Here is a 72,089-nt window from a genome sequence, read left to right on the forward strand (position 1 = left end):
AGGTTCAAAAAGGTCTAAGGTTGTGTTTCAATGGGGTCTTTTATCGTGGGAACCCAATCTTGATATTTGGGGCGAAACAAATTTGGGTGTCAAGGTGTCGCTCTCGGCCCGAACTTCCGTATTATTCCATAAGGCACGCGTGACAATGATGATTTGAAAACAACGTGCAAAATTAGTCATGGCTACAGCCAGGTAGGCACTCAAGCATCCCGTTTAGGCATTGTGATACTACGGTTGGGGAATTCAGCCAGACAAACCCAACGTTTCCAAGTTATGTTCTTTCGTCAGTTCAATGAATTCATCCATCCTTATCTTGGTTCATTCCGGAAAATAAACTCTTAGCATCAGTCCCTTGTTTCCAGAAGATGCGTTTGCTCTTTACGAATGATTTATGCTTCTTAACTATAACATGTTGACCTTCGCGGTCTTTCTTTCTCTTTACTTTTTATTTTATTTTTATATATGTTCACTAAAACTATACACCTGTGGTCCGTTATGAGGAAAACCTTTCTTTGTACATCTATATTTTTATACATGACAAACTTTTTCTGTACACGCATTAGAACTCTTCTCTTTACGTCACACGGTCTATATACAAACCCTATTTATATTCAAAGATTTTCATTTTTTCCCAACCCACACTTATGGTTCACACAAAAGTTTCTTCATATACACTCATTGCTCACACACACAAGAATTCCTTTCCTTCTATACACATTTTCCCTTTACATACATGTATAAATAAAAACCTTTTTCTTTTCTTTATGAACATGACTTTTATTCACAACGCTTCTTTCTTTTTATTAGGATTTTTGGTTCATTTTATTTTATTTTTTTAGGACGGCGTTCCTAAATGAAAAACTTTACACGGTTCCGGAACTTCAACAAACATTATTGACAACAACGAAATAAGTACCGACGTAACAACTCAAGTGATATGTATGTACAAAACAAAAGTCAAAGCATGAAACAAACGTCAGTCCCTTAGTCAAACACAAAATAAGATGATATGTAACAGAAAAAAAAAATGGAAACAAAAAGAAATATGGATCAAGAGATCTCCCAATCATGTGGCCCCGCTCCCTCCTAAGAAATCAAGTAAATCGGTCATCTCTTCGTCCTCGCGGGCCTCATCTGCCTCGCCGGGAGCCTCTGCTGGTGCCTCTCCTGCCTGGGCCTTAGGCCAATCTCCAGGCCATGCGACCTCTGCCCTGAACTGTTCCGGAGTAGGGCACGGAAAAGAAGTAAAGCTCTGGCTCTGCAGGCTGAGACTCATCTGATAGAGACAATCATGGGTCTGTACATGTGCTCGATGGTTGGCCGCCTGCTGGCGAACCAAATGTCGCAAATACTGCTCCGTATCAAACAATCCGGCTGGACCAGCCTGATGAGGTGGCGGCGCGTCCGCGGCCTGTGGTGCATCACCCTGGACCTGTCTCTGCGTGCAGTACTTCTCAATAAAAGCTCGGGTGATGGGCGACCGAATCACCTTACTAGGTGTGACGGGGACGCCGAACGACTGGCAGAGTCCTGTGATCAAGGCGGGAAATCCCAAGGCCCTGTTGGACTTATCCGGGTCCAGAGAGTGCCTGGTAGGCGCCATACCTGCAAATATATAGATGGCATCAGCGATTAACTGAGCCACATGAATGCTCATCCGCGTCAGGATGGCGTACACCAGCTGACACTTCGGCAGGGGGAGGTCGGAATTATGATCGTTGGGCAGGATGTTGCTGAGCAGCAAAGTCATCCATATCTGAGTCAGGGTGGTCATGTTGGTGCGCATGATCCGCACCCATCTCCCGGCAGCAGTCCGGGCAAAATCTTGCGCCGGTATACATAGCAACTGGGCGATGGCCTCCTCATCGAACCCATCGGACCGGTTCCTCCTCTGGCCATACTCGCACTCCTGGACCTCTTCCAACACTAAAGGATATCCCAGGAGCTGGCCGATAGCATCTGCATCGAACGGGATCCACTAACCCCTCACCCAGGACCTCACATCACGCACGCCCTCCTCTGTTGGCCAAGCATTGGCATAAAATTCGAGGACTATGTCTGGATCAAACTTGGCCATGGGGGTAACCAGTGATGCCCACCACCGGCGAACTATCTCCTCTTGGAAATCGGTATACTCATGGTCCTTGAGCTGGACGCGTCGCTCCCGGAGAAATGACCATCCCTTGATGGCCTCGAAGCGCTGCTGGTGTTCAGCGCTCCTAAAACGGTGACTATCATACTCGGGAGCGGAACTAGTTCCTTCAGCCGCCTTATCCTTCCTATATCTCTTTGAGGCAAGTTTCCTCGGGGCCATTTCTTGCGAGAACAAACATTTAGAAGTTAGTTTTACAAGATAACGCTTATCTTAACGCAAAAAGGTCGTGCTAATCCCTCTGATGGAGAACGGACTCATGTAATCCATTTATGCACACGTGTATGTGTAGAAAATATCCTATTATTTATATCAACATACAAGGATATTCAAAACATTCTAGTTACCACCCATATATATTTTTCGGAAAGAATACTTACATGCATGCTCAAGGTATTGTGCCAAAAATTACATATGTTCATATCCTAACTATTTTGCTACCACAAACTACCCACACACATTTGAAGTATTTTATTAACATACAAATATTTGTTGTTTCATTCATATTTATTTATACATATATGCACATTGGAGAGCCAATCTCACGTCACGCACACACTTGCATTTGAAAAGGAACTTTCATGCCATCTATCTACACTTGAGGGGCAATTCCACATCATATATTCATTTGGGAAGCATTCTTGTGCCATTTTTGGCATGGGTACATTTTTTTTGAAAGGCTTCTTATGCTACCTATCCACAAATATACATATTTTGAAAGGCATTTTTACGCTACCTATCCACAAATATACATTTTTTTTAAATGCATTATTTACTATTCATTCACTTTGCAAGGTATTTTTATGCCATATATTCACACACTTTGCAACATATTTTTATGCCATATACATTCACATATATACATACCATTGAAAGGTATTTCCCATGCTACCTAGGTGCAAGGTATTCCTCATGGGGCAGCCAAATTTAAATTCTAATAAAAACCTCTCAAACATGTCCTAATATTCATGCCTCTTTACATTCAAAACCAAAATTTAGATTCCTAGGCATAAGTCATGCTTCCTTGCATTGAAGCTTTAAAAAGTTTGGGTTCCTAAGCTTGGGATTGCATTTGGGCACCTATTTTGACTTTCCTATGTTGTCTCTACATACATAAAACAGCCCCACCATCCCAATTTTGCAAAATCATATTCATATATCATTGGGGCATTTCACCGAGCACTTGGTGAGCGCATGTTTGGAAATAAATTGCAATAGAATGGGAGCAATGTGGCATGCCCCATTGCTTCAGAATACAACCTAGGCCTAAGGCCTTTTCATTCAAATCCTTAATTCAAGAAAACAAGCACCAAAGCAAACCAAAAATGCCTCACAAATATAAGCATGTTCTCACAATTTAAGGCACCAAAAGATGAAGAAAACACATCAATGGGAAGCAAAAACATCAAGGATGGAATACTTACTTGTTGGAGTAAATAGAAACACCAAAAACGAAAGCAAAACGTGATCAAAAGTGGCTTAGGGGAGCAAGAAACCGCAAGCCTTCGTGTTCTTTATCTTTTGAATGAGGGGGGGGGGAGTTTTTGGATGCCAAAACGTTCCCCTCCCTCGTTTTTTTATAATTTGAGTGCAGGGGTTGCTCGCCCAGGCGAGCTAACCTGCCACACATTTTTTTTAAGTGTTTTTTTTTTTGGGGTGCATTTACCAAGCCTCCCCCCTCTTATGGGTTAGCGTTTTGCCTAACTTGAACCTACTTAAGTTAGAATTAGGTGTCGATTACTTATTTAAAAACAAACAGTAGTAAAAGAAACTGCGAACGCAAAGGATACTGGGCTGCCCTGCGGCGACGTTCTCTGCTTGTTTAGCACCGGGAAGGGGCAACGATCGGTCGGTCGTGACCCTAGCCCCACTCGCATCCGTCCCTATGTACCTGTAAGTAGGAAACAAAAATACGCGGCCAATCGTGACCGGTCATCGTCTTACCTTGGTTGATTTCTGCCATTGATTTGTCTTGACTTCTGACCGTGGCCTGAGACGATTCTACTCCTTGTTATCACAAGATATGCATGTGCATGTGCATGTATGAATGTTTCTAATGCGATGATTTTATTTTAGTGAAGGCTGGTTAGATTCAATTTTAAATAAGCGTTTGGGGCACCCCATACACCGAGCGAAGAGGGCTCAAGCTATAACAAATCTAAAACACGAGGTTTGAAACCAAAGGGAGGACTGAAACCTTGCCCATTTTTCCTTTTCTTTTAAAGGAACGAGACAAATACAGAGGAAGGGAATCCCTGGAGGAAACTAAGAAGAACAAAAACTCAGAATTAAAAGAACGTGCAACGGTTCTCTCGATTGCCCCAGACTTCAAGCGTAATATCGTTTAACTACATCGGAGTTCACGGGCGAAGGCAATTCCTCGCCATCCATGTGGGTGAGTATCAGAGCACCCCCAGAAAAAGCTCTTTTCACCACGAAAGGTCCTTCATAATTTGGGGCCCACTTGCCTCGATTATCTTTAACAGCGTGGGACATCTTCTTCAGCACGAGGTCCCCCTCGTTGAACTTGCGCGGGCGTACCTTCTTGTCGAATGCGTTCTTTATCCTTCGTTGATACAAACGCCCATGGCTCATGGCGGCCAAACGCTTACCTTCAATAAGGTTAAGTTGGTCATAGCGCGCTTGAGCCCACTCTGACTCTTCTAGGCCTGACTCCGCCATTATCCTCTGAGAAGGAACCTCTACCTCAAATGGGAGTACTACCTCCATCTCATAAACCAAGGAATACGACATTGCCCCAGTAGAAGTTCGCACCAAGGTTCTGTATCCATGTAGGGTGAAAGACAACATCTCATGCCAATCTTTGTATGACACTGTCATCTTTTGAACAATCTTCTTTATATTCTTATTCGCAGCCTCTACAGCCCCATTCATCTTTGGCCGATAAGGGGTAGAGTTATGATGCTGGATCTTGAAGTCTTCGCACATCTCCTGCATCATCTTATTGTTCAGATTGGTGCCATTGTCAGTAATGATCTTCCTGGGGAGTCCGTATCGACAAATCAATTCCTTCTTTATGAATCTAACTACCACATTCCTTGTGACATTAGTATAAGAAGCTGCTTCGACCCATTTGGTGAAGTAATCTATCGCCACAAGAATGAAGCGGTGACTATTCGACGCTTTGGGTTCGATGGCCCCAATGACATCTATTCCCCACATAGAAAAAGGCCAAGGGGCGGACATAACATTGAGAGGATGTGGCGGAACATTGACATTGTCTGCGTATGCCTGAAATTTATGACATTTCCTGACATGAGCGCAGCAATCGCTTTCCATGGTGAGCCAATAATAACCGGCCCTAAGGATTTTTCTGGCCATAGCATGCCCATTGGCATGTGTCCCAAAGGAACCCTCGTGGATCTCCTCAATCATGAAGTTCGCCTCTTTGGCATCTACGCATCGTAGGAGGGTCATGTTGTGGTTTCGTTTGTATAGGATAGTACCACTTACAAAGAAACCAGTAGCCAATCTCCTCAATGTCCTTTTGTCATTGTCAGAAATCCCTGGTGGGTATTCTTTGTTCTCGACATACTGCTTGATGTCGAAATACCACGGTTTCCCATCCTGCTCTTCTTCTATTGCATAACAATATGCCGGCCTTCCTTGAGATTTGAATTCGATGTACGACAGATCCCCATGTGGGGCAAGTTGAAACATGAATGCCAGGGTGGCTAGCGCATCAGCCATTCGATTCTCTTCCCGAGGTATGTGGTGGAAAGAAATGTCGTCAAAGTACTTGGCTAACCTCAAGATGTGAGTTTGATAGGGTATCAACTTCGGATCCCTAGTTTCCCATTCTCCTTTCAACTGGCGTATCACCAAAGCTGAGTCTCCATACACCTTGAGTAGTTTTACATCAAAATCAATGGCCGCCTGAACCCCGAGGGCGCATGCTTCGTACTCGGCCATATTGTTGGTACAATCAAAACCTAACCTAGCCGTGAAAGGAATACACTGATCATCCGGGGATACCAGGACTGCCCCTACTCCGTGGCCCAAAGCGTTAGATGCCCCATCGAAGCAAACAATCCATTTGTCTATGTCCTCGTGCGTCCGCTTCTCTTCAAACAGGGCCATGATATCTTCATCTGGGAACTCAGGATGCATCGGCCGATAATCCTGGAGGGGTTGCTGGGCCAAATAATCCGCTAAGGCACTTCCCTTTACCACTTTTTGGGTGACGTAAACGATATCGAATTCAGATAATAGTACCTGCCACCTAGCGATTCGTCCCGTGAGGGCCGGTTTCTCAAAGATGTATTTCACGGGATCCATCTTGGAAATAAGCCACGTGGTATAGCTGAGCATGTACTGCCTAAGCCGATGTGATGCCCATACCAGAGCACAACACGTCCTTTCCAGCATTGAGTAATTCATCTCACATACGGTAAACTTCTTGCTCAGATAGTAGATGGCTTGCTCCTTTTTCCCAGAATCATCGTGCTGACCCAACACGCACCCCATAGATTCGTCCAACACAGTCATGTACAGGAAAATAGGTCTTCCTATTACAGGTGGCATGAGCACCGGGGGGTTTGCGAGACTCTGTTTGATATTCTCGAAGGCCTCTTGATAGTCACTGTTCCACAGGACCGCCTGGTTCTTACGTAATAGCTTGAAAATGGGCTCACAGGTAGGGGTGAGTTGCGAGATAAATCTCGCGATATAATTTAATCTGCCCAAGAACCCCCGAACCTGCTTCTCCGTGCATGGTTCCGGCATTTCAAGGATGGCCTTCACTTTCTCGGGATCTATCTCTATCCCTTTCTGACTTACGATAAATCCTAGCAACTTCCCCGACTTTACCCCGAAGGTGCATTTGGTTGGGTTTAGTTTTAGTTGGTATTTCCGAAACCTTCCAAACAGCTTACGCAGATTGACAAGGTGTTCGTCCTCAGTCCAAGACTTGGCAATCATGTCATCTACGTAAACCTCTATTTTCTTATGCATCATATCATGGAACAACGCCACCATGGCACGCTGATAGGTTGCCCCAGCATTTTTCAGCCCGAAGGCCATCACTTTATAGCAGAAAGTCCCCCATAGGGTGATGAAAGTGGTCTTCTCTACATCTTCGGGTGCCATCTTTATTTGATTATATCCCGAGAAACCATCCATAAATGAGAAAAGGGAGAATTTGGCTGTATTATCTACCAATATGTCAATGTGTGGCAGGGGAAAATTGTCTTTTGGACTGGCCCGGTTCAAGTCCCGGTAGTCTACACACATTCGAACCTTGCTGTCCTTTTTCAGGACTGGGACAATGTTGGCCACCCACTCCGGGTACCGCGCCACAGCTAAGAATCCTGCATCAAATTCTTCCTTACTTCTTCTTTAATTTTTAAAGACATCTCAGGTTTCATTCTTCGTAACTTCTGCTTAACCGGGGAAGACCCAGGATTCAAAGGCAACTTATGCTGCACAATGTCGAAATCTAGACCGGGCATGTCTTGATATGACCACGCGAAGACATCTTGACACTCTTCAAGAAGGGTTATCAAACCTTGGCGGATAGGCGCGGTCATACCGGTTCCTACCTTCACTTCTTTCTTTTCCTCCGTGGTCCCCAAGTTTACCAATTCAGTTTTTTCTTGGTGTGGCTTCATTTCACGTTCTTCCTGAGCGACCAACCTCTCCAATTCCGGTGACAGGACGTCCGCTTCCTCTTCCTCATTTATCGTTTGGCTTATATCTCGATCGAAATTGATTGTCAAACCCTCGTTGTTAGGATCCTCAAAGAATCGACCCTCATATCTATACCAAACAAGACAAAAGAAACAAAAAATATGCAAAATGATATGAGAAAGGGTGGTACTGCAAGAACAGATGAAACAAGATCTCTTTGTTTATTTAATAAGGTAGGTTTCACAAAACAAAAGAGAACGGAAATCTATAGGCTCTAATTACATTGAATCAGCGGTATAGACTTCTGACTGGCTTATCACGCGCCAAGTCCCCACTTGGGAATCGGGGTGGCATGGTTGCACAAAACTTGGTGGGTCTTGAGGGAACTCCTCTTCTATTGCAGCCACCTCCTCCTCAGACACCATTCCAGCACTGGTGAAACACTGGCTAATACGGTCGGGCCATACCCTATCCGCCCGAAATCTTGACGGCACGTTCCTCCTCCCCGGCATCCTGGGTTCATACCCTAATCCATACTTGTATGGATTTCCCTTGATATCGACCACGTTGGCATTCCCGAGGCAGTCCTTGCCTAGACCTATTCCGGGCTCAAATCCGTTCCTGAGCATAACACGCGCCACCATTATGGCCGTGTTGGAGAGAGAAGGTAGCGACGGACTTGGTTCCACCGAGGCGCAGCTCACCACCTCAAAGGATTGGAAAGCCATTTCCAATGATTCTTCCGCCGCTTCTACGTACGGTGCGGAGGAAGGGCAGCTCACTAACATATCCTCTTCACCCGACACAATCACTAAAAGTCCACCCACTGCGAACTTCAATTTCTGGTGAAGCGTTGAAGGGACCACTCCCAGGGCATGAATCCACGGTCTTCCAAAGAGGCAGCTATAGGCGGGATTTATATCCATTACTTGAAACACCACACTGCAAGTGTGGGGGCCTATCTGAATGGGAATATTGATTTCCCCCATTACTTCCCGTCGAGTACCATCAAAGGCTCGCACCACCATCGAGCTCGGTTTTAAACGTGACGCACTAAAAGGAAGCTTTTCCAAAGTGGTCTTCGGCATTACATTTAAACTCGATCCGTTGTCAATAAGTACCTTTGCGACAACGTGGTCCATACATCTCACCGACACATGTAGAGCCTTGTTGTGTCCTCTCCCCTCAACGGGAATCTCTTCTTCCGCAAACGTGATATAATTGTTGGTGGTTATATGATTAACGATGCCTTCGAACCCCTCCACTGAGATGTCATGTGCTACATGGGCATCATTAAGGACCTTTATCAACAGCGCCCGATGAGGCTCGGAGTTTATGAGTAGTTCAAGCAAAGAGATTCTTGCTGGAGTTTTATTCAGTTGCTCGACTACCTTAAACTCGCTTTGTTGGATGAGGCGGAGGAACTCATGGGCCTCTTCCAAAGTCACTGTTTTTCCTTGAAGTCCCTCTTTCTTTTCGGCCCCTCTTACCATTGGAGGATCTACTTCTTTCGAGGGGGTGGCTATATCTGTGGGCTCTTGGACCATGGGCGCTTTCCCTTTAGAGGGCAATTCCGTCGGGTGAGGGGAAGCGAACACCCGACCACTGCGGGTTACGCCACTGAGGCCGATGATGTTGGTTACCTTAGCTGATAGGGAGTCAACTTCGGTTGCAACTCTTTCGCTGGACGCGGGAGGGGTATACTTCCACGGAACGACCTTATTACTTTGATATGCAAATGGCGTTGGCTTGGGCGCCGCCCGAGGGTATATGGGTGTGGAGCCGGTCCCTTTTCTAGTAAAACATATCACTAGGGCCTTGGGGGTTAAAGGAACCTTCTTCTCTTCTGACTGCATGCAAATTTGTGGTTCTTCCCTCCCTCCTATGGATACTTCAAGCTGCCCGCAATCCATGAGCCGCTGAAGCAATTCTTCTACCGCGGGACAGGTTTCCATGTCGTGCGACTCCCCGAGGTAAAATAAACATTCGTCCCTTTCGCCTCCACCACGGGAGACCATGCACGCCGCTTGCAGTGATTGATAGATGAAGCGTCTAGAAGTAGCTACGTCTCCTAACCTCTTTGTCCGTGATGGCCCGTCCTCTTCGACGACGTTCACGCTAGCCCCTCCATGACTAGCTAGCGGGTTGGTTTTAACATTTGGGCCTTCCTCCTGAAACGCTAGCCAGCCGGCACTAATCAGGTGCTACACTTTATACTTGAACGGGATGCAGGAGTCAATATTGTGTCCAGGAACTCCACTATGGTACACACACTTGGCACCCGGATCATACCACTTGGGGTAAGGTGGCTGGAGAACCTTCCCGGGTATGGCCACCACCAAATGATTCTCCAATAACGAAGGCCATAACTCGGAGTATGCCATGGGAATAGGAGGGAAGTTGTCTTTCGGGGGCGGGTGCTGTGCATATCTATAACTCGCGCCCGGGGCTGTATTATTAACTGGCCGGGGAGCGGTTGGCGCTGTGCGTTGGGCCGACGCTCTTTCTGCTGCGGGTGGTCCTTTTACTTGAGTCGGGAGGGAATTCCCGGCTCGGATTAAAAAATTTGGGGGATTGGGCTGGTATGAGCTTTGGATATTTTGGGGTGCTTTCATCCATGTTGGGGCGGTGGTGACCGCGTGGGCATGTCCTTCCTTTTTCCTCGCGCCCACTACTGGGGCTCTTCTGTTGTTGTTGGGGGCCATATTGGCAGCATATTCGAACTTGCCTTTTCGTAGTCCGGATTCAATCCTTTCTCCGGCGAAGACGAGATCCGCAAAGTTAGCTGGCATGTAGCCTATTAGCTTTTCATAGTAGAACGTGGGTAACATATCTACCATAATTGTGATCATCTCCCTCTCCATCATGGGCGGTACGACTTGGGCTGCGAGATCTCTCCATCTTTGGGCATACTCCTTAATGGACTCATGCTCTCGTTTAGTCATACCCTGAAGCTGGTTCCGATCGGGAGCCATGTCCGTATTGTACTGGTACTGCCTAATGAAGGCAGTTGCCAAGTCCTTCCATGATCGGATCTGGGAAGCTTCCAGATTGGTATACCCTACTACAGCTGCCCCGGCCAAGCTGTCTTGAAAGAAATGGACCAACAATTTTTCGTCCGCAGAATACGCCCCCACCTTTCGGCAATACATCCGAAGATGCCCCTTCGGACATGTCGTCCCTTTGTACTTATCAAAGTCTGGTACTTTGAACTTGGGAGGAATGACGATATTGGGCACGAGACATAAATCTGCTAAGTCCGAGAATGGGTAATTGCCAAGGCCCTCGACTGCTCTTAACCTCTCTTCAAGGGCGCCTCAATCTTTCCCTTATCTTCCACGAAGGGAACAGATTCTTTTACGGGTGTGGGTGAGGCCGGGATATGGCGGACTATGTTCGGCTGGGGTAGTTCATGTGGGGACGGATCTTTGAGGTGGAGCAGGGGGCCAAGATGGGTATCTCCTTCCCCATCGTCTTGCCCGGGATAGTCTTCATATGGTAGGAGTTGCCCCTCGAAAGTAGGGGCTTGGCTTAAATCTTCCAGGGTGGCACGGGGGGTGAAGTCCGGAGGCAGGCCATAAGGATAAGCTTGCGGACTATACCTTCAACCGAACACGACCGTGTTTCTGTCTAGGCCCGGATTCAAGGCGGGCTGCAGCACCGGCTTCGCTTCCCTAACCGTACTGGAGGCGGTTGTTGTGGCTTTATCCTCTATGGTTTTCTGGAGTTTTAACATGACCTCTGAGATGGAAGCCATTTGATCTTTTAAGGCCGATAGATCGGCCTTCATCTATTCCTGCACGCCCTCTTCATTATCCATTTTTCTGGATCGAGTGTTATAGGGGTGCCTTGGTGTTTTCTTAGTTATGATGAATTTCCTAAAGAAATAAACAACGGTGAGTATGCCACCAAAACATGAGTATGCAAATGGATGATCAGAGCACTTGGATCCACCCCCAAGGTCTTTGGATAACATAATGAGTCCAGAACTTCTCATTTTATAAAAAGAACAAAGCTTTCATCTAGCCAAGATTATACAAAGGTGTTACAAGAGAACCTAACGATTCCTAATTATATGGGCCATCAAATCTATCATGTGTTGACAGTAATTGATTAGCCCATGAATCTCCTCGGGGGCCATACACACTTCGGCCATGGCTTTTGCTTTGGCTAATGGACGCGGGAGGTCTTGACTTCCATTCAAGGTCAAGGTGAACTTATCCATCCACATAGTCGCTTCTTGATGTAGTGCATCAATCACCCTCCCCCTTGCTTCTTTTCCGACATACACTTGTGCAAAATCCTCCACTAGCTTTTGTTCATGGGCCACAGACTGGTTCAACTCTTCCTTGTATTGCCCTATGTTAGCTAACATGCTTTGCTCCGTAGCTTCCAAGTGTTGAGCCAAACTCCTTTTGGACCTCGCGCAAGCAACTAACTCTCCCTTTAAGATCAAGCCATGCACCCGTGACCGATCTCTCTCCTCTCTTCGGAGCTTGAGCTCATTGTTACTACCCCACAATGCTCCTCGGAATTTCTCTCGGCCATATTCCTCCTTGCGGGCCCTTTTGGTTTCTTGTTCAAGGGCTCTTGCAGTGGCCGCGTTTTCCTCTTGTAACTCGGTACACTCTTTCCGGATGTGTGTAGCAGCTGATTTGAACTTCTCATTGGCGAGTCTCGCCTTCCCTAGCTCTAATTTTAGAGCTCGGACTTCTTCATCTTCCTCCGAATCTTCGAAGTTCTCCTCATCGATAACTTTCAATTTGGAGAGCCAATCTAAGCCCCGCGTGTGAATTCTTAGCCATCCATGATAACCTCCGATGATGCCGTTTCGGATGCCTCTAAGTTCCTTGTCTTTCCTCAACGGACTCCTCCACGCCTTGTGGATTCTTTGTATAACCTTGAGACCTTGCGCGCCTAGATCCCTCACAAGGAAAGGCGAGAGACTTTCTTCGGTTGGCGCTCCCCTCATGGGATACCCTAGCTGTCTTATGGCGAGTGCGGGATTATAATTAATACAACCCCTATTCCCTATCAGTGGAACATTAGGATAGTCCCCACACGAGAAAAGAACTCCTTCCTTGCCTTCCTTCCAACGAGGAAACCAATTGATCGTGCTGCCCCCTATCCCAGCCAAATGTTGGTCCCAATCGACTCTTCCTTTTTCAGCGCATGAGCGATAGCTTTGAAGCGGACATGGGTGTCTTGTGTCTTGTCGGAATAGGTGTGAAATCAACCACACACAGAGAGCGGGTAAACAACAGACAATCCGTGCACTGTTTTTCTCACATCTCCGGTCAAAGGTGTCAAATAAATCTGCCAAGATAGCCACCACTGGACTTTCCTTGCTATGGTGATATGTGAGGAAAGCATCAATGACGGCTAAGTCTATCAAACCGTCCACGTTCGGAAAGAGGACAACCCCAAAAATCAGCAAAGCTAAAATATCCGCAAACGGGCCCCACTTCTCTTGGCTCGCCATATCCCTTGCCTTGCCTTCCAAGTATTTCCGAGGCAGGCCCACTACGCCGTTCCGAATTTGCTTCATGCGATCCAACTCTTTTGCTGAATCTCCAATCACAGCTGCAATCTTGCTCAAGGAAGGAAGAAAGCCGGAGAAAAGATACGGTTTTCTCCCCCCGAGAGGGCATCCTAATATCTCTTCAAACTCTTCAATAGTTGGTACCATTTGGAAGTCCCCTAACGTGAAACACCTCAACGACTGGTTGTAGTATTGGGCGAGGGATACAACAGCTTCCGTAAATACCTCCGCTATGGTCAAATCTAGAATCTTCTCGTAAACTTTGCGGAAGGTTTGCCTTTGGAGGGGTCCCATCAATCGTCCCAATTCCTTGAGGCTAGTGACATCTAGACTTTTAACCTTGACTTGATAAAATCTTTTGCTGTTTTAATTTGTCCCCATCATTTACCTAAAAAAAAGGGGTGGATCAAGACTCCGACATGAATGATGCGATGTGTATGCATGAAACGGAAAGAAACAAGAAAAATGGGTAATTCATACACACGAGACCGCAGAGACCCAATTTTAATGCTACGTTTTGGGCATGATGGCGCCTCAACGTAGCATTAAAAAGGTTACGTATTACTCTAAAGAAACCAAACATCACTAGCAAAAACTATAAACCAAAAATGCATGAGAACGAATGGCACAGGAGCGTGTTTGCTCTTTGCCCCTATTTGGGAACCTATAGGACAATATCTAGGGGTCTCTAATAACTACCCCCCAACAATTTATAACTCACACGGCTGTTTTCTAGAGATATCATCACTCAAGATAATAATGTTGTGGCGGTATGGAATACCAGCGACAACACATTATAAAGAGAGAAAGCTCTAGACGAGGTTTCACTATTATCAAGCAAGTCGGAGACCTAGCATGATGATAGATTCACCTCCACTCCTTAAATTCCCATGAACCCGAGTGTAAGGCCCTTTTTTACTCAAACCCGTGGGTGCTTAGAATGCAGTGTAAAGGATGCGAAATAGACAACAATTATTTACATTTTACACAGTTCAACAAATGCACCCACGAAGTTTCACAAATCCACAATTCCTTAAAATAGGCCTAACCCACAAAAATAGTCCCCAGTGGAGTCGCCAACTGTCGCAACATGCCCTTCGCGGGCGAGCGAGGGCGAGGCTCACGGGTGCGCTTTCCAAAGGAGGAAAGATGCGCGGAGTCGCCACTAACGTTTATTTGTGGAAAACGTCGAAAAAACTGAAGGAAACCGGTCAAGATGAAAATTCTAAGTTCGGGAGTTGTATTTACGCTTGAGGAAGGTATTAGCACCTCTCACGTTTGTCTCAAAGGACAACAACCTATTTTTTAGAATTGTGGAAATTGTGTTACCTTAACTTTTATTTCTTTTTATTTTTTGAGGTCGACAAAAGCGGGGCTTTTGCTCCTACGTACCCTCCTTTGGAGAGGAAATCAGACCTACGTAGTTCTTTCTTATGCATGGATCAAGTGATTCTCTTTACTTGAAAGGTGATCATTTTAAGGCGTTGGACCTTAAAAATAATCCTTTTTACTTAGTAAGAAACTGAAATGATAAACTTCCAAAAACCTATTTTTGTGGACGAGCTTGACTAGGCGAGTTTGATTTTAGCCTTAGTTTTACTTTAGTTATTAATCAATTCAATTAAGAATGAGAAATCCCAAAGAGAAAACGTCCGATTGATTTTTCACTTTACTTTACTAAAAGATATATTTTTTTATTATTATATTATTATTTTACCCTTTTTTTTATTTCCAACGTGGTTACGGCACGACCGAACGGTCGGAATTCATTTTAACCAAAATTAACGGATGATACAATTTAAATGATCGGTGGAAATTTATTTTATTTTTATATTAAGCGAGAAATGACTTAAATAAATGGCTTAAGCACGTCAAAAGGGGGTATAAAAAGAAAATCAAAACGAGAATAAAAATACATGAAACAAAATGTGGACCACCACGGGTATGTAGAATGAATTGAAAAACTCGGTTTGAGGTACTTACCCGTTGAAGACTAAAGAAAACGAAGAACGAACGATGAATCTTGAAGAACGGTCGAGAATCTTCGCGTAATTACTCACGGAAACGTTACGGAAGCGCCTCGGCTTGGATTTTCTTCACGGAAATAATTTTCCTCAGCAATTTCGAGAGAGAGAGAAGTGCCAAGAAGGCTGAACCCTTTTCTTCTTCACATCTTCCCCTATTTATAGCAAAATAGGGAGAAGCTTGCCACCCAGCTCGCCCAGGCGAGCTCAGCTCACCCAGGCGAGCAACGTTGCTTCCTCTAGAAGCAACAGCCTTCTGGAGGAATCTTCTGGAGGGCCCACTTGGGCCTGGTTGCTATTTGCACCCCCCCTTTTTAATAAATGCACCCCCTTCTATTTTTTTGGTAATTCTTTTTCCGTAACGTTACGAAACTTTACGAATTTCGTAACGATACTTATTTTCCGTCCGCAAGGTTACGAATCCTTACGGATTATGTATTTACTCTTTTTTAGCTTTCGAAGAAGTTACGGAAACTCACGGATTGCGCAAAAACACCTCTTTTCGATTTCCGCCACATTACGGAATTTCACGGATCGCGCAAGCCTACTTCCTTTTGATTTCTGAGACGTCTTGGGACTTCATTTATTGCATGTCATCAAGTAATAATCCCTGGACGAAATTAGGGTATGACAGAGTGACAAAAGCTTCAATGAATTACTTTTGTTATTGAAGAATATGCTTCCTGCGGATAACACGTTACCAAAGAATCATTTCGAGGCAAAGAAGATCTTATGCCCTATTGGTATGGAATATCAAAAAATATATGCTTGCCCTAATGATTGTATATTGTATAAAAATGAGTTTGTTGAATTGCGCAACTATCCTACATGTGCGGTGTCATGCTACAAAACAAATTCTGACTAATGTAGTCAAGATCCAAGCACATACAAAGATCGTCCATTAAAAGTGTGTTGGTATCTTCCAGTAGTTCCAAGGTTTAAGCGATTGTTTGCTAATGCAGAAGACACAAAAAACCTAACATGGCATGCTGTTGGTAGGATCAAAGATGGATTGCTTTGTCATCCTGCTAATTCACCTTAGTGGAAGACTATTGACCAGTTGTATTCGGAATTCGGCAAAGATCCCCAAAACCTAAGGGTTGGTCTCGCTTCCGATGGAATGAATCCTTATGGAAACTTGAGCTGCAACCATAGTTCGTGGCCTATTTTGTTGATCATTTACAACCTTCCTCCTTGGATGTGCATCAAGCGGAAGTACATAATGATGTCTATGATGATTGCTGATCCAAGACAGGTAGGAAATGACATTGATGTCTATCTTGCTCCCTTGATTGAAGACCTCCGAAGATTGTGGGTAGAAGGGGTTGATGTGTATGATGGGAATGCTCAAGAGACCTTCAGGTTGCATGTGTTGGTATTTTGCACCATTAATGACTTTCCAACATATGAGAATTTGAGTGGATACAGTGTCAAAAATATAAGATTATGAACTAATGCATGAGGGAAAGTAGGAGTAGCACCTATCAAGGAAAAGATGATCGAATCTTGCCTATGATAGACTTCACTTTGTAGCCTTCTTGCAGCTCAAAGCAATTGGTTTCTTCAAAGGGGAAATGTTTTCTTTATCATCATATATGCTTAGTGATTGGCCATCATTTTGAGTTAATTTTCTGTTAGGACATACAGAAGAGGAGGTCAAATAGTTTAGGAAATTTAGAACAGTTAGTTAGGCACAAGTAGAGCAGTTAGTTACAAGTTATTAGTTACATAAATAGGGGAAAAAAGGATGAAACTATTCATTCAAAGAATTATATATAGTTAGTATGAAATGGGAAACCTTTTGTGAAGAAGACACCATTGAATAATTTTTTATCCCATTCTTAGTCATTCAATAAATTTGTTCCTTTTGTTTGTTTCTCTCAATTTCTCATCTCTCTTTCCTGGGTTTGTAACAATCGTTTTCTCTTTTATGGATGTTATTCATGACTTCTTTTCTCTGTTTCTATGCATGTGCATCACTTCAATAGGCTATTATGCATTTTTGTTGTCTTCTAGTGGAAAGTCTTCACTTAAATGTAACTATTACTAGTTGATTTTAATAATAATGGTAATAATAATAATTTTATTATTGTCAGTATCATCAAACTTGCTCTAAAAAATTCCCTCTGGTAGAAGAGTGTGTGATACCCATCCAGACCCAACTCACAGCTTCAGAATCCCCTTGCTTGAAATATAGCCTCTTTGATCTCAATTTGTTTTTCTAATGATTGTGTGTTCCTTGCATAGGGAAAACAAGAACCTTACAGCCACAACACGCTATGCAAGTGTCAACACTCATCTTGGAATTGGTGAGTAATATTTTGTGCTTCCTTTTTCTGTTGACAACAAAAAGTTTGAGGTGAATTATTGCATTATTAGACTTAAATGTTTTCTATAAACTAATTATATTTATTTTACTAGTAGAACAAATTAAAGCAAAAGGGATGATCTGGAATCTCTTGGTTATGTGCTCATGTATTTCTTAAAAGGAAGGTTAGATAATTGACAAATGCTTCTAATTTATCCCTTTTGGAAGTTGGATGTTATTACATAATTTTCTCACTATCATCTTTCTTTCTTACATTTTCCTTTTTTAGTTTTCCCTGGCAAGGACTGAAGGCTAGCACCAAAAAACAAAAATATGACAAAATCAGTGAGACAAAGGTGTCAACTTCCATAGAGGTATGATGATTAACTGGATCTGTCAACCCTAGATCTTGATTTGATACAAGTTAGGTTAGATATTTTGATGCCATGTAGGCTAATAATAAGACAGGCCAGACTTGAAAGCCAGCTCCACAGTAGTTTGGACATTTGAATGTTAATTATTCAAGCACTGTTGCAGGTTTCTTTTACACTAGAAATTTGGAATTAAGTGTTCTACTTCTATTTAATACTAAGATTGACCAAATGCTCTCACGTTTTTCTTCACTTTTTAATTCTTAACTCTATTAATCTTTGCTTTCAACAGTTGGCACTTGGCATAACCTGTAAAATTTCCCCACTTTTGTCTCAGATCATACTTCTACTTTATTAATCCATTGAAAAATGTGTTTGTGTAAACATGGTGCTCTGCAAATCATATCCCTCTGAGTTTGTGTCGTACTTCCACTATTGCTCATCACTGCAATTTGAGGACAAGCCATTCATTAACAGGTATTACGGAAAGCCTCATAAGGTTCTGTGATTGGCTCCAAGACAATAATGACAAATTTTCTAGTTTGTTTTGCCCAACACGAGATGTTCTTTATTATGAACTATGTAGTTCATGCTTGTATAGGGTTGGTGTTTCAAACATCAAGCATAGAATATTTTTTTTTCATATACTTGACATTTGTCTCATTAATTTATGATGTAAATTGTGGTAATATGTAATAAATTGATTTTATAATTGTTTAAAATGATTTTTAGGTTTCCATCAATGTGCAGTTGTCATTTGTTGATCAAAATTCGCAGGGAAAAAAATTGAACCAAAAAAATTTCCAAATAAATAGCAAAAATCAGCAAAAAAAAAAAAAAAATCTACGACGATTATTATTTACCCGTCTTAGAAGGGGTAGCTCAATTAAGTCGGTTAGGACTTTGACCATCGTAGAAAGGGAGATATACTATGCTCAATCTAAGACAGTAATTTAAATAACCATCTTAGATGCACAAATTTTAACTGGACAATCTAAGACGGTTATATGATAACCGTTTTAGATTCCCAGCATGTATGTCTAATAATTAAGACGGTTTTGGCGATAACCGATGTAGTTTGGCTCTAACTCTAAGACAGTTCCTTCTATACCCGTCTTAGAAAGGGGAGTGTACTAAGACGGGTTGTGCCCGAAAATTGCCTTCGAAAATGACAAATTCTAAGACGGTTACGTCATAACCGTCTTAGAATTAGGGACTTTTAAGACAGTTCAATAACCGTCGTGGTTGAGCATAGACCATTTTATGACGTGCTCATCAAAGACGGTCAAAAACCAACTTAGAAGGTAGAAAAAGACCGACTTAAAAGTTGCTTATTCTAGTAGTGGAGATATTACTTATGATAAAATTTAGATGCGATTTTTTTAAAATATCTTTAGTGTTCTTTTATTGAATTTTTGTTTTTTTGAAAGGCTAAGAAACGTATTATAAATAGGAGTTGCAGCACTAGGTGTGCATGTAACTCGAAACATTAAGTCTGATACATGATAAGGCTTCTAAAACAGCCCATCCCACATAAAACCAAGTTCTTTTTTTTATTGAAATTGAAGTTTTATTTTGATAGTTTATATTAACTTTTAATGCAAATTTTTATTATAATTATTATTAAAATAAAATCCTAAGTTTGATCGGACAATAACCCTAAAAGAACATAAGAAAATTGTAAGTAACTTTTTTTTCTCTTCTAATATAAACTGACGAAGTATATATTTTAGGGAATAAAATATGATAATAAGTCACTAAATAAAAAATTGAAAATTGAGATTGTAATTAATTTTAGATTTTGTTATATATTTTTATTGTTATATTATATTGCCTTCTAGTAATCCTGCCTAGGTTAGCTTTGCTATTCTTAGCCGGTCCCAAGCCCGGATAAAAGGAGAGGGTTGTGTTAGGCTTTCGACAGCCAACGTAAAACTTTGTCGAATCTCTATGACATGGATCAATTACGTAATAATGTGAATGCTAGGTCATTGCCCGGAAGCAACGCGCTGTATGGCTCGAGTACAATGTCAAAAGAGCAAGGCCCGCTGCGTCGCCGCCCGGATGTAGTGAAAAGTAAGCAAGGGTTCCCACATTTTCGTGAACGGGTGTGGGTAAAGAAGCTAGTTCATGACAGGAGGATTCGCTTTGGTACATGGAATATAGGCACACTTACTGGAAAATCTATGGAAATAGTGGATGTTATGGTGAGGAGGAAGATCAATTTTATGTGCCTACAAGAAACTAAGTGGACAGGTGAAAAAGCGAAAGAATTAGACAACTCGGGATTTAAGCTGTGGTATACGGGAAAAATCAGATCAAGAAATGGGGTAGGGATTATTGTGGACAAGGAGTGGAAGAAGGATGTCGTGGATGTAAGAAGAGTAGGAGATCGTATCATAGCCTTAAAATTGGTAGTGGGACAGGACACCTTTAATGTTATTAGTGGGTACGTACCTCAGGTTGGGTTAGCAGAACACTTTAAGGTAAAATTTTGGGAGGATCTAGAAGGGGTACTTCAGGATATACCCCAAGGAGAGAAAGTTTTCCTAGGAGGGGATCTCAATGGACATGTAGGTAGCGTGGCTAGAGGTTTTGAGGGGGTGCATGGGGGTTTTGGCCTAGGGGAGATGAATGGGGAGGGTAAATCCATCTTGGAGTTTTCGGAGGCTTTGGATCTTTCTATAGCCAATACATGGTTTAAGAAAAGAGAGGAACATCTTATCACTTACAAAAGTGGAGGGACATGTTCTCAGATAGATTTCTTCCTTATCAGGAAGTCTGATAGGAAGTATTGCTTGAATTGTAAAGTTATCCCGGGAGAGAGCTTGACTACCCAACATAGAGTTTTGGTTATGGATGTAAGAATTAGAGATAGGGAAAAGAGAAGAAGTCCTATGGTAGCACCAAGGATCAAATGGTGGCACTTGACGGGGGACAAACAAGGAATCTTCCAACAAAAGATATGGGAGGGATGGTGTGGACAATCACAAGGAAGTGCAAATGATATGTGGAACAAGATGTCCCAAGAGATTATTAAAGTGGCTAAAGAGACGTTGGGTGAATCTAGAGGTTTTGGACCTAGGGGTAAAGAATCGTGGTGGTGGAATGAAAATGTTCAGAGCAAAGTTAGAGTAAAAAAGGAGTGTTTCAAGGAGTGGTCTAGGTGTAGAAATTCTGAAACTTGGGATAAGTATAAGATAGCTAGAAATGAAACCAAAAAGGCGGTGAGTGAGGCAAGAGCCCAAGCTTTTGATGGACTATACCAAGCTCTAGGAACCAGGGACGGAGAAAGATCTATATATAGGCTTGCTAAGGGTAGAGAGAGGAAGACTAGAGATTTGGATCAAGTAAAGTGTGTTAAGGATGAAGAAGGCAAAGTCTTAGTGCATGAAAAAGATATCAAGGAAAGGTGGAAGGCGTATTTCCACAACTTATTTAATGATGGATATGGATATGACTCTAGCAGTCTAGACACAAGAGAAGAGGACCGGAACTATAAGTACTATCGTCGGATTTAGAAACAGGAAGTAACGGAAGCGTTGAAAAGAATGAGTAACGGTAAGGCGGTGGGGCCAGACAACATACCTATTGAAGTGTGGAAAACTCTTGGAGATAGAGGTCTTGAGTGGCTCACCGAACTCTTTAATGAAATTATGAGGTCAAAACGCATGCCGGAGGAATGGAGGAGAAGCACGTTAGTGCCAATCTATAAGAACAAGGGGGATATACAAAATTGTGTAAATTATAGGGGAATCAAGCTCATGAGTCATACCATGAAATTATGGGAAAGAGTGATCGAACGGAGATTAAGAAAGGAGACTCAAGTTACTGAGAATCAATTTGGTTTCATGCCGGGAAGGTCGACCATGGAAGCGATTTATTTATTACGGCGGGTGATGGAGCAATATCGCATGGACCAACAAGACTTGCACTTGATTTTTATTGACTTGGAGAAAGCGTATGATAGAGTGCCTAGAGAGATTTTGTGGAAAGCTCTAGAGAAGAAAGGGGTTAGGGTTGCATATATTCGAGCTATCCAAGATATGTATGATAGGGTATCGAATAGTGTTAGGACACAGGGTGGAGAGTCAGACGATTTTCCCATCACAATTGGTTTGCATCAAGGGTCAACCCTTAGCCCCTACCTTTTTACCTTAATTCTGGATGTCCTCACGGAACAAATTCAAGAGATAGCACCGAGATGCATGCTTTTTGCAGATGACATAGTCCTCCTTGGAGAGTCGAGGGAGGAGTTGAATGAGAGGTTGGAAACTTGGAGACGATCTTTAGAAACACATGGCTTTCGCCTAAGCAGAAGCAAATCGGAGTATATGGAATGTAAGTTCAACAAAAGAAGGAGGGTTTCTAACTCAGAGGTGAAAATAGGAGACCATATTATCCCTCAAGTCACACGGTTTAAATATCTTGGGTCTGTAATACAGGATGATGGGGAAATTGAAGGGGATGTGAATCATCGCATTCAAGCAGGATGGATGAAATGGAGAAAAGCATCGGGGGTGTTATGTGATGCAAAGGTACCGATCAAGCTAAAGGGAAAGTTTTACCGGACTACGGTAAGACCGGCGATTTTGTACGGAACAGAATGTTGGGCGGTCAAGAGCCAACATGAGAATAAAGTAGGTGTAGCGGAGATGAGGATGTTGCGGTGGATGTGTGGTAAGACTCGACAGGATAAAATTAGAAACGAAGCTATTAGAGAGAGGGTTGGAGTAGCGCCTATTGTAGAGAAGATGGTGGAAAATAGACTTAGGTGGTTTGGGCATGTAGAGAGAAGACCGGTAGACTCTGTAGTGAGGAGAGTAGACCAGATGGAGAGAAGGCAAACAATTCGAGGCAGAGGAAGACCCAAAAAGACTATAAGAGAGGTTATTAAAAAGGATCTCGAACTTAATGATCTGGATAGAAGTATGGTACTTGATAGAACATTATGGCGGAAGTTGATCCATGTAGCCGACCCCACCTAGTGGGATAAGGCGTTGTTGTTGTTGTTGTTGTATTATATTGCCTTCTAGTATTGATTTCATCTCAATTCTGAAATGCATTTCCTTAGGAAGACTATTCTATTTTTTTCATTTCATTACTACATCATTTTTATTTTTTATCTTTTTTAAATTTTTAATCACAGTATTTATAATCATAAAAAAATCACATCATTTATAAAAGATAATATATCATTTTCTCTTTCCTTTTTTATTATTTTCTTTTTCCTTTGTTTCATCCTCCTACTCCCCAAAATAGAGTGGCTTACATATCACTGTTTACTTATTACAATGACAAAAAATGGACTTTATATATGAACATGAATCTTATTTTTTATCTTAACCCTCAAATAATTATTTCTACCAATAATTAAACTCGAATAATACTCAAATAATTCAATGTTAATTTCAACATATTAACTACTGCTTATGTACATGAGTCTCATTCACTCATCTCCGACCTTTTGATCAAAAGAGGACAATTTTTTTAAAAAAATTTATCAAATGGGGATAGTTTTTTAATTAATTCTCAAATGGAGGGAAGTTATATTGTTATCCACCACTTTAAAACCAAAAGTCATATAACTTTTTGTGACTTCTACTTTTAAACTTTTTAATGAAATCATAAATATCCACACGACTTATAAGTCATGAAACCCCATAAAAAATACTTGCGCATGCGCTAACCAAAGTCATGAGAATCCATCAACTTCAAAGTCATAACAAGTATTTTTATTAATAAATTATTTTCGATGATTAATATAAAATAATTTTATTAAATCAAATTAATTAATAATACTATAAACCTCATAAGAAATTATTATTTTACTTAACATAAATGTTTAAATCTTAAACAATTTCAGAAACTAAAACTTTACGTTAAAACTATGAAAAATCAGCATAATATTTTTTTAAAAATAATGAAGTCATAATATACGTCTAAGAATTTGAAGTTCTGTAAGAACTTACCACTTCTATGTTAGAACGATAAAAAAATAATAAAAATAATAAAATCGTATAGAAATTTATGAGTTTTAAGATAATAAAATTAAAATAAAAAAGTAGAAGCCCATAAGTTTATGTAACTTTTGACTTTAAATCAATTAAGAACATCCATACAAAACCCCATTTAAAAATTAGTTCAAAAATTATCCTTATTTAATATATTTCAAAAACAATTACCCTTTTGGTCAAAAGACCCCACCTCCTTACTTTTTACAAGCTCAAACACTCACTTCATCAAGGAAAACATTCTTTTCTTTACTATAATAATATTACTTTGCCGAAAACCAAAGAACATTAAAGGGTCTTTTATAAATATTATCACTATACGCTGCTCAATCAAGATAACTAAAGAGAAGTGATAATTGATATTCAGGAGTAAAATATGCACTAAATCATTAGAAATTTGGTTTCATATGAGTTTTACAGAGTGGAGGTCTTAACATGATAGTTTATATTGTTTTAATTTGAAATTTTGCAGATATCAAGTAAGGAAAGTTAGGAGGTGAAGTCTGAAGGCACGCGCTCAGCGCATATATCTCGCTTAGCGAGTGTAGCTGCTCAACGGAAGGCATCCACCCAGCGCGAAGAAGAAACCCTAGAATCTACAGTCAACATTTTCTCGCGCCCAACGTGCAGCCAGCTCACTTAGCGCCCAACCACTTACTCGCGCTTAGCGCAACTTGCGCGCTTAGTGCTTATTCACGGATTGTGAAACCCAAGAGACTTTAAAGCAAACAAAAAGAGTGGAAGATGGATCATTTTTTTAGGAGTATGAAGCAATAACCCTAGAGCCTAGGCTGAAGGAAGGAATTTTACTAGCCCACCTCTTCCTCATTTGTGACATCATATCATCCTTCCCTTGTTTTTTATTTCATTTGTAGATGAGCTCTTCATGTTAATGGAGGGCTAAACACTCTATTGTTAGGGAGTTTCTACTGAACCCTCTTGATGTAAAAACTCTTACTATTTATTTAATATTATTACTATTGTCTTTGCTTCTTCTGTGTTTATTTCCATGTATTTGGTTTGATCATCCATTTATATGCTATGTTAGGGTTTAAGTATTGGAAAATAGGGTTAATCCTTAGAACTTGGTAGAGTAGCTAAAATTCTTCATTTCTAGGGATAGTGTGAAGTAATTTAAATGAAGAATTTAGTTATAGCTTGCATCTCATTCGTCATGATGTTCACTTAGTTTGATTTCTTTGAGGAATCGAGAATGAAACTAGGAGGATTAGACTCTTTCATGTGAGGAATTGCAGTTAGAGTAAATTTATAGGTGTAAATGACATTTAGAATAATATTAAATAGAGAAAAATTATTACAATTACGTCAAGAGAGGTTCCGGTAAGGTGCTCCCCGACATAATCAACCCTATATTTACCTTCGTTCACTAAGCTCGGTGTTTATTTCTAATACTCAGTTTTAACATAGAATTAAATTATTGTTTACTTCGCAACTCAAATGATTTACTAAACTTCGTAAAAATCAAATTATTAATTGCATATAAATTGAATACGCACTATTTGCGTACAAGAAAATATATGTGGACACGATACTTGGTCTTACCATTTTAAATTACTACTTGAACGAATTGGTGCCCTTTTACATAAATGGTTTGTCTAATTTCACTATTTTTTTAATATTTGTTTTCAGAGAATCTTAGGGGGAAAATGATATTAATTTCTATTTTACTCGAATTAGTTATTCTTTTATAAATCACTTACTATGACACTACTGCAAAAATATAATTCTACATTGGTTATATAACACTTTTAAAGACGATTTTGAACCGTCTTTATAGCCAACGATATTGAAAGTCAAAACTTTCTACGATGGTTCTTAAAAAACCATCTTAGAAGAGTTGTACATTCTAAGATGGTTTTTAGAAAAATAACCATCTTAAAATGACATTCTAAGACGGTTCTTAGAACATTCTTAGAATATTTTTTTTTTTTTAAATTTAAAAAATTTATGATTCTAAGACGGTTTTCCAAAAAATCGTCTTAAAATACCTATAATCTAAGACGGTTTTTTCAGAAAGCTGTCCTATAATTTTTTTAAAACAAAAAAATTAAAATAATTTTAGGATTCTAAGGCGATTTTCCAAAGAACCGTCTTCGAATGTCTTTTTTAAAAAAAATTAAAAAGTCTACGACAACATACATCATCAATCCACACACATAGACACCAACAACCTTGGTTATCAAAAAACATGTCATTCTCAACTTAAAGCAAGCATCATCAATCCAAAGACCAAACACAAACAAACACTCATTGGAAGGGATCAAATTCCAATGAAGAGAGAAATTGCATGAGGGTGAGTACTGAGTCTGAGTACCTCAACCATAACATTTGCTCTATTTATTAAAATTAATTAAGTTTTAGCTTCTCACCAATAGGAATATAATCATATTATTAATGTACCAAATGTATTGTACAAAGGATAGAAAGATATCAAGTGCTACTAGAAAAGGATTCTCTCAGGTTCTTTCCTAATATTTGGCTTTCTGACACCAAAAACAATAATACACATGTTTGAGGTATAAAAGAAGTGACAAAACTTCCCTGTAGAGGGATAATGAGAACTGGCATTAATGATCCAATAAGTGAAGTGACACCTAGTTGCTAGTATAGGAGAACAATAGCTACAATGATACGAAATGATGTTGACCATAGTGCATGAAGTTGTTGACATATTTGCTACACATTACAAAGGAACATTAACAATAAGATTTATACCATGGGAGCATTTTACAATCTAATTAATAAAAATAAAGTTTCAGTTAATAAGTAGACAATGTCTGATCTATCATGTAGATTCTAGACAATTGTATTTTTTTCTGCACAACTGTAAATTTTCAAAATTTTAATGTAGTGTTTATTTATTTATTTGGTCCATTTTTATGTTCTTGTTTTCCAGCAGTGTTGAATCTTTTACATAAAAAGAAATGAGAAGAGACATTGTTGTGTTCATTGTTAAGATCCCAAGATCCCATTTATTTAAGATTAAATGGGGGGTGGGGGGGAATTGAAAAAGCGGTTAATCTTCATTTGTACCCCATCTGCCAAAGAGTATAACATTCAAATTTTTGGGGAGCAACAGTTAAGCACGAGAATTTGCTTGCATCTTGCCCTTTGAGAATTTTTTTATTAAAAAGTGTAATAATATAATCTCCCATATTTTGAATGCAATACTTCAATAGAAACTATCTATTTATTAATTCTTTTACCAATGTTATTATAACACTAATTAGCAAGAACCAAAATTTGCTTTGAATTCAATTTCTGCCAGTGGTCCACAATTGATACGTAATTGCTAATTGTTATATGTGGATTAATAATTACATGAATATATCAACTTTTCCCTATTTAGATTGAGGCTTTACTCGGTTTCTACTTTCTAGTTGAGAATGGAGCCTTTTGTTTCAGGATTTATGTTCAGGACTACATAGACTTTGAAGTAAAATAAAATGTGAGCTTGAGATTATTGATCTCACTTGCTAGTTCATTACCAAAAACTTGTGGAATCTCATCTCATGTTTTCTAAAAGGGAGATACTTAGGATAGAATGTCAATCAGCGTTAAAACTAAAGAACTTAGTCCCTATCGGATTAATTTAAGCACACATCTCAATCACATTCAATATTTCAAAATCACTTTTATCAAATTCTAAATCAAATGGACATTCACTAGAGCTACAACTGCAAGCTCAAATAGGTCAAGTAAAACATCTCATTTAAATTATGTGTTGAAACATAAATTCTATTTTTTAGTAGAAACCATAAGTGTCCTTTAAGAAAGGTAATTTTGTTCAAACCAGATATGATTATTATGTATCACATATATTTAATATAATTGCAAATTCAAACTTGTGGCAATGTCTAGAATTTTTTTTGGTAGAAGTTTATACATTCACCAATTATATCTTAAATTAAAATCCATGAGAACAGAGAAAAAAAAATGAACAACATAGAAAGGTTGATGCATACCTGTCAATATACTCCTTCAACAACTGTTTTGCTTGAACCAACTTTGAAAGTAGGATACGATACACATCCAAGTCCCGATCGACACTTCTTTTGTTGATGTTCAAAGCTACACAAAGTTGTTATGTTAACACCAAAGATTCATTTGGATTTATGAAATATAAATTTTTACAATCATGATATGAGAGCAATCCTTGGATGACAACTTATCAGGCAAAATCTATTAAGCACTTCAAAATATGAGTAGATGAGAAATGAGAACTAGACTTGGTAGCTTCAACTTCAAATTGCAAAACAAAATACAGTAATGAAATGAGTATTTGAATAAATTCAAGTCATAATAATAATAAGTCTTAAATGAATTGGTTAACCTTGTCCAAAATTGTTGGTTCCGTGGCATAACAATAATTACACAATGTTCTAACCTGTATTGTTTTGAATCTTCCTTCAATGCCTTAATGTAGGCCTGGAAGATGCCATCTCGGCCTTCAATGCCTTAACTTTGTCTAAGAAACAGTGGGAGGAACATCTGCACATCATGCAAGCACATAATTTTTTTTATTTCTATTCATTCTTCCCTTTTTGGCAGAATATGTTTGAGCCATGAAATAACCTAGCATGGAACTGTTCACACCATGTCATACAAAGGGTAACCAAAACATGTTTTCCTGAGTTAAATTTGGCACACTCTGATTTTAATTTTGTGTTGTAAAATTGACAAAATTGGCACGTTGGAGTTACCACCAGAGACTCACCCAGGAAATTATTATATAGGCCTAAATCGCATGCAATTTTTACCGGTTGCAACTATTTAACTAGTCCCTGCGTGCTAGGGAATCTGACACACCATTCAATGAATAAAAAACCTATATAATGCACTATGATTATTCATGTCAATTTAATCAGCTTAACACCTAACTATGCATTGGTACATTTGAACAGGGATGCTTACTAATAGAAAGAAACCAATAAAATGTAGTTTGCATAACCTTTCCCTTTCCAAACAAGATTATATGTTCTTTATGATTTTGAGAGAGGAGGTGAGAACAATTATCGAAAGATAGTAAAGTGAGAACAAATCCAAGGGTTACCTGATTGTACAAGACTCCATAGTCGTTATTAGATCTGCTATAAAGCTACGACACTACAATGATCTGGCATATAGTATACCAATAGCACATAATAAAAATCCAATTAAAACTAGCACTAAAGGAACTCACATAAAACTTCATGAGCAGAAATTCTTTTCTTAGGGTCTATCCAACATCTTTTTTACCACTTCTTTAGAATTTTCTGAGATACTTGGCCACGGTTTAGAAACGAAATCAAGATCTCCATTTAAAATCTGTTTGAAAATTCCTACTTCGGTTTCTAAAGGTAATAGGAAAAGTGAATGCAACTCAAGCACAAAGAATATAACTAGATGAGTAACTAATATACAGAGGAAAAAAGGTTTAAGGATAGCATGTGAATACAAAGAAACTTTAGAAGAGGTGTTCAAAGAACACTCCAAAATGGAGCATGCAGATTCAACAAGCAGGCCACACTACGAAGATACCAAACCAAACAAGAAGAAGAACAACAACAACAACAACAAATAGAAAGAAAATGTGTCACCTTTTACGGTGCAATTAATGAGGGTAATGGAGCTTCTAGACACAAATCTCGAAGGAAAAGCGAAGCTGTACAAAGAAGTACCACTAAGCTGCATATTTATGATGAACGAAAGGTACATAGTTCAAAAGATAAAAGGCTCTACGAAGATCTACGAAGTGATGGGAGAAACGTGGTGTCGCAAGTGATCCATGGAGCTGAGAACTTACCACAAGAACTACCAGGTTGAAACATGGAGCAAGATTCTGAGTTCTCTTAGCCCTAAAGGTTTGAACGAGAATGGGAAAGTGCATAAGTCGATGCTGAAAGAGCGGTTCAAGAGCTTAAACATGGTGTTTGAGAAGATTCACAAGACGCAAAATGCGTGGGTGGTGTACAACGAACAACTTCGGGTAGATATGGAATCGAAAGTTTGAGGATCAGGAGAAGGCTCGCTCGGTGAGGGAGTTAGGGTCGGATAGAACGCCGAAGGAGGAGTAGTTGTTGTTAACGGTGCCTTGGTCGTCCCATTGGGGCTCTTCAGCGAGGGTTCACAAGAGCTTGGGTGGAACGGAGAAAGAGGGTTTGAAAAGCCTAGGGTTCTTCTTAGGGAGTCCCACACGGAGAAAGAGAAATATAATATGTAAATCATGCAAGTTTTGATAATGTCAAAAAGAATTTGCTTGATAATGAGTGTCATCATCAAAAAGGGGGAGAATGTGAATCATGCATGTTTTGATGATGCTGAAAAGATATCACTTGATAATGATTGTCATCATCAAAAAGGGGGAGAGTGTGAATGTATCAATACATGATTTTAATGATGCCCAAGAAGAATCAAACAAGGTTGCTTCAAAGGATAAGCATTGCTTCAAAATTAATACAAGGTTGCTTCAACAAACAAAGTCTTGCTTCTAGATCAACTCAAGATCAAGCCTTGCCTCAAAAAAAAGTGTTTCCAAGACATCCAAGGCTTTGGTAATCCATTACCAGGCAGTGTAATCGATTATCAAAAGACAATTTTGAAAAATAGCTGTTAAAAAGGATTTCGAATTTGAATTTTGAACCTGTAATCGATTACTAGATGTTTGTAATTGATTACCAGCAACGGAACTCTTGAAATTCAAATTCAAATTCAAAAGTCATGACCCTTCAAAATATAACTGTGTAATCGATTACCAGAAACTTGCAATCGATTACGAGGGAAAAATTCAGAAAAAGCTTTTTGAAAAGACACATCTCGTCAAACCATTTTGAAAAGGCATGAAGGGCCTATATATATGTGTGTCTGATTTGAAAAAGCAAAAGAGAGATATTCCAAGAGAACTTCATTTTCAAATGCTCTCTCAAAAACTCTTGGGCAAACACTTGCAATCTATTGAGAGTTCATCCAGGAACTTCAAATTGTATTATCCGCTCTAAAGTAGAGAAATCTTTCTGTTTTTCTCAGAAAGTCAATTGTAATCAAGAGACTGGTTGTCTTTGGAATTGTGAGTTTCCTGAACACAAGGGAAAGGGATTCCTTGGGTGTTCAAAAGTTGTAAAAAGGATTTTTACAAAGATAGTGGAAAATCTCAAGTGGGTTGCTTGAGGACTGGATGTAGGCACAGGAAGTGGCCGAACCAGTATAAATCAATTTTGCATTTCTCTCTTCCCTTATCTCAATTATTTTACTACAGTTTACTTTGTCTTGGGCATTTAAAAGAACATTGTTAAATTGATTGCTTCTTCTTCTTCTTCTACATTCTAAGCCTATCATTTAAATGGTGGTTTAAGTTTGTAAGTGGGAAAATTTTGAAACTTCATTCACCCTCCCTCTTAAGTTATTGAGGCCCCTTGTCCAACAAGTGGTATCAAAGCAAGATTCTTGTCTAAAGTTTAAAAACTTCAAGAATAGATATGGCCTCATCTAACTTTCCATTTCCTGAGGGAAATTTTATTAATAGGCCTCTTGTTTTCAATGGCAAGGGTTATCACTATTGGAAAACCTGAATGCAAATCTTTATTGAAGCCATAGATTTAAATATATTGGAAGCCATTGAATTTGGTCCCTTTATTCCTACAATGGTAGTGGGAAATGCAACTATAGAAAAACTTAGAGAAGAATGGGATGATGATGAAAGAAGAAAGGTTTAATACAATTTAAAGGCCAAAAATATAATCACTTCTGCATTAGGCATGGATGAATATTTTAGAGTCTCAAATTGTAAAAATGCAAAAGAAATGTGGGATACATTACAAGTAACCCATGAAGGCACAACTGATGTCAAGAAATCTAGATTAAACACTCTCACACATGAATATGAATTGTTTAGAATGTATCAATATGATATCATACAAGATATGCAGAAGAGATTTACTTATATAGTTAATCATCTTGCATCATTGTAAAAAATATTTCCTAATAAAGATCTCATTAACAAAGTGTTGAGATGTTTAAGCAGGCAATGGTAACCAAAAGTAACAGCAATTGCAGAATCAAGAGATCTCACTAATATGTCTCTTGCCACTCTTTTTGGAAAGCTTCAAGAACATGAAATGGAACTTATGAGACTCCATCAACATGAAGAGAATGATAAAAAGAGGAAAGGAATAACATTCAAAGCCTCATCATCTTTTATTCAAGAAGAAAGTGACAAAGAGGACTTGAATGAAATAGAAGAAGACGATGATTTCAGAGTTTTTGTGAAGAGATTCAATATGTTTCTGAGAAACAAAAGAAATCAAAGAAAAGCAAACATCAATCCAAAGAAGAAAGGAGAAGATTCCTCCTTACCCCCAAAATGCTATGAATGTGATCAACCTGAACACTTGAGATTCAATTGTCCTATCCTTAAAGGAAGAATGAAAAAATCCGACAAAAGAAATTTCAAAGAAAAGAAAGCATACATCACTTGGGAAGACAATGACATGGATTCATCTGAAGATTCATCAAGTGATTCAGAAAATAAAATCATAAATTCGGGTCTCATTGCAAAAGACTATGAAAATGAAGAAGAGTTGGCACATTGATAGTGGTTGCTCCAAACACATGATGGGAGATGCATCAAAGATCATTCATATTTCTCCCAAAGATAGTGAATATGTGATCTATGGAGACAACAAAAAAAGGTAAAATTGTTGGAGTTGAAAAAATAGGCACGAATCCCTCTACCTCCATAAAAAAATGCTTTACTTATTGATGATCTTATGCATGGTTTATTAAGTATTCATCAATTATGTGATTAAGGTCACTTGTCCAACAAGTGGTATCAAATGATACCAAAAGGCTACTTGTCTTCGATTGATTGCTTTTGATGATTGTGTTTGAGAGTTATGTTGATTGTTTTTTATGATTGCTTTTGATGATTGTTTTTGATTGAGTTTTGATTGTCTTTGATGATTGCTTTTGATAATTGTTTTTGATTGAGTTTTGTCTGTCCTTGATGATTGTCTTTGAGAAAGAGGAGTAGTTGTTGTTAACGGTGCCTTGGTCGTCCCATTGGGGCTCTTAAGCGAGGGTTCACAAGAGCTTGGGTGGAATGGAGAAAGAGGGTTTGAAAAGCCTAGGGTTCTTCTTAGGGAGTCCCACACGGAGAAAGAGAAATATAATATGTAAATCATGCAGGTTTTGATAATGTCAAAAAGAATTTGCTTGATAATGAGTGTCATCATCAAAAAGGGGGAGAATGTGAATCATGCATGTTTTGATGATGCTGAAAAGATATCACTTGATAATGATTGTCATCATCAAAAAGGGGGAGAATGTGAATGTATGAATACATGATTTTGATGATGCCCAAGAAGAATCAAACAATGTTGCTTCAAAGGATAAGCATTGCTTCAAGATTAATACAAGGTTGCTTCAACAAACAAAGTCTTGCTTCAAGATTAACTCAAGATCAAGCCTTGCCTCAAAACAAAGTGTTTCCAAGACATCCAAGGCTCTGGTAATTCATTACCAGGCAGTGTAATCGATTACCAAAAGACAATTTTGAAAAATAACTGTTAAAAAGGATTTTGAATTTGAATTTTGAACATGTAATCGATTACAAGATGTTTCTAATCGATTACCAGCAACGAAACTCTTGAAATTCAAATTCAAAAGTCATGACCCTTCAAAATATAACTGTGTAATCGATTACCAAAAACCTGTAATCGATTACGAGTTAAAAAATTCAGAAAAAGCTTTTTGAAAAGACACATCTCTTCAAACCATTTTGAAAAGGCACGAAGGGCCTATATATGTGTGTCTAATTTGAAAAAGCAAAAGAGAGATATTCCAAGAGAACTTCATTGTCAAATGCTCTCTCAAAAACTCTTGGGCAAACATTTGCAAATCTATTGAGAGTTCATCCAGGAACTTCAAATTGTATTATCCACTCTAAAGGAGAGAAATCTTTCTATTTTTCTTAGAAAGTCAATTGTAATCAAGAGACTGGTTGTCTCTTGAATTGTGAGTTTCCTGAACACAAGGGAAAGGGATTCCTTGGGTGTTCAAAAGTTGTAAAAAGGATTTTTACAAAGATAGCGGAAAATCTCAAGTGGGTTGCTTGAGGACTGGACGTAGGCACAGGAAGTGGCCGAACCAGTATAAATCGAGTTTGCATTTCTCTCTTCCCTTAGTTATTTTACTGCTGTTTAATTTGTCTTGAGCATTTAAAAGAATATTGTTAAATTGATTGCTTCTTCTTCTTCTAATTCACCCTCCCTCTTAAATTATTGAGATCACTTGTCCAACATAATATATATATATATATATATATATATATATATATATATATATATATATATATATATATATATAATGTTTTTTTGTAGTAGTGTGAACATGTCTTCCCATGAATAAAACAAAACATATAATGGGGGAAATGATCAAAACACGACAAACTTCTCAAATTTGACCTTAATTAGTCTTAATGGGGACTTTGGTCGGTAAATATTTTTTTTAGAAAAAGCAAAAAATGTCTTATCTCAAATATATTTTTTTTAACAGTGACCGACATATTTAAATTTAACCAAATTATGCTTACCCAACTCCTTGTCATTTTTTATAGTGACAATAATGTAGTTTAAATTTAAAATCTCATCCAAATTATCCAAAATCTCATATGTAATTAGGTCAACCAATACCAAAAAAAATAATCAACCTTGAAGGGTTTTTTATATCGGCATCAACCTTGGAGATTTTTTTATAGGCAAATAAACATATAATATTAATAAAAAATAAAAGGTTATAAAATTAACATTAAACTCATATTATAATAAGTCTAACACTGTACAAGAATTGATGCTTTTGGGAAAAGGATAGAAAGAATAACAAAGGATGCCAAAAAATTATAAATATAATAGCATCTCCAACATCTTGATAAGCTAGCCCATGCTAAGTCCCTTTCTACCACTATATCCAAAAAAGCCAAACGTGCTCATCATCACAGCAGTCAACTTTGAAGATTAATTGAGCTCTTGTTATGGTGATCTCCACTCATCATAAAGATCTTAGGCAGTTACCTCCTAGTCATGCAAATTGATGCAATGTTGTGGGGTTAAGTGAAAAGTATCTTCATATTCATGAGTTGTAAGTAGCTAGCTAGCTAGATATCGTAAGTCCACTTGGTATGTGGTATAAGAGGGATTTTCATATATTGGTTGAATAATAATCCGATGAAGTACACACTCACACATGACACATCCCATTCGGGATTTGAAAAAAAATCGGTTTGAATTGAATTATAATCAAACATAAATTAAATTGATTTTTCTTGAATTAGTTTAAGAAAAAAAATGAATGTATTATTTTACAAAATTAATTCGGTTAATCGGATTGTTTTTACAAAATCAGTTTGATTAATCCAACTTTTTTCACTTGAATATTTTTTTATTTGAAAAAAAAAATAGTTTAAAACTGGTTTGACTCTTACAACCTATTTAAAACCAATTCAATTCAAAATCAGTTTTTTAAAACTAGTTCGATTTTGAACCGATTCCCAAACTAGTTTGTCTATTTGAATATAAAATCAAACCAATTAAAACAGTTTAAAATTAATTTGATTCAATTTTTTTTATCGAACTAGTTTTTATACACCCCTATACCTCATTGTTTATATCATTTTTATATGATATAGTGACCTAATTGTAGTGTACTCCAACAATGCATTACTCCTAATAAATCATATATATTGTATTGTGCAGGATCCACAAAGTACACATGACAAACTACGTGATACTTCATTACACATGCGAGTCCTAGCATAGGAGCACCAACTTCAGCCCTTAGCAGTCGAGTTTTTAACGGATATGTTACCTCTAACCTCTTATTATTTGAATATATTATCATCAATTATCTACAAGCTACACATTATTCCTATGTTACAATTATCTACTAGTAATTATCTTTAAGCTACCTATTATCTGTAACATTATCTATAAGTCACCATTATCTACCAACTATTATTTGCTGATAATTATTGCAATGATTGTTACGATAACGTAACAGTCCCTATAAACAAAGATCGGCAGCTCCGACTCAACACTATAAGTACTAAGTTTTCTCGTACTCTCTTTACACATATATTTTCACTTATTCTTTTAACTTATGTACTTACTTGAGTGTCAAAATCTTTTGTATTAAAGATTCTTTCTTGTTCTCCTAACAAAGATCATTTTCAATCCCATGTGTGAGGTTCGAGATTCTACCATAGTCACGTCTACTACGACGTATACCAGCTTTTGATAAGTACATGTATAAGGTAGAAAGATACCATGTGTTGTGTGAAAATAGAAGAAAAGCATGTGAGTTATAAATTTAATTTTATACGATAGAGCGTGCTATTGACCCACTTGTTGAAAGTTTCAAATAAAAGGCTGAATTTGATAATGAGTTATCATGACATGAATAATGATATCCTTACGTTACATTGTGCCACCATGTGACTTTCTCTTAAAGAAGCTGCAAATCTAACAACAACCTATCAATTGCCATGTGGATTTGTCTTCATTTTCGACATGCATGCATACATAGCTGCACTTGGGCATCGAAGGCTTTGACCAAGCGTACGTCTAACTCATCACAAGATTTGTGATCCTCTACAATCAGAAAATCTCTCTCTCTCTCTTGACTTTTGAGTATAAATACATATAATTAGGATTTTACTTTATTTTAATCAAAATATTATTTATGTTTGTATAAAAAATATTATTTATGTTTATATTAAAATGATAAAAGGTAAATAAAAAATAAACATTACATTATATGAAGAAAATATAAAATCATAAAATAAAAAAATAAAACTATAAATAATAAATTAATGAAAAAAATATATAAAAACTATTAGTTACAATTTAGGAAGATAAAAAAAGGAAATTATTTCGTTTCAACTATTAATTTAATTTATTCGGAGATAAAGATCCATGAAATAAGTATTATCTCTTGTAACAAAGACTCTTCTTATGATCGAAGATCTAATCCTAAAAATAAACCAATTGAGTAATAGTGAAAATATTATTAAAGATTATTACATCTTTCAATCACTTTGAATATTATTATTTGTAACAAACCGCAGACTAAATGACAAGACGAAGTAGAGAAAGAATTTCTCATGTACCAATACCTTAAAAATGATAAATTAAACTTTCATATAATGATAAAATTCATCACAAATAACATAAAAAAATAGGAAAAAATGTTAATTGCGTGAAGGGAGATAGGATTGCGATAGATAAATAAAATCTTTTAATTGTATTTTTTACACATTTGAATATGAATTTAAATTAGGATATATATTTATTATTAATGTTATTAATTAATTTGAAGGAGACATTTCATATATAATTATAAATATACTGATTATTAATGTATTTTGGTGAATATTAATTAATTTGAAGGAGCCATTTCACAGTTCAATATGAATTTAAATTAGGATAAATATATTAATTATTAATGTATCTTGTTGAATGAATATATATGATTATAAGGATACATTTCATATATAATTATAAATAGGGGTGTCAATCTCGTTAGGATGCCTATCTGAACCGTGGTCAGAATTGGAGGTAAACCCAGTTGGGATGTCTAATTCTAATCGATCTTCCACCGCAGGACAAGTTCAATTATCTTTGTTGACACAAAGTTTTACCATTCAGAAAAACGAGGCATGCATGAGATTATATATTCATTTATTTGATTCTTAATTTGATTGATCAACATGAATGAAATGATTAACAGTGGTCAAGATACCAAAACTACATGGTCCGAATCCACACAAATGACACAATTAATAGCCTCCTTGATACCAAGAGTGCATGGTCATCAAAATCAACAAAATTAATAGTTGTCATGATACAGAGTATATGGTCATAATCAACATGAATGACATGACTAATAACCATCATGATACCAAGAGTACAAGATCAAAATCAACACACACAACAAGATTAATAGCCACCATGATACCAAAAGTACATGGTCAAAATCTAGACGAACAACAGGATTCAATAACAAGTTTTAACTTAGGAGATATTAGATGATTGATTGGAAAGTGTTAACTCAGCGCAATATACACGACCAAGTAGTGTTCCTATCTTAATTATGCATCGGAAATTAAACGATTGAATGGCAAGTTCTAACTTTTAGCCAAATATTATGTTGCTTTCTAAATCAGAAATCCAAACCAGTTCTAACTTTAGTTGAATTTTATGTCTTTCTCACTTTTGTGTCAACAATTAAATGATCAAAATGACAAGTTCTAACTTATCCAAATATTATGTTTCTTTCACACTTGTACATCAGAAAGTGAATGATTCAACAAAAATAGTTAGTAACTTTGTCAAATATAAAAGCAATACATTTTCATTCATATTTCTTGCCTAGTGGCACTTACACAAATAACTATTACAAACAAAACTAGAGGGCTCACAGGTCGACATTGAGTAGTACTAACAATGCTGGAAAAAAAAAAAACAAATTGATCTATGGCATCTCAGTTGGCTGCCTCCACAATCTCACCATTAAAGACTTCTTTGAAAAGGTCAACCACATGAAAATTTACATCCCTAGCAACAACATTCACTTGCTCCATTGCCGCTTGGAAACCATAAACGTATTGAATTGTCAACTCAGTGTTAATTAGCTGCAGCTAGATCGGCCTTTAGCTTCTCAACTTTGTCTTTTTTCAAGGGAGCCATGGCTTTTCTTCTTGTCCTTTCTGCAACACATACACACATTCAGTCAACAATCAACACATTGAATTGATAGGAAAATAAAAACAAGATATATATCATACCAATATAAACCCTCAAATCCACCCAACGATACTCAAGTTCAATAATCCTAGGCGTCTTGAACATGATTGTATACATTGTTAACTATTTGATATCTTCGATCCCAGCTTGCTCAGCATCCAACATTCGTTCCAAATCTAAATTCCCATAATTTTGGGGGTTACTAGTCCAATACTTAGGAAACCTATCTAGTACCTCTGCATTATGAGCTAAGGCCCTAACCATAAAGAATTTATCTTTGAAATTTTTATACGATGACATAAACAACATCAAAACCCCTTCATAGGTGTTATCGTCAATGTAAGGCCGAAGATTTTACACGGCAGTAGAAAGACCTTCACAAAGGCCCAACTATTAGGGTGTAGTTGAGTGGAGGCCACGTTTAGCATTAGTAACATCCCACTTTCAAATTCGGTCAATGGAAACCTAATTCCTAATTTAGAAAGCACTATTTCAAAAATATAACATAAAATTATTCTCATTCCTTTGTCGGTGTCGGTGTCGGTGTCGGTGTAAGCTAGCTCACTAACCAAGCATGGTTTTATGATCACATTCTCATCATAACCGTCAATGGTCAAAACGAAGTCGTCCCTTACACGCTCTAGTGACGGCCAATCATAATACATTGACCTCGCTTTGATAACCTCCTCCTTGGCCCAAGGATAGTGTGTTGCATAATCAACCTCCATGCTAGGCACCAATATGCCTCTATGACCCCGTGCCCTAGTAAATTAAAGAACTTGAAAAATAAAGACGACAACAAGGGGGATGTACCTTCTTCTCCAAAGAAATCAACACCCAGTTTCCAACAACTGCTTTTTCCTTGGCCACTGCTAGCACCATTGCAAATGCTTCATCGAAAATTGTGCCACCCAATGTCGGTAACAAGAACAAGAAAGGTTGACAAGGGATTTTGAATGATTTTTAACAAGTGGGAGGACCCCTCGTGGACCCAGAGATATTTATAAGTCCCCAACGAGTGCGCATGAGTGGGAACCCTAAGGACCACATTGATTACAATATCGCATGTGCCATGCACGTATGTTCTTTCCTCACACCTCTTCAACTTTTGTGAAAATTCTCGTCCTTCACCAGATGACACGTGGCAATCATAATTAACAAAGTCACAAAGCGTCAAGATGCGACTCACTTTCGTCAAGTTGCCAATTCGTGAAGCTTCTCCAACAAATCACAATGCTTCAAGCGAATAACCAAACTAATTACAGTCACCCCTTTTGGCATCCTTGGGAGTCACTATTAGAAAATACACTTTCAACATCGGTTATTTACAGCATTCTACATCGGTTTTAAAACTGATGTTGAAAGTACCGATGTTGAATGTATTATTGTTAACATCGGTTTAGAAAAATCGATGTTAACATAAAAACGTTAACATCGGTTATTTATAAATAACTGATGTTATATATAACTAACTACAGCAAAATAAGTGTATAGATGATGTTAAGGTGCATGTTGACATCGGTTTTTCTAAATAACCGATGTTGTTTACTATATTAACATCGGTTTTTATTAATAATCGATGTTGTTTTTAAGTTTTTTTTATATAAACTTTTTGTTTTTACAATAAACCCAAAATTGTACCTGTAAAATGCAATTTCTGATCCAATTCACAGCAAATAAACATTTTATTCTGCTTTCAAGCAGTTTTAATCACAATAAACATTGAATAATTGATTTATTATTAACAACTATCAACAAATGAATTCAATTTTCAAATTACATAGGAAATGACAAAAATGTTAAACCAAAGTAAACTAAGTTAAACTTAATATCCCTAAATCCTAGCTCTGAGCTCTAACTCGAAGATAATATTGTGCCCATTGGATTCACAGCGCCTTTAATCTCTCTAGTTCCAATGGTCTAGGATTGTTAAAATACTGCATCATGAAATAAATGATAATAAGTTAATAATATAATACAAATTATAAAAAAAATTGAATTTGTTTGAAATAAACGTACCGCTTCCCAGTTATTCCTGAAACTTCCTAAAATGATGGTGGACATCCAGTGCATGACATAATAGCCGCACTCAGTACTTCCTTTTTGTCTATTACACTAAATACATAATGAAATTTGGATATTAATTAAACAATTGGTGTACAAACACATAAGAAGTATATATAAGTGAAAGTTTTATGTAAATGACATACTTTGATGACAATCCACCTAGTAGGAGTCTTTGATTTAGGTTGTGGAGCATCATCAAGACCTTTTAAAGCATTGTTCCAGACGAGGAACAATTAAAAAATGGCGTTGTTGAGGTATTTGAATGCAAATGCATTGAAAAGAACACTGACCTGTTAATTATCCCCTTAAGGTAGTTGTATGGCCTGTTATGCAATGAACAAAATCAGACAACTAGGTATTCCTTAAGCACGATGACCACCATCTGCCAGTGTCCACTGCGATGGGGATGAATATGGGTTAGTATATTAGTAAAAATTAATTAAATTAAGTTATTTTGTGACACTTACCCATTCAGGTAGGCTCCAAGGTAGACATCACGTTTTGAACTCTGTATCCAACTCTTTATGTAACTTTGAGTCTCAAACTACGATTGCCAAGACCTCTGAATGGACTGTGGCTCGAGGAATCCATAGATATCAGAATTGCTCACTTGCATACTTATTTCAGTTAGATGCATGTTTATGTTAAGTCAGTTAAATATTTATGAATTGAAAGCAATAAGTTAGGTAATTAAAGTAATCTATAATGACTTACAAAATCCATAACTGTAACACTGATATGCTGAGACATTGACCACCGTGTGCGATTTCGGAGAGGTCTTTGTGCTTTCTGTAGAGCGGGAAGTCTAGATTAAAGACTCCGAACACGGTGGCATCCTATGTAACCTAGTAAGGCCTCAAGAAAAGCTTTGGGATGGTCAATGTCATCAGATAAATTGGATCATTGACCTCCGAATTTGGCTTTCAAGGTGGCTTTGCCGGAGAAACAACTGGTTGTTCATGAAACAAAGTTAAATGGCCTAATTTGAGACACGCTGAATGAATTAATTCAAAAAGAAGAAACATATAGTAAGAGTAAAGTACCTGTTGTGATAAAGACTAGACTAGATGTGTCGGCCAAGCAAGAAAGGTGTGAATTGTCTGTCCCACTAAGGAAACCTCATCAGTGGGTACAGGAACTGGAGCATCTGGATCTTTAACCTCCTCCACACCCACCTTTACTTACCCAGGCAACAAAGGAGTGTTATGAACAATAGTGGATCCCTTATAAACTCTCCCCAGGGTAACCAGGTGGGCAGGATTTGCTTCAATGTACAAGCCGCACCTATCTGAGTCACTCGTCTCAAAATCGTTTCCTGAAGGATCAACATAACTCTCTTTTGTGCTTACTCGAGGACCTGAGGGACCAACCAGATGCTCCAGAGGCAGTGCAAGTCCTTGAGATTGCATTTGGGACTGAAACTGGGATTGCATCTGGCTGAACGATGCCATGAGCTGCCGAGTCACTTTTTTTTTGTGATTGACTCCTCTAGTTGGTCCTTGATTTGCTGGGTCAGCTGCTGGAATTCTTCAGGAGGCAGCGAGGAAGAGCTGCGGAACATCCATGGTGCCGATCCAAAGTATTGCTTGATGGTGACACCGGCTCCAGTAGCACAGACACGTCCAGGGTGCTCTGGACGTCCAATAGCAGCTGTGAGAACATCCTGACGTCCATGGGGGACGAAACCAGTAGACCTGACCTCTTGAGTGGAGGAGGATGTACCAGCAAAGGTGACTAAACTCTGTCTCTCAATTGTTAGATGACTGTTAGAGTTAGTTTTTCAGTGAGAAAGGTAGTTAGTTAATTAGGTTAGTTGGGCTGGGACAATTTAGACTTCGAAGAAATAAGGCATCTTTGCATTTATATATATATCAAAGAGAGATTGGGAGATAGGAATATCTTGTCACGTGTGTGTGTGTGTGTGTGTGATTGGGAGATGTGTGTGTGTGTGTGTGTGTGTGTGTGTGTGTGTGTGTGTGTGTGTGTGTGTCGACAACTGTGAAGTAATCAATCACACTCATATTCATAGTTGTATTTGGTTATTTTTCCTTTGAGTCAATGAATATTCACTACTATAGCTTTTTAAATTTTCATATGATATGTGACACTAAGGGATTTTAATTGCCATGACTATATGCAGTTGGGCAATTATTGCCACCATACAACTTTATTTGTGGCTAAGAGATTTTAATCGTTCAATTTTGACTCTTGCACCATACAACTTTGTTGTGGTTGTTATATTCATGAAGTAATCTATATTCCTTACCTATTTTTTGACTGGGCTTTTGGTTTTCATATAAAATCACCGAATCAATTTCACCATATAACAATTGCAATTCTCACCAACAAAATCATCAGCAAAGCAAATCATACAAAAAGGGTAGCAAACAAACCTTAGTATCTGCAAGATTACGTCAAGGAAGTCCAGCGAAGAGAATGATGACATGGCAAGAGGATATTGGCTCTAGAAGATTATCCTACCTGCTATTTTGTAATTATGTTAGAATCAAAATCTTTTCTGTTATGCCCTGTATGCAAAATCAATAGGAATGTAAGAGACTAGGATAGCAAACACATTACAAGGATAACAACTAGGATAGCAAACACATTATCACTAGGATAGCAAACACATTACAAGCCAAAAGATAAAATTTACCAACTTGTAAAACTAGAGTAGATTTAATTCAGACCTCCTTAGAAGCAATGTAAGAGACTGAATACGTACCTCCAAATGGAAATCTGGTCAAAAGCTCTATTTCAACAACTCTTCTTGCATCAATTAAGCCACTATATAAAAATTTCACAAGATTATAATAGAAAATATTTCAGTGTCAACTTTACAATTTTTTCTTTCATAGAAGTAGAAGCATGTATACATGATAAAGATTGCAGCCCAAACAGACAATTTAGCACGTCACAAAGACAATAACTGATGACTGAAGAAGTTAATTATAACTATTAGCAGTGACAAGAAGAAAACTGGTCAATCACATATTGAATACTGTAAATTTTAAATGACTGAAGAAGTTAATCATAACTATTAGCAGTGCAATAATTAGGGGGAATGGAAAGGAAAAGTGGGAGTGTTTTGATGGAAAACGACATTCTTCTTGTTGGTGACGACCCTTGGGAGTAAGTAGTCAATTCCTTGTAGTTCATAGCCCCTACTATTTTATCTTATTCAGGTTTATTATCTTATTCTTGAACTTATAATTCCCTGTAGAGAATTTGTAAGCTGTGTCCAGAGCATAAAGATATTGTCATCTGCTGAGGTACAGAAAATGAGCTTGGATAGGGATTTAGGTCATGTTCCAGTCCCCAATCAAGCTTGTAGTGGAATAGATAACAACAATGCATGAAGGGGACAGTATGAGGATAACTCGACAACCTCATTTAATCGATAAAGATGTCATTTTAGAGCAGTCAACTTGTATATTTTGAGACATGGAGGACTAACTTAACCCTTAAAATTTCTTGTTGGTGCTTCTATATATCACTAGTGGAAAGGAGACATATTCGTCACAACTTGTAAGAGATGCAGTTGACGGGGTAGTGTAGAAGAGGGTTGATACATGGCTGCATCCGGTTGAAAGTCAACATGTTTTTAATGGTAGAGAAGTTAGATCTCTAGATGTACCAAAACCAGATTCCTTTACTAAAATGATGCAGATTCTATCTTGGGATCTGCTTTTCTTGTGGCTACTATTGCATGGTCAGGAATCTTTTTTCTTTCATTTTGGTAAGGTACAACCATATAGGTCAGCTGGTGTATAATATATATGATTGTTATTATAAAGAAAACGCTTTACTTACAATTCTGTAAATCTTGTGGTTGTTAAAGTTAGGTAACCAAGTAGTGACAGTAAGAATCAACAGTACATGCCAAATCTAGCTTTTGTACAAGTGCCCACGATGTTTCATGGTGGAAACTATGGAGAAGTTTATTATGGATGAAAGAAAATTCAGTTCTTTTTTCACCATTTTGCAGTTTTGGGTATTATGTGCTTTAGCTTGCAATTAACTTCTAGCACTTCTAAATGATATCTTGAAGAGGAAACTTTGACACGGTTCACTAGCTCTAGTGTTGTCTTAAATAATGTTATTTGTGACTATATCCCTATGTGAGAAAATTAGGATATAATTTACTTATTATTATGCATAGAGATTTAAGGTGGTTCGAATTTATAAAAGTATTTAATCCTTGAAGACAATGGTCAGCTATCAGTATTCTATAATACCATTGCAAATCACAACTTCCATTTATAGGCATCCATGGGTGCTAAACTTGTATAAAAAAACATTCCAAAGGAAGGGAGTTAGCTAGACCAGTAATCATAAGGTTTGCAACTGTTTTTCTCACTCTACAATGTATATCACAGCAAAAGAATGCTCTTCGATCTATGTTTGCTTTAGTAGTAGGCAACTGGTAGTCATGCTAGTAAAAATGAGGGCAAACTAGTGATGAGTGTTGTTTTGTGTGATTCTAGATTTTGGAAATTTATCCACTATTGCTTTAAGTGTATCACTCCAAACCTGTCATGCTATATATCTATGAAGCTGTGTATAAAGCTAAAGAACAAATAGCTGCAAATTTCAAGAATCAAGAGTCACGATATAAGAAAGTGTGGAAGATAATTGATACTCATTGGGATTTGTAATTACATAGCAATCTTCATGCTGCTTCATTCTATCTTAATCCCAAGTAATTTCAATTTGCTAAGGATTATAGCCTACAATTATTTAGAGATAACAAAAAATACTAATTTCTTATTTTATTTGGGTTCACTATGCCAAAAACTATTATCTGGATACTGAAGTTTTAATGGGTTTATATGAGACCATAGAAAAAATGATCCCGGATAGAAGGACTAGATTTCTAGATCAACAACTTGATAGATTCAGGACAGCCAAGGGACTTTTTGGAATAAGCATGGCAATAGACACTAGGAACGAAGCAACCTGGTGAGATTTTAATTCTTTTTCATAATTTTAGAGAGAAAATGACAACCAAGGTAGTATTTGTTTATGTTGGCTTTTGTTTTGAAAATGACAACCAAAGTCATGTGACAGTTCTGGAAACACCCAATTTCTTAATTTACAGGGCAAAATCTTGCATGGGCATCTAGTGGCGGAAAGTGCACATGTGAATGTGATACAATAACATGTCATTTGAAGTAATTGAATCCTTGAAAATAAAATAATAATTGTAAAATAATCAGATTTTAGGGATACAAAACTCTTAAAATAACATCATGGAAACATCAAACACATATGAATGATAACTTCTTTTCAGCAACCAACATCATTAACTGATGAAAAGATTTGCAATGCTAGATCTAGATGGAATCAACTACTGAACTAGACCTTTGCAGCATGAAATGAATACTACACAGGAAACAATAAATAACAACCAAACAAATCATTCACTGCATTTCATCTCAAAGGGAAAAAAATTAGCCTCAATAAATCAATTACAACATAAAAAATAAACATCGACATGTAAAAAGAATATAATTACCATGCTCTTTATACCATTTTGGAGTTAGTACCTTCTCAATTGCACCCACAAAGGTACGAAAGGATGGAAACCAGGCAACAGCTGCATGTTGGAAATTTTTTCAGCAACAACTCCTTAAATAAACTTTGCAACAATTTGGAAAAAACTAAAATATGGAACAAAGGAAACATAAAAATAAGTAGACCCACCTATGTACAATATATAAACACAAACAAAAAAATGAAATACTCCTAATGCAACGATTATACAGTGTACCTAGTTCGATTTGTTAGGGACTGAGATTTCAAAATGGAAAGGGTATATGCGATGGTAACAGGACCAGCAAGGTGGCACCTAAGCATACCTCCGCCATCAATGCAGGGGCTACCGCCGAAAATTTGGTTGGGTTTTTCACTAACGCCAAATGGACTTGCTTGGAATTTCATGCATGATTTTATAAAATTCATGTTTTTAAGCCCATTCTTGACCATGAAAACAAGAACTGATTCTGAAATCAATTTTCACCAATTTTTCATCATAACAAATCAGTCATGAGCCAAAACAAAATTAGCTTTAAATTCTCATGTATGAGTCTTTACATCAATATTCTATGTTGATAGGTCAGCTACAACACCAAAATTAAAAGGATAATATAAACTCACTCATCACAGCAGCTACAACACCAAAATTAAAAGGATAATTATATATGTATGTGTTCATATAATGACCTTCAGGTAGCTGAGCTTCTTGACACAAGGGAGCTTGTTGGAGTGGTTCGGGGAATCATTAAGAATGTGGGCACTCTTTCTGGGCCATTCTTGAAAATGGGTTGTATCTTAGGCCTCAGAGTCTCTCCTACTTACAGGTAATGCTCACTTTGCTTTCATTAAATGGACATAAATTTGGAAATTGACTTTAAGCATAAGATTGCAAACATGGTTTTAAATTGTGGTTCGCAATTGCAGATGCAATATTATGATTTTTAAGGTTTCTATAAACTTAGACTAAAATAACTAAATGTTCATCAACAATTTTTCTTCATTGCTATTTGTAATACAACTACAAGTCTAACTTTAAAACCCTAATTCAAAGAACATTTTGGTATTTTTAGGAGAAAAAGGGTTGCACTAAGACTTGTGACCGCAACTGAAGAATGGATGGTGAGAAATGGAGTTGAGTATGCATTGTTAGCCACTGAAAATAACAATGATGCGTCTAAAAACCTATTCACCATCAAATCCAACTATGTGAATCTCAGCTCACTTGTCATATTTGTCCAACCAACTAGTTCCCTTACAAAGAAAATTTCCATGGATATAAAAATAGACAAAGTGGACATAGATCTAGCAATTTCGTTGTACAAAAGAACCATGAGGACCAAAGATTTGTATCCATTGGACATGGATGTTATTCTGAAGGAGAAACTCAACTTAAGAACATGGGTATGCTACTACAAAGAAGAGGGATGACTCAACTTGTGGAGCAAAGTAAATAATGAAGATCTTATTAATAACAATGAAACCTCAAGATCATGGGTCATATTTAGCATATGGAACATTTGTGAAGCTTATAAGCTTCAAGTTAGAAACTTCCAACTACTAAGGTTTCTTCTTACAACCTTAAATCATGCAAGAGAGAAAGTTTTCCCTTGTCTCAAAACATGGGTGAGTAGTAGTGACTCACTTTGTACACCTTTTGGGTTTCTCTTCATTTATGGAATCTATGGAGAGGGAGTGAACCTTGGACAGCTCATGGAATCCATGTGGAGATTCACATGTGACTTTACTGTAAGGGCCTTCTTTCTTTATTTTCTTTAGCAAAATAATATTAAAATCTAGCTACAAATCAAATACACCTAAAATTGTTGTGTTTCTTAAATATATATTATGTATTGTAAACAGAAATATTACAAGGAAAAGTATTCCTTAGTAATCCCAGAGCCTGGCTCCTCTAAAGAATGCAAAGAAGTTCTACGCACATTATTTAATAACATAACATAGTGGCAAAATGTCCATCACATACTCTCATGTCTACGTCCTTATAAGGATCCTCAAACGGGAAATATCTGTTCCTACTACCTGGCTAACTAACAATTCAGCCCCCTAGTTAACACTTTTTAAAATGTAAAAGTTTCAGTCATATGATAATCAAATCGAGAGGAGAGTCTATACCTTTTGGAAGAAAAAATCCTTTGCTCAATGCAAGCCTTTTGTAACGAGCAACCTGAGATAACATTACAGAATATTTACATACTCGTGAGCACATAAAGAATCAAAAGAACCACCATTCTGGCTTTGAACAAATCATTCATTGAAATTCAAAGAGACAAAGTCATCAATAGACAACACCAATAATCCAATTTCAATGAAAAATTAAATACATATGGAACTCAAAACCAACAATAGAAGCTGCTGAAGTTGTGAACAATAAGGCCAAACAACTTGAATAGGCACTATCCCAAAAAGCTATAGGATATAAAGCATGGAAACAAGAACTAGAGCATGAAAGAAAGGAGTACACAACAACAGTGAAGGAAGAAAGTAGATGCAGAAGCACAAAGAACAAAGAGCACAAAGAGCATGTATGCAGAAGCACAAAGTTACAATGAAGACATGAAGCTTACCTCGAACCCAACAGCGACAATGCCGGCGAGATTGGCAGTGAAATGTACCTCAGGTCATCACGACTTCCCTAATCCTTGCACCAGAAACCAAAAAAGGTCCTTAGCTTAACCACGAGTTCCAGAAACAAACCTAGTTATTCAATAGAACAACACAGGTAGACGAAACGTACCTAGGTAAGTTGGGGATGGACAACAAAAAATGACCTGTCACGGTCTTCAGTGCAATGGAGAACAACAAGCTTCGATGTTAACAGTGCAATGGAGAAAAGAGAGCGAGAGGGTACACGGAGAAGAAGAGAGCGCGAGCAAAATAGGTCGCATCAAATATAATTTAAAATGTAGCCGATGTTAACAAATTGATGTGAACTTTAACATCGGTTTTATTCAACAAATCGATGTTAACGCCACTTCGTTAACATTGGTTTTCTTCAAAACCGATGTTAACAGATACACATTATTTATAATTATGCCACTGCGTTTATGTTAACATCGTTTTTGTCAAAAACCGATGTTAATCCGCCGATGTTAAATCTGATTTTTCTAGTAGTGAGTACGAAGGATGAACGCTCCTCAAACTCGAGAATGCATGGTTGTACATCCCTTCAACCTCCAAGATTGTGTGGAGGACGATTGTTTCTCAAACTTAACCTCTTTGTGATTATGCACTTGAGACTGTGGGGCTGTGCATCCCTTTAGCCTCTATGGCAATGTAGAGAATGACCATTTCTCAAACTTAGTCTCTTCGTATTTCAGCACTCGAGATTGCAAGGTTATGTAGTCCTTTAGCCTCCTCTGCTGGTTGTTAGTCTCAACATAGCTCTTGATCGGTTTTCTTTTTCCATGGAGGCTTGGATCCTGACCATCATCCTAGTGTTGTCAGTTAAACATCCCATGTTGCCAAAATCTTAGTTGGTAAGCAACCTTAAATCGCTTACAATATGTGCCTAAAGATCTTGTAACCTTAATATCTTATGATACGTGCCCGAGGATCTTAGAGGAGTTGGGCCCCTAGATGTGATAGACCTTCACAGGAATATCACATTGGCCAGCTATGGTACAACTATCATAAATTATAATTTTTTGACACTTTTTTGGATGAATCGAGTATTCATCAATTGGTAGTCAATCACCAATTTCTTAAGATATCCAATTAAATGACTAACATATTCTAAACGTAGTTTCATATGCACGAACATAAAATACTCATGATCACATACTTAAAAAATAAAGTTATCTAACAGTAATATTAGATTATATTAATAATATTTTTGACAATTCCATATCACCTTAAACTAACTAAAAACATACCATTTTAATTAAAAAATTCTTATTATTTTTTATTCAGAAACTCACTTTAAAATTCCTAAATAAGTTAGAGACCTTCTAAATAATTCAACCTAAAACTATATATCTTTAAATAAATAAAATATTTTATTATTATTTATTTTTGTGCCATAATTTGTTTAAATAACATTTATACAATATTAGTAGAAAAACAAAACATTACTCTCAACATGTTAATTTTTGAGAAATTTAAGTCAACTTTTTAATTTGACATATTTTATCTTAAACTTTTAAAAAATTTATAAATTTTACCATCCCTTGTTTATACATTAATAAGCGTAAAAGTCAGAGCATAATTTGTCAATAAAATAAGAAAGTTAGGCATAAATTTTATAAAAAATAAATGTAATTATATTAGGAATAAAATAACAAAAAATAAAATTTATAAATTTTTTAAAAGTTAAAAATAAAATACATCAAATTAGTTTATTAAGAGTTAAATTCAGAAAAATAAAAATAAAAATTAAAGATAAAAAGTACAATTAAACTTTTCATTTTTCAGACCCATTTTTCGATTATTTTTCTCTTCTATCTCAGTAAAAATCAAACGTTTCTTTCTTTACCCCGAACCCAAAAGACAAAAAGTAACTCACGGATATCAAGCATTGTGACTTGTGATTACTTTTTCTTCCATGTTATGCCACTATTTTTAATAGTACCCCCCTTCCTCATTGGTTCTCTCTTTCACGCACACTCACTAACGCATTTTTTCTCTATCTCTCTCTATTCTTCACCCGAAACTCTCTATTTTCTCATGGGTTCGGATAGAGAGAGAGAAAGCTGCAACTCTCGCCACTTCGCATGGCTCATGAAGTCATGCTTCCCCAACCCAAACGACGCCGTCGCGAAACTCGCGTCACCGCCGCAATCCCACCGTAACTCCCCTGTACCCGCAACCACCATATCCTCCCTCCCCGATGACATCGTTTTAGACTGCCTCTCCCGCGTGCCCACCTCCTCCCTCCCCGCCCTCTCCCTCGTCTGCCGCCGCTGGTCCCGCCTCCTCAGCTCCCCCGACTTCTCCGACCTCCGCCGCCACCGCCTCCTCCTCCGTCACACCGCCGTCGCCATCGCCGGCACCAATCTTGGCCTGTCCTCCGCCACGCTCCTCGACGGCGCGTGGCACCCCTCCCTCTTCGTCCCTTGCTACGACGCACACTCTCTAGATAATTTCCACTCCTTACTCGCCCACGCGCGCGCGTGCTCCGTCGGTCCGAGAATTTACCTCGTCGGAAGAAACAACACCTTGCTATACGACACGTGGACCGCTACGGTCTCCACCCGCGCATCCATGATCTTCCCGCGCAAAAAGTTCGCCCTCGCCGCCGTCGGTGGAAAAATCTACGTTTCCGGCGGAAGTTCTGGAACCTCCGCTGTCGAAGAATATGATCCCGAGACTGACACGTGGAGCGTGGTTTGCAACGCGCCGAGGAAGAGGTATGGCTGCCTTGGAACATCTTTCCAAGGGGTGTTCTATGTCATTGGCGGGTTGAGAATTGGCGCCACGGAACAGAATTTACCGAATTTGTTCCCACGTGCTTCTCGCGGAGTTGAGGCTCACGCAGCGTACGCCAGCTCGATGGATTTGTTCGACGTGGAGGCGCGCGTGTGGCTCCGGAGTCGGACCGTACCCGGTGGAGGCTGCGTGGTGGCGGCTTGTGCTGCGGTCGGGTGCGTGTATGTACTCACTAGCCATGCGGTGGAGCTTTCATTTTGGAGTTTTCACGCCCGACGAAAAAATCACAACAATTATAATGGTAATGATAATTACAATAACAATGTGTTTGGAGAATGGTGTAGGATAAAGAGCCCGCCGCTACCGGCGCAAGTTAGAGTGGACAGTAGAATTAGGTTTAGTTGTGTGGGAATTGGGGATAAGGTGATTTTAATTCAAAGTTTGAATGAAGTGAGAGGAGTTAAAGAAGGGTTTGTTTTTGTTTATGATTGCGTCGCCGAAGAGTGGGGGAGAGGGGTGGATTTGCCGGAGGTTTATCGACGCGCTGCCTATGTGGGTGTGGAATGCTAAATTGCGCCGTTCATGTGGCATCATTGTAGTGTGACCAGCAGACAATGGTGCGTAAGGGATCATAGGATTGGGTGTACCTAAGGTTGTGGTCCCACGCATGAGTTGGGTTAGTCTTTGGGAATGAGCTATTGTGATTGGCTTGTTGTCTGAATTTTTATTCTTTTTATTGAAAGAATTAAAGAATCATTCACATTTATTGTTAATGAATGTATTATCATTATGCTAGGAATCTTTAGTTTTTGTTTTTCTAGAGTTTGAAATATTTTTACTATCTTGACCACCTGCATCAGGAAGACTATTTTGATTCTAGTCAAGTCATAGTCTTTTTGTGTTTTTATTTGCTGAAGTAGAAAATTCACAATTATCATGATTTCAAGGGATTTTAATTAATTTATAATTTTTTGTTCCAGGGTGAAAGCTAATTCGTTTGTTTGTTGTTTATAGTTTTCCTCTGATTTAGATATGTTCGATATTGTTATTTCCTTTAAGTAAGTTCTCCTAATCATTATTAGGTAGTCCAATGCACCTAACTTTGAATTGCATATAATTTCAAGTTTCTGAATGTGATACAATAAAATAAAAGTAATTAAAATTTGGAGAAATTTCAGATTGCTTGAGTTTTGAAGGCTCAGATTTGTGTTGGTTTTTCAAATTCAAAAAAGAACAAAGATTAATCATGTTTAACTGACTTACAGCAGACAAGGATATATGGAAGACCCAACACTTATCGAGCCTTTGCAACAATAATGCTTTCAGAGCAGAGTAAAATTCTATACCTAAAAAATTACTAGTATGGTTCAATTGGACTAAAGGCATAAAAGGCATGTGAGAACTACTGGAGCAGACCTAATTATTTATCAAGTTGTTGTTTATCTCAACTGCGCTCAATGTGGATATTTGAAAACACTGACAATAGCCTTACAGCCTTTCACTTAATGTGACTATTGGTCACGTTTAGGATAGCATAAGTGTTTGGAAATACAAGCTTTTATGCACTTTATATTAAGAAAGAGATTAAGGATGCACGTGGGGTTCATCTTATTGAATGGCATAAAATTTGGATGGGAGAGCTCTGTGCTCTGTGGGGTAGTTTAATTTTGGCTAAACTGGAATTTCTGTTCTTTTATTTTTTTTTAATCCATAATTTTATTCATTATATTATTTAATTGAAAAATTTTGTTTTTAATTTTTAAAAAAATCTATAATTTTAGTCTCTTTAGTCAATTTTAGACGTAATTTTAGTTTTTTTTTAAAATAAATTAATTTGTTAGTAATTAAATAATTAAAAAAATATTTGTCATGTTGATAAAAACAAATACTTGTTAATCAATATTTACAGAATACATAAATCAACATTTAAAATTAGTCACAAAAATTAAAATTAAATTTTTTTTTAAAATGAGACACAAAATACCTCAATTGAAAAACAAAAGACTAAAATTGTAAACTTTTTAAAAGTGAAAGATAAAATATTTTAATTAAAAAATAGAAAGACTAAAATCATGTATTTGAGAAATAAGAAGATGAAAATTATATTTTAATCTTTATTTTTTTTAATTAATAATGACTTTCATCTTGATGCTATTTTCAAAATTATTGAATACAATAGTAGTCTAGATATCTATTTAGGCCTAGGTGAAATTTAAGTTGTAGACTTCATTAAAGTAATACAGCCATAATATATTGCTGGTGACCAGGGTGTTAATAATAAAATAACATTTAGACTCAGCAGAGTGATAGGAATAACAAGACATGTAAATATATCAAATGAAAAATTCAATCCATGCACATTCCTAATGTTACTAATATGCATCTTGCGATGGTATAATCTATCTTGTCAACTGTTGCCCAAAAACAAAACACAGGAGAAGAGATTTAAAATTAGATGCACTCATCAAATTATATAAAATCAATTCATAATAAATATTCTTAAAAGAGGAAATTTTATATTTTTTAAATAATTCCTATCGGAAGTGATTATTAATCTTTATCATGAACATAAGTACATATGAAATAAATATTCTCTTCTCAACAAAATTTATTATGGTTTCACCTTAATGACAAATCGCATCAACAATTTGAGCATACTATTTGCTCAACTTACTGCTGATTACAAAATACACGACTTGAATGTCCAGAGCTTATACTTCAGAGTAATAAGGAAAGTATGGAGACTTTCCGCAAAACTTATCTTCAAACTAGCTCTCATTTTCTCATTTTTCATCACCAAAATACAGTTGGATACTTTTGCTGTACACCTAAATGCATAGCCAACCTATATATACATAGGGGAAAAAGCTTCTCATAACTAGATAAAAAAAGCCTCGCCCTTTTGACTTTTCAAGCCGAAAGTAGCTTTACTTTTTTCCTCCACACATATTAGGCTCTATTTCTTTAAGAGTTTAGCAGAATTAATTTTGGTAGAATTTTAATTTTGAATTTGTTTAACGTAATTAGAATGTGAATCCAAATTAATCTCAGTCATAGATTATTAGATTTTACATTAATCATGTGCAACAGTGTAAGAAACTGATTCTTGGTGTTTCCAAACGGACAGTGATCACAAACTGCATGAAGCACAATTAACCAGTATCAACACACTACTGCAATTTAGAACCATTTTTACTGTGTTTTTTGCTGCATTTTCTTCTATCTTATGGGGGGAAAGTGATCATTTGTTTGACGGCAAGAAGAAACTCCTCGTGCTACGAAATAGGCATTTCTGTCATATTCAGAGACAGATCTGCCTCTATATTTGCAACTGCAACTTGAAAGTTAAGAAACTCCTCGCCCTAGAATTGCTGAAGTTTTGGGAATGAGATTTGTTTGGGAACTAGCAAAGGATCTTTGCCTCTTGAAAGTGGACACCATATAAGGCGGCTTGGATGTCATTGCAGCATATTTTTATATATGTATACTCATACATTTTGCTCAATCAATTAAGTTAGACTCTTTTGTTCGTCATTACAATACATATGAATGTTAACAAAAGTCATTTTATTTCATTTTAATAGTGGTGGATTGTGTCACTCTAAGCAACATCAACCATCATTGTCGGTTCTCCTACATCGAGAAGTTGCCCATTTTCTAGCTATTTAGTTATGTTATACTCGTGGACAAAACTGATAATCGTTTGATTTAAATATGTTTTTGATCTATGATATATACTCAAATTTTGTATTCAATTCCTAATAAATTTTTTGTTTGAAAATTTTCAAATATATTTGGAACCAAATGTAAAATTTGGATATGTATATATCAGAAATCAAAAGCATATTTAAGCCTAATTTTTTTTATTAGATTCTCTTTGAATGAGTTATATTTGGTGGTAAAAAAAGGTTAAGAAATTTCCATTTTAATACAAAAAAGAGAATAATGAGGTTCTTAGATTTGAATAGGTGCAATGCAGTTGAAATGAAATTGCATATAAAAAACATAACACAAGACAATCACAATCCAATTATGGTATTTCATAGAAGTAAATTAAAGAACAAATTAAAAGACGCTACTATTAACTTATTAAGTGAAGAATTGAAACCACTGTCATAGTCTTTTTTAGCATCTTGTTTAAAACCTTTTTTTTTTACCTACCCATGAATAAAATATTTGAGAGAGAATAAAATTATGATAAATTTCTTCCATCCATAGAAATTTGAACCATTATCAATATCCAATAAAACCATCTAGCAAATTAATCAAACTAAGGAACCATCAAAATCTCATTAAAGGGCAAAATTCTGAAATTACTTACATAATTTAACATAAATTCATATAAGCAAATGCAGGCAGCTTAGTTTCAATATGGTAAAACCAAGCTATGAACATGCTCATGGGAGAGCACATATTTTCCTTTGAAACCTTCAATATGGTCTATTCTATTAAATCTTCGATTATGGAGAACAAGTTTGGAATCTCCTATCAGCAACAAGACATCTTCATTCTTACATAGATAAGGCATCAACAAACAGTTGTATGCCTTGTTTCTCAGATCATATGAAAAAATTGCTAACTCAGAGACACTATAAGTTTCATGAGAACTCAAAATTCTATGAGCTAACCAGTTGAGAGTGTCGCTTGCAAATTCCGCATCGATACGAGTGCGGGGGTCGATGACGTGAAAACCAGGGCAAGTTGAAACCTTTTTCCAACAAGTGTCACCCAAGCATAGAACTCTCACCTCCAAATGTTGTTAGATGACATCCAAAATGACTATCTCCACCTTGCAAGTGCCACTCCAATCATAGGATCCAAACCCCAAAAGTTTGATTTTATAGTTGCTTGAATTGATATGCAAGTATGGTGAATATTCGGTCATGATCCATGTGGCCGGGTTCCAAAATCGAACCTGTTCTCCAAATTCATGTCAAACATAACAATTGTACAAACAAACAACCCATGGCATTGCAGGCACTGACGACATAGTATTTGCCGTTGAATTGATGGCACCATCAATAGTGGATGATTGGTTCTCAAGTAAATTACTTATAGATTATGAAGCAGGGAGTCTTACAATGATACCAGACACAACATGAATATAAACACTTCGACATGACTAATGTCTAAAAGCTAGAACACGGTAACACCACGTACACACAACACATAGAGATTCTTGAAGGTGCAAGGCAGTGAGGACCCATGCAGAAGAGTATTGTTATGGAAGTGATAAAAAACAAACAAGAACAACAGTAGTAGATGCAGCAGAACAGAAATGTCATACACCAATGTTGCAGCAAAATGAAAGAGATGAAAAAAAAGAGAAATAACGCACAAACAGATTTACATGGTTCACCTTGAGTAAGGCTACATCCACAGGAGGGAAAACAGAAAGCCTTTTCTTATTACTGATGCAATACACAAGTGGAAGCTTATTCCAAAAAATACAGGGCATCCTTGCCTTATATAAGCATAGGAAAAAATAGAAAAATAACAGAATAAACTTCCATATGGATTTTAGTCACAACCCAACAATTCACCACCTTGAACTAACATCCATATAAGACACAAACTGCACCCTCCAAGCATACATGAACTCAACCCCAGCAATCAACATTGAGCAAGCTTAAGCAGTGATCAAACTTGCTCTTTGGAACTGGCTTTGTGAACATATCAGCAGGATTGTGCAGAGTGCTGATCTTGTGAACTTTGATTCTTCTTTTTGACCGAATGAAGTGATATCTAACATCTATATGCTTGGTTCTATCATGATGAACCTGATCCTTGGCCAAGCATATAGGACTAAGGCTATCATAGTAGATGTTAGCATATTCTTGATTAATTTCGAGATCATTTATCAGACCTCTTAGCCAAATTCCTTCCTTTGCAGCTTCAGTAAGAGCCATATATTCAGCCTCAGTAGTTGAGAGGGCAACAGAAAGTTGAAGTGTTGCCTTCCAACTCACCAAGCAGCCACCAAGGGTGTAAGCATACCCTGTTAGGAACCTTCTTTTGACAAGACCAGCAGCAAAATCTACATCAGAATAGCCAGTGAGGCAGTAATCTGAGTGAGATCCATAGATCAAACCTACATCTACAGTCCCTTTAAGATATCTGAAAATTCTCTTCACAGCCTTCCAATGTTCCTTCTGAGGTTGGTTTAAGAACCTACTGACCATGCTAACAGCATAAGCAAGGTCAGGTCTGGTGCATACCATGACATACATGAGACTGCCAACAACACTTGAGTATGGAACCTTTGATATATAGTCCTGATCAGCCTAAGCTTGAACCTTTATCATAGCAGATAACTTCTCTTTTTCTGAAAGGGGAGTAGTAATAGGTTTAGAATCAGCCATTCCAAACCTCACAAGTATCTTCTGAATGTAATCCTTTTGAGACACAAATAGCCTTTTCTGAGTTTTGTCCCTATAGATTTCCATTCCTAAGATTTTCTTCACAGTCGGATCTTCAGATTTTGTATATCACACATGCTTTTTGCTGCAATAAGCATGCCATCTACATAGAGTAGAAGATAGATCATTGATCCATCCTCCACCTTGTTGTGATAAACACAACAGTCATAGAGACTTCTCTTGAATCCTTGGCTAGTGATAAAGCTGTCAAACCTCATGTACCTTTGCCTTGGAGATTGTTTCAAACCATACAAGGACCTCTGTAGTTGACAAACATACCTTTCTTTTCCTTGAACTTCAAACCCTTCAGGCTGTTTCATTAGAATATTTTCTTCCAATCTTCCATGGAGAAAGGCAGTCTTGACATCAAGTTGTTCAAGTTCCAGATCTTGGTTTGCCACAATAGCAAGCAAAACCCTGATGGATGTATGTCTGACCACAGGTGAAAAGATTTCGTTGAAATCTACTCCTTTTTTCTGGCTCAATCCCTTGGCAACTAACCTAGCCTCGTATCTTATCCCTTCCTTTTCTGAAAGACCAGGTTTCCTCTTGAATATCCACTTGCAACCTACCACATGTCTTCCTTTAGGTAGTTCAACAAGTTTCCAAGTATGATTCTTATATAAAGATTCCATTTCCTCTTTCATAGCTAACAACCAATTTTCAGCTTCAGGATGATTGATAGCTTCTTTGTAGGTGGCAGGTTCATTTGAATCTATTTCTTCAGCTGCATGTAATGCATAGGCAGCCATGTCTTCAAAACCATATTTTTCAGGAGGTTTAGTGACCCTTTTTGGTCTCTGATTGATTCTAGAATTGAGCTGTGGAGGATCAGGTTCAGTAGCTAAATGAGACACATTTGCATTGGAATCTTCTAATTTCTCACCTTTTTGAAGAACCACAGGAGATGTTTCGGAATGACCCCCTTTTTCTGAGTCTTTGGTTATAGATTCTACATCTTTTTCTTGAGGAGAGTGGTAGCTTTGTGTTCCAGCAATTGAAACCTCAAGCTTGGGATGAAAAAGATGTGATTCATCAAAAATTACATCTCTGCTGAGAAGAACTTTCTTTTCCGAGGGTGACCAGATCCTATAGCCTTTCACCCCATCACCAAAACCCACGAACAAACCCTTTCTTGATCTAGGTACCAGCTTTCCTTCATTGACATGATAGTAAGCATTGCAGCCAAATACTCTTAGGTTTGAGTTGTTTGTAGTCTTGCCATTCCAGATTTCAATAGGAGTTTTAAGTCCTATAGCAGTAAAGGGTGTTCTATTGATCAGAAAACAAGTTGTATTGATAGCTTCTCCCCAAAAACTTCTGTTAAGACCAGCATTAGACAATAGGAATCTTGTTCTTTCCAGAAGTGTTCTGTTCATTCTTTCAGCAACTCCATTTTGCCGAGGAGTGTTTGATGTAAGCTCCGTTGGAGCTTGTAGGCCTAGGATCTTCTTCATCAATGGATTCCTTTGCTTCTTGGAAGATGAATGACAGCGGAATGGAGAAGGAAGAGAGAGAGGAGACGCCACTTCAAGGAGAAGATGAGTCTAGAAGAAGGTCACCACCATAGGAGACCATAGATAAGAGCTTGGAGGAAGAAGGAGATGAATGAAGGGAGAGGGAGAGAAGAGCACGAAATTTTGTGCTCCAAATGAGCTTTGAAATCTGAAGTTTAATATTCAAATGATCAAAGTTAAAAAAAATGCACACACATGACCTCTATTTATAGCCTAAGTGTCACACAAAATTGGAGGGAAATTTGAATTTCAATTCAAATTTCACTTGAATTTGTGGAGCCAAACTTTGGAGCCAAAATTTCACTAATTATGATTAGTGAATTTTAGTTATGGTTCAGCCCACTAATCCAAGATCAATTCCAAGATTTTCCACTAAGTGTGCTTAGGTGTCATGAGGCATGTAAAGTATGAAGGACATGCACAAAGTGTGACTATATGATGTGGCAATGGGGTGTAGTAAGCAAATGCTCACCTCCTCCTCTAAAATTTAATTGGATTGGGCTTCTACCAATTCAATTAAATTTATTTCCCAACACACATCAAATATTCACTTAGTGCATGTGAAATTACAAAACTACCCCTAATACAAAAACTAGTCCAGGTGCCCTAAAATACAAGGGTTGAAAAATCCTATATTTCTAGGGTACCCTACCTACATTATGGAGCCCTAAATACAAGGCCCAAAAATAATGAAACCTTAATCTAATATTTACAAAGATAAGTGGGCTTGTACTTAGCCCATGGGCCCGAAATTTATCCTAAGGCTCATAAGAACCCTAGGACCTTCTCTTGCATCTCTAGCCCAATCTACTTGGAGTCTTCTATCCATTGCCCTTGCGGGGTAGGATTGCATCAATGTTCCTAACAGTAAGCTATCTAGCAATCCCTTCATCTCTGCAGAATTTGTTAAATTCTATTGAGCAAAACTCCAAGCCATTATCAGTTCTGAGTCTTTTAACTTTCCTTTTAGTTTATTTTTCAATCAGTGCTTTCCATTCTTTGAAGCATTTGAAAGATTGACTCTTCTGAATCATGATGTAGATCCATGTCATTCTTGAGTAGTCATCAATTATGGACATAAAATACCTTCCACCACTTAGTGAAGGTACTTTTGCAGGCCCCCAACAGTTAGCATGAATATAATCAAGAGTTCCTTTGGTGGTGTGAATTGCTTTAGGAAATTTAATCCTATGTTGCTTGCTGAAAACATAGTGCTCACAGAATTTAAGTTCATCCAGTTTCTGATTTCCCAACAACTATTATTTTTGAAGTATCATCATACCTTTTTCACTCATATGACCTAGCCTTGTGTGCCACAATTGAGTTAAGTCAGGTATGCTCTTATTTGATTTTGATGCAACGGCTACTAGATCATCATCAATACATGTTGTACCTTGAAGTATATAGAGATTACCCCTCTTTATACCCTTCATCACCATTGTAGAGCCTTTCTGAATTTTCATGACCCCATTTTCAGTGCTGCATTTGAACCCCTTTCCATCCATAATACCTATAGAGATTAGGTTCTTCTTCAGCTCTGGAACATGCCTAACTTCAGTGAGTGTTTGGATAATTCCATCATGCATCTTGATTTTTATTGTGCCAATTCCAATTGTCTTGCATGAGACATCATTTCCCATGAAGACATTTCCACCCAATTTCTCTTCATAGGTGTCAAACCAGGTTTTGTTAGGACACATATGAAAGGAACAACCAGATTTTCAACCCTTCTTCGTCATTTATCGTTCGTTCTTCGTCGTTCTTCGGTCTTCAACTGGTAAGTTCCCAAAATCGAACTTTTCAATTCATTCTATGTACCCGTTGATGCAATCCTACCCCGCAAGGGCATTGGATAGAAGACTCCAAGTAGATTGGGCCAAAGATCCAAGGGAAGGCCCTAGGGTTCTCATGAGCCTTAGGGTATATTTTGAGCCCATGGGCTAAGTATGAGCCCGCTTATCTTTGTAAATATTAGAATAGGTTTTTTTTCTTCATTTAGGCCTTATATTTTGGCCATTCTAGTAGTATAGGGTTTTACCCTTGTATTTCGAGGCATTTTGAGTAGTCTTTGTAGTAAGGACTTTTTTTTTTTGTATTTTCATGTTTTTTGTCATGGGGGTGAGCTTAGCTATTATAGGGGGTGTGTAGCTAAGTTTTAGCTTCTCATCTCAAGGAAGTGAGCTTAGCTATTAGAGAGGTATGTGTAGCTAAGCTCTAGCTTCTTTAGGAATCTTCTTAAGGAAGCTTCTCAAGGAGGTGAGCTTAGTTATTAGAGGGGTGTGTGTAGCTAAGCTCTAGCTTCTCAAGGAAGTTTTCTCAAAGAAGCTTCTCAAGGAAGTTTTCTCAAGAAAACTTCTCAAGGAAGCTACCTAGTCTATAAATAGAAACATGTGTAACACTTGTTGTAATTTTGATGAATGAGAGTCTTGTGAGACACAACTCAAAGTTCAACTTCTCTCCCTTTTTCTTCCTTCAATTTTGTGCTCCCCCCTCTCTCTTTCTCTCCTCCTTTCTTTTCCTCCATTGAAGCATCCTTCCAAGCTTCTTATCCAAGGCTTATCTTGGTGGTGAAGCTCCTTCTTCCATGGCTTATTCCCTAGTGGATGGTGCCTCACCTCTTCTCCTTTGTCTTCCACTGCATCTCCATGGTGGAAAACCACCATTAAAGGACCTCATTGAAGCTCAAAGATCCAGCCTCCATAGAAGCTCCACAAGCAAGCTTCCATCAAGTGGTAATCAGAGCACAAGAGCTTCAAGTAGTTGCTCCTTAAACCTCCATTAATATTTTGCTTTACCTTCTCTTCCATTGTTGTTTCTTCATTTTTTTTCTCCATGTATCTCCTCACATGTCTTGTGCTAAATGTTTTTAACATCATTCTTTAGAGTTTCCACCGATTAAACTTGCTATAGAAGCTAGATTTGATTTTCTATGGTTCAAATTTCTTGTTCTTGTTCTTGAACCATGAATTGTGTTGAGTTTAGGTTCCTTTGAGTTTTGTCTTGTTATTTTTTGTGGCTGAAACCTAAATCATAAAATTCTTACAAAAATATTAAAGGAGAAGAAAACCTCAAAAATCTAGAGTGACTTGTTCACCTATTGTAGTTTTGTCATAGAAGTCATGTCTAGTCATGAAACTTGTCACATAAGATTTCTTATGTTGTGCTGAATTTTATTTTCTTGTTTCTTTGTCTAACTCATTTGTTCATGAGTGTATGAAATTATTTTAGCCTATTATTTGATTTGAGTCAAATCTTTCATGTTAATTAGTCCTTAGCATGTTCATGCAAAATTCTTAGAGAGTCTTTGATTGTGAACCTTTTCTTGAACTTTTAGGTTTCCTTATGATTGTGTCTATTGTGAATTTGAGTTTTGGTGATTGAATTGCTGGCTGAAATGTTGATCCTAAGTGAATATTGAACTCCTAAAACTGTGGTAAACAATCCTAGTGAGTTCAACATACATAAGAGGGTTGAAAGTAAGCCCAAGGCAATCAATATACCATGCTTAAAAGAAATCGTTGGTGCTGGCAGCTTGGACATACAAACTTGTAAAAATTACTGAGAATTGGTTACTTCGAATTTTGAGCTGAAATTTTTACTGAATTTTATAGACATCTGGAAAAAAGTTATAAAAAAATAAAAAATTGATTTGGATAAAAGGAAAAAATACAAAAAATCACACAAGTTGGCAGAAAAAAAAAACAGTATCCAGAAAAAAAAGGTGAAAGAGAAGTGTGCTTGTTGTTTTGGCTCAAAATTTATTCTATAATTGGTGCCTATTTTATGCCAATCTTAGTTCCTAAATTTCAATTTAAAATTAGTGTGAAAACAAGTGCCAAAGCTAGAGGTTTGTTGAGTCTTTTTTTTTTTTCAGTTTTTTTACTCTACTCTAGAGCCATTCTAAGTTTCTCTTTGAGTCCTAGCTTGCTTCTATGTCCTTTTCATTGCTTTAATTGTTGAATAATCCTTGAAAAATTGTCTTGTTAAAACTCCATTGGTTTAGCTTTCATTTCATTTTTTTTTTGTCTTTGGTTATTGCTTGTCTCTTTGTTTCCTTGTTTGTGGGTTGCCATATAGGGAATTGGAAGGAGGATTGGTGCCATCCCTTGAAGAATTTGAGTCAAGAAAAAAAGGCCAACCACCTTAAGAGCTATTGGACTAAGAAGAATTCCAAATTGAGTGAATCACCAAAGACACCCACCAAAATTAAGGACCGTTTTGTAATTTTGTAATTTGCAATTTACTTACCTTCATTACTTTTAAGTTTTGTAACAAAAAGGCCTTTCATTGGAAGTGTGTTGGGAGCCTCCAATAGGTTACCAAACTTCCATTTGTGTGTAATAATTTTAGGCAATTTTTCCTTAGGATAGTGAGTGTTTTGTTGGGAACCTTGAATGTGGTCATCCAAACACTTTTAGGATTCGCCTAGTTTTCATTTCTTGCCAAACCGCCTAGATAGCTTTCCTTTTACCAATTAGTTGTTTACCTTATCTTTCACACCTCTTTTAGTGTTTAATTTGGCTAGTTTCAACCATAGTTTCTTTTACCTTTTGTTTTCAAACCTCCAACAAGAAAGAACCACAACTTAGGAACCAACATGAGTCATCATTCATCTAGTGTTAATGATAAGGGTACTAGTCATAAAGACCCTTTATCTAGAATCTTAGATGAGTTGAGTTCGCTCAAGTTATGGAAAGAAAAACAAGAGAGAAAAGAAAAAGGAAAAAAAAGAGTGAAAGAAATAAGTCAAGATGAAAGAAAGAAAATAAGAGAGGAAGAAAGAAGAAAAATAATGAAAGAAATGAAAAGAGAAAAACATGCCTCCTATAGTAGTCATAACTCTTGCAAAAGCCTAAGTGAAGAACTTCGTGACTATTACGAAGGAAGGCATAGGTCACATCTTAGACCTCACTCCCATAGAAGAGAAAAGGAAAGAAAGCCTCAAGAGGCTAACATTAAACTCTCATACTTCCATGGTAAGGACAATGTAGGGGCTAACTTAGATTGGGAAATAAGGGTTGAGCAACAACTTAAAAAGAAGTCTACTTCAAAATCTTATGGCTCTCACTCTTATCCAAAGAAAGACCAAGGTCAAGGCATCTTAGGGGTGACACTTTCTAAGCCCAAAGATGATAAGGGGAAGACAATAGAAAAGCAAGCCCCTAAGGCTAGTATGCAAGAGAAAACTAGCTCTATAAAGTGCTTTAAATGTCTTGGAAGAGGACACATTACTTCTCAATGCCCCACCATAAAAACCATGATTATGAGGGGCTAAGACATTTATAGTAGCCAAGATGAGGCTACTACTTCACCTTCATCTAGTGAAAGTGAAAAAGCAAAAGGGGAAGAATGTAGTGAAGAAATCTACCCCCAAGAAGATGGACAACCATTAGTGGTTAAAGAGAAGTGTAAGGAGGTAAGTGTCTCCTCCAAGAGGTTAGCTAAGAAGGAAACTCATTTTACAATAAAGACAAACATTAAAGAAACTTTCCCTCTTAGACAACCTCCACATTTTCTCTTTTGTAAAAAGACACTTGCTAGCATTGCCACACCTCTTGGGCTTGAGTTTATTCCTCAAGTAAAGAAGTTGTTGGATGAGGGTTTGATTTGCAAGAGCTTAAATCCTTGTGCTTTGTTGGTGCCCAAAATAGGTATTATTAGGCACCAAGTCCCTAAAATGGGTGGCATGATGAATGTTTTGAGTGGTGCAACCCTCTTTTGTAAAATCACTCGTACACCTAACATGTTCATGGTGTGTGTACATAGGGATCCATTAGGTAGGTTTGTTCTTATTTTTAGTTTCAATACAAACTTAGGTACTCATATGGGACACCTTAGGTTTGTCTTACTTTTTGGTAGGAAAAATCAATATGAAAATACAGAAAAGGGTATGTTTTATTGCGTTACTTTTCTTAATAGTGATCAAGGGGTTCCCATGAACCCTAAGAGAATAAAGGTCATTCCTGAGTGGCCCACTCCACCAAGTATAAGAAAAATTTGGGGCTTCCATGACTTAACAAACTTTTACAAAAGGTTTGTCCCATATTTTTCTATACTTGTAGCACCACTCATTGAGTTGGTGAGAAACCATGTTCCTTCATGGGAAGATGCCCAGGAAATCAGTTTTCAGACCTTACCTTACTTCAACATACCAAACACCACTAATACATATGTTTTTGTTCTTTTTATAGGTGTTGAGGGAAGGAGCCCAGAGTATGAAGAACCTCGGGATTTGAGGTCAAATCCTTTCCAAGGTGGAGGGAATGATGCAATCCTACCCCACAAGGGCATTGGATAGAAGACTCCAAGTAGATTGGGCCAGAGATTCAAGGGAAGGCCCTAGGGTTCTCATGAGCCTTAGGGTATATTTTGAGCCCATGGGCTAAGTATGAGCCCGCTTATCTTTGTAAATATTAGAATAGGTTTTTTTCTTCATTTAGGCCTTGTATTTTGGCCATTCTAGTAGTATAGGGTTTTACCCTTGTATTTCGAGGCATTTTGAGTAGTCTTTGTAGTAGGGACTTTTTTTTGTATTTTCATGTTTTTTGTCATGGGGGTGAGCTTAGCTATTATAGGGGGTGTGTAGCTAAGTTCTAGCTTCTCATCTCAAGAAGGTGAGCTTAGCTATTAGAGAGGTATGTGTAGCTAAGCTCTAGCTTCTTTAGGAATCTTCTTAAGGAAGCTTATCAAGGAGGTGAGCTTAGTTATTAGAGGGGTGTGTGTAGCTAAGCTCTAGCTTCTCAAGGAAGTTTTCTCAAAGAAGCTTCTCAAGGAAGTTTTCTCAAGAAAACTTCTCAAGGAAGCTACCTAGTCTATAAATAGAAACATGTGTAACACTTGTTGTAACTTTGATGAATGAGAGTCTTGTGAGACACAACTCAAAGTTAAACTTCTCTCCCTTTTTCTTCCTTCAATTTCATGCTCCCCCCTCTCTCTTTCTCTCCTTCTTTCTTTTCCTCCATTGAAGCATCCTTCCAAGCTTCTTATCCAAGCCTTATCTTGGTGGTGAAGCTCCTTCTTCCATGGCTTATTCCCTAGTGGATGGCGCCTCACCTCTTCTCCTTTGTCTTCCGCTGCATCTCCATGGTGGAAAACCACCATTAAAGGACCTCATTGAAGCTCAAAGATCCAGCCTCCATAGAAGCTCCACAAGCAAGCTTCCATCACCCGTGGTAGTCCTCATTTGTTTCGTGTACTTTTATTCTCGTTTCATTTACTTTCCGTACCCCCTTTTGACGTGCTTCAATCATTTACTTAAGTCATTTTCTCGCCTAATCAAAAAATAAAATAAATTTCCACCGATCATTTAATTTGTAATATCCGTTAATTTTTGTTAAAATGAAATCCGATCGTTCGGTCACGCCGTAACCACGTTGGAAACCAAAAAGAGGTAAAATAATAATATAATAATCAAAAAATATTTTTTAGTAAAATAAAGCAAAAAAAATCAATTGGACTTTTCTCTTTGAGATTTCTCTTTCTTAATTGAATTGACTAATAACTAAAGTGAAACTAAGGCTAAAATCAACTCGCAAAGTCAAGCTCGTCCGCAAAAAAGTACTAAAAAGGATTTTAAGGTTCAATACCTCAGTTTTTTCTTTCCAAGTAAAATGGATCATTTTTAAGGTCCAACGCCTTAAAATGACCACCTTCCAAGTAAAAAGAATCGCTTGATTCACCCTTAAAAAAGAACTACGTAGGTCTGATTTCCTCTTCGATGGAGGGTACGTAGGTGAAAGAGCCCCGCTTTTGTCGACCTCAAAAATAAAAAAGAAATAAAAGTTAGGGTAACACAATTTCACACAATTCTAAAAATAAGGTTGTTGTCCTTTGAGACAAACATGAGAGGTGCTAATACCTTCCTCAAACGTAAATACAACTCCCGAACTTGGAATATTCTTTATGACCGGTTTCCTTCGGTTTTTCTGACGTTTTGCAGAACTAAACGTTGTTGGCGACTCCGCACATTTTCCTCCTTTGGAAAACGCACCCGTGAGCCTCGCCTCGCTCGCCCGCAAAAGGGTAGGTTGCGACAACTTTCATGTGTCTCCCCCACGGTTTAAGAGACATGTGCATGATCAGTTTGGGGTTGTTGGCTCTCAATGGGTATAGGAGTGGAGTTATTGACATTCTCATTGGGAGTGTATGCCACATTGGGTGGCGTATAGTTGGGAGGCAAGCCATATGGCAGGAAGGCGTGCTCGTTTTGAATTTGCACATCATGGGGGTCGCCCGTACTTCCCAAATCTTTACCTACCATATCTGAGGTTGGATGATTCATTTGGTTGATGCCGGATGGGGATGTCGGGTTCACCTTAGCAACACCATTGGTAGCGACAACTGCAACCGCATTGGCTTCCATTATCTTCTTCATGCTCATCATGGCCTCCATCATTGCGGCCATTTGCTCTTTCATGGCCTCCATGTCGGCCTCCATCTGCTCTTGCACCTCCTTTACTTCACCCATTACTCTTGCTCTAGCACAGGTTCGGTAAGGGCGCCGTAAAGCGTGTTCTTTTCTTTTTTATAACAATGATTAAGTTCTTTTTTTTTCAAGGAAAGAATGCAATGAACAATGCAACCAATGAACAACATGGATGTATGCGAATGATGCACAGTTGAAGTATTGTAAATTTTTACGCAGGATATGGGGTTGAATCAATTTAGATTTTCAACATGGTCCATGACATCTTTGTCAAGGTGAAACTGGAAGTAACAAGGACATCGACAGTCCTAAAGGTGTTTGGCAGTAGACGAAGCAGCGATGTAGCACGATCCATCTTTTGCCCTAATTTTTTGCAAGATGGTTACTTCCATACTTCAACTTGACTCGATGAACCTTTTCGTAAAAGCACGAGCTTGGTTCATCCCCATAACCCAGGGAATGACAATTTTGATCGCCAATACTTCATCAACATTTCATAGGGATGAAAGACTCGAGAATACGCATGCTATGCATGGAAAATGTAATTATGAGATTGAGATGCCCGAAGAAACATCCTTTCTAAGTTAACCATGCATTAGGTACCATGTTCAATCATTTTGTTTTTAAGTGAAATGGGTTTATGATCCCAACATGGTTGGCTTATGGTATCGAATATATGCAACTAAGAATGCAGTGTGAATTTTCGCACTTTCTTTTTTGTTTTTGTTTTGCAGAGGAAAACGCAAGGGTCATGCATGAGCAAACATGAAAACAATTGGTATGCAATTTGTAGATCAAAAAAGTTTGTTGAACGCATATGCATGATGATGCAATGACTCATGCAAAATGTGAGGCTGGAATATGATAACAGACAAATGCAGGAACGATATGTTCATTATGATGCCATGAAGAGATGCTTATGTGATGCATGATATGAATGCATTTACGGACACGAGAGCCCCGTAAAATTATCTCTTCTTACTTGCACACTTGGGGGTGCAGTGCCCCATGTGTGTAGTGAAGAAGGTGATATAGATCTTTCGGCTTCCCGTGACAAAAGATGAGACCAACATACAACACGTGCCTGACGACATGATGTAGACGCGCAAAAGCATAACACAGGGATGCATAGAGTACAACAATATCCACAAATAATTACAAGCAAAGGCGTACATCACATTTAGGACTACATGCATGGCAGTGTTTAAGACGACATGCAATGTGTTTGCTCCGTGCCCCTATTTTAGGGACCTATAGGATAATATCTAGGGGTCTCTAATAACTACTCCCAACGATCCATATCTCACATGGCTGTTTTCTAGAGGTATCATCACTCAAGATAATAATATTGCGGCGGTATGGAATACCAGTGACAACACATTATAAAGAGAGAAAGCTCTAGACGAGGTTTCACTATTATCAAGCAAGTCAGAGACCTAACATGACCATAGATTCACCTCCACTCCTTAGATTTCCATGAACCCGAGTATAGGGCCCCTATTTTACTCAAACCCGTGGGTGCTTAGAAAGCGGTGTAAAAATGTGGAAAAGACAACATTTATTATTATTTTTACACAGTTCAAGAAAAAATGCACACGCAAAGTTTCATAATTCCACAATTTCCTAAAATAGGCCTAACTCACAAAAACTGTCCCCAGTGGAGTCGCCAACTGTCGCAACCTACCCTTTTGCGGGCAAGCGAGGCGAGGCTCACGGGTGCGTCTTCCAAAGGAGGAAAATGCGCGGAGTCGCCACCAATGTTTATTTGTGGAAAACGTTGGAAAAACCGAAGGAAACCGGTCATGAAGAATATTCCAAATTCGGGAGTTGTATTTACATTTGAGGAAGGTATTAGCACCTCTCACGTTTGTCCCAAAGGACAACAGCCTTAAATTAGAATTGTGTGAAATTGCGTATCTAAACTTTTATTTCTTTTTTATTTTTGAGGTCGACAAAAGCAGGGCTCTTGCTCCTACGTACCCTCCATCGAAGAGGAAATCAGACCTACGTAGTTCTTTCTAAAGGGGGAATCAAGCAATTCTTTTTACTTGGAAGGTGGTCCTTTTAAGGCGTTGGACCTTAAAATGTTCCATTTTTACTTGGTGAGAAAAACAGAGGTATCGAACCTTAAAATCCTTTTTAGTGATTTTTTTGCGGACGAGCTTGACTTTGCAAGTTGATTTTAGCCTTAGTTTCACTTTAGTTATTAGTCAATTCAATTAAGAAAGAGAAATCCCAAAGAGAAACGTCCGATTGATTTTTTTGGTTTATTTTACTAAAAGATAATTTTTTATTATTATATTATTATTTTACCTCTTTTTGGTTTCCAACGTGGTTATGGCATGACCGAACGGTCGGATTTCGTTTTAACAGAAATTAACGGATATTACAAATCAAATGATCGGTGGAAATTTATTTTATTTTTTGATTAGGCGAGAAAATGACTTAAGTAAATGATTAAAGCACGTCAAAATGGGGTACGGAAAGTAAATGAAACGAAAATAAAAGCACGCGAAACAAGTGGGGACCACTAAGGATACATAGAATGAATAGAAAAGTTTGATTTCGGGAACTTACCGGTTGAAGACCGAAGAACGAACGACGAACGACGAAGAACGATTGAAAATCTTCGTGAAATCACCCACGAAAATGTTACGGAAACGTTTTGGAAGCGCCTCGGCTTGGATTTTCTTCACGGAAACAATTTTCCTCACTAATTTTAAGTGATTATGAAGTACCAGAAGGGTTGAACCCCTTTCACCTTCACTCCTCCCTCTATTTATAGGAAAATAGGGGAGGAGCTTGCCACCCAGCTCGCCCAGGCGAGCCAGGTTGCTTCCTCCAGAAGCAAATGCCTTCTGGAGGAACATCCTGGAAGGCCCAAGTGGGCCTGGTTGCTATTTGCACGCCTTTTTTTACTAAATACACCCCTTTACTTTTTTTGGTGATTCTTTTTCCGTAACGTTACGAAACTTTACAAATTTCGTAACAATACTTGTTTTCTTCTCGTAAGGTTACGGAACCTTACGGGTCATGTAATTACTCATTTTTTAGCTTTCGGAATGTTACGGAAACTCATGGATTGCGTAACAATACATCCTTTTGATTTCCGGCATGTTACGGAATTTCACGGATTGCGTAACAATACTTCCTTTTGATTTCCGGCATGTTACGGAATTTCACAGATTGCATAACAATGCTTCCTTTTGATTTCCGGCATGTCTCTAAACTTCACGTATTGTGCAATAAAGGGTGCCAAGTACCTCGAAGCGGTCAACCAAAGGTTGCATGCCATCAAACAATAGTCCCCGGACGAAATTAAGGTATGACAGTTAACATCGGTTTTCTACTGTTAACATCGATTTTCTACAAATAACCGATTTTGTTTTTTAGGAATTTCTTTTAAATACTCTCTCTGTTCTTACAAAAAACCTAAATTTAACCTGTAAATTTAAAATCAGACCACACAACATATATGATTTGCATTATGCTTTCAAATAGGTTTTAGCAGAAAACTAGCTAGTAAACTATTAATTGTAAAAAATCAATTGATAACTATGACTAACTATCAACAAAGGTTATTCAATGTTAAAATGAAACAGAAATTGTAAAAAATGTAATGCAAAGTGCAGTAAACTAATTAAGTAACCTAAAGTTACATAGTTCCCTAACATCCTATGTTTGATTTCTAACTTTTAGATAATACCGTGTCAGTAGTACATAAACAAAGGGGCAGTACATAAATTATGCCTAATGCTGATATGACTTGTTTATGTACTATGTCAGTAGTATATTGCTCTAATTCATATTGATTTATGTAGTCATTTGGACCAATGGATCATTCAACATTAGGGTTTACTTGCTTATTATTCAGAATAGAATATAT

General features: G+C 37.6%; 2 protein-coding genes across 2 annotated transcripts; both read left to right on the forward strand.

Moving 5' to 3' along the window:
- Positions 1 to 43,986: 43,986 nt before the first annotated feature.
- LOC100795159 (probable N-acetyltransferase HLS1-like) lies at positions 43,987 to 47,888 on the forward strand. Its single transcript, XM_041013518.1, has 4 exons — positions 43,987 to 44,054; positions 44,146 to 44,194; positions 47,154 to 47,284; positions 47,531 to 47,888. Exons 1-4 carry the CDS (start codon positions 43,987 to 43,989, stop codon positions 47,886 to 47,888), a joined length of 606 nt encoding a protein of 201 aa, XP_040869452.1.
- Positions 47,889 to 51,045: 3,157 nt separating this feature from the next.
- LOC100795689 (F-box/kelch-repeat protein At5g26960) lies at positions 51,046 to 52,615 on the forward strand. Its single transcript, XM_003556750.5, has one exon. It carries the CDS (start codon positions 51,141 to 51,143, stop codon positions 52,410 to 52,412), a length of 1,272 nt encoding a protein of 423 aa, XP_003556798.3. The 5' UTR covers positions 51,046 to 51,140; the 3' UTR covers positions 52,413 to 52,615.
- Positions 52,616 to 72,089: the final 19,474 nt, after the last annotated feature.

Source organism: Glycine max, chromosome 20 (assembly GCF_000004515.6).
Source record: "Glycine max cultivar Williams 82 chromosome 20, Glycine_max_v4.0, whole genome shotgun sequence".
In the NCBI taxonomy this organism is placed as follows: domain Eukaryota; kingdom Viridiplantae; phylum Streptophyta; class Magnoliopsida; order Fabales; family Fabaceae; genus Glycine; species Glycine max.

Bases quoted from the DNA above. Each gene is read 5' to 3' on its own strand.
- LOC100795159 (XM_041013518.1), top strand. From the start codon at position 43,987: ATGGAAAGGAAAAGTGGGAGTGTTTTGATGGAAAACGACATTCTTCTT. The intron at 44,055-44,145 runs GTAAGTAGTCAA...AATTCCCTGTAG, and splicing joins GTTGGTGACGACCCTTGGGA to AGAATTTGTAAGCTGTGTCC. The intron at 44,195-47,153 runs GTACAGAAAATG...AATGACCTTCAG, and splicing joins AGATATTGTCATCTGCTGAG to GTAGCTGAGCTTCTTGACAC.
- LOC100795689 (XM_003556750.5), top strand. From the start codon at position 51,141: ATGGGTTCGGATAGAGAGAGAGAAAGCTGCAACTCTCGCCACTTCGCA.